The sequence below is a fragment of the Macadamia integrifolia genome, chromosome 3 (genome assembly GCF_013358625.1).
Source record: "Macadamia integrifolia cultivar HAES 741 chromosome 3, SCU_Mint_v3, whole genome shotgun sequence".
Lineage (NCBI taxonomy): Eukaryota > Viridiplantae > Streptophyta > Magnoliopsida > Proteales > Proteaceae > Macadamia > Macadamia integrifolia.
Genome location: NC_056559.1, coordinates 11,151,186 through 11,223,274, shown reverse-complemented (window position 1 = coordinate 11,223,274; position 72,089 = coordinate 11,151,186). Strand labels below are relative to the sequence as shown.

Genomic DNA, 72,089 nt, shown 5'->3' with positions numbered 1-72,089 from the left:
CCATTAAGAAGACCAGCTAGGGTCAACCCGACCCAACCCGGCCTAATCCAAAGAGAAAGGGTCCCTTCTACTATAGATATAATTATATCTATAGTTGATTGGGCCTGAGCATGAACCCGACAGAATTAGATCAGGGTTGGGTTGAGTTTTAGGAACTTAGGGTTGAATTAGGATTTTAAGAAACCCAACCCTGTTTCAACTATAGATATAATTATATATATACAAAAATATTGACCATAGGAAATACAAAAGGAACATCCTTATACATGTTAATTGAGCTTATTTATCAAATATAAAACATGGATAATTGACTAATAGAAAGGAGGGAATACCTATCACATGGTTGGAAGCTACCTAATTATTTGCACATGGCTTAAATCCGGTGGAACATTTTAGCAAGCGCCTTAAGATGCATGTTCTATTACACTAATTCTTTTTTATTTTTTATTAAATTATTATACTCCTAAAATTTTACTTTTTGCATCTTTCTTTTTAATGTCAAATTTTTATTTTAAATTAAATTTATGTAAATTTTTTTTTTTTTTTTAAATTCTCTCTCACATTCATTTATCCTTCTTTAAAAAAAAAATTATTTATCCTTCTTAAAAATAAAAATAGACTTTCACTTTTTTTTTTGGGTGAACTACTACTCTTTGTGCTTGGTTCCGGATTATGTTACTAGTATTGACATTATTATTCTCAACCCAATCTAACCATTCCCATGGAAAAGCAATAATTCGATTGATTTATTTTTAAATATATGGTGAGAGGTTTTGTGCACGGCCATGTACCATACACAATCATGCACATAGTCTTCAAATTGAATGTTAGGGTGGTGCACCATTGACCCTTATACCCCATCCGATGGATTTTTGCACAAAAGTACATGATGACCTTGCACAAAACGTTTTGCCTAAATTTATTTATTGAATATGTTATTGATCATGTATCCTTCTTCACCTATTATACATAATCTAGTCTTGTCCAATCAATTAATTAGTTTATCTTGTACTGACAATTTATCATGCATCCTCACCATTCTTAATCATTAGAAATTCAAGGAGAAAATTGAGTCAAGGATTTTTTTTTTTTTTTTTTTTAAATTGAACATTGAGAGTTCTCCTTGGATTAATGGTTGATTATTCTTCATTTATGTGACACTCATATTTGAGTGATCCATACAAAATGTCAATGTCATTTATAAGCAAAAAAAAAAAAATTGCAATCTATTGTTTTTATACACCCCTTGCATCCTCCTCAACCAAGTGGGAAAGGAATTTGGATGATTCTTAGTTTGAGAGATTAATGAGATCCATAGAATGATTGAAGAGTGATGCAGTAAAATCAGACTGGCAGAATTTTCAGGCAAGGGTTGAAGTTTCTCAGTGCACCTGCACAGAAAGACAAATAGGAGAAAGTGCGTTGGGTTGATCCGACGGAGACACTCCGATGTCTAAGTCAGAAAACTTGTATCAGATAAATTCCAAGTAAAAAAGAATCTGTCTCTTTTTCAGAGGCTTACATTCATAATAACAGGGGTTGGCTGATGATAGTTTATGGAGAGCTCCGTTCTTGGTAAGTGTTTAATAAGGAAGCTAATTGCTTGCTCTAGTAGATCCTGAGGATATTTCGTTTGTCAGGAACATGGAGGTGGAGCTCCATTAGGGGACTATTCCTGATTTAGGCGACTATTCTAGGTATGGATTCATTGTTTCAAGAGTCCTTGATTGCGCAAATCTCTCAGCAAATTAGTTTCCTCGCGCAACATGGAGGTGAAATCTGCTAAAGTTTTGGTGAGCTAGTAATATCTACTGAGCTGGCAACGCTGGGTCTTTGGGGTCACGCCTTAATTGTCAAGGGCGGCATATAGCCCCGTGATCCAAGCTAGAGGCTCGGCCTTGAGATGTCCGGGCTGGTGGCTCGACCTTCAGCTTTTGAGTCGATTAGCATCATGGTGCAGCAGCCTAAACTGCGCTGCGTACACTTTTAGGCTAATCAAAGAGTAAGCTCTTACATTGGCCTGAGAAGTCAAAATTCCAATGAAAGATCTTCAATGTCAATACTCATCCTGATGAGACAAAATATGTCACTTTCCTCAGCACGGTTGAATCATGTACGCAAACCTGAACAGGACTGAGCTGCTACTTCGGCCTCCTTCAGGCCGTGTCCACCTCGGCCTCAATCAGGCCGAGCTACAACCTCGGCCTCCATCAGGCCGAGCTACAACCTCGGCCTCCATCAGGCCATGTTGCCACCTCGGCCTCCATCAGGCCGTGCTCCTCCTCGGCCTCCATCAGGCCGCGCTATCACCTCAGCCTCCATTTGGCCGTGCTGCCACCTCGGCCTCCATCAGGCCGTGCTCCACCTCGGCCTTCATCTAGCCGTGCTCCACCTCGGCCTCCGTCAGGCCGTGCTCCACCTCGGCCTCCATCAAGCCGCGCTATCACCTCGGCCTCCATCAAGCCATGCTCCACCTCGGCCTCCATCCGGCCATGCTACAACCTCGGCCTCCGTCAGGCCGTGCTGCCACCTCGGCCCGACGTCAACAACAAGGTTTTCAGAAATGTGTTTTTGTCCACCCCTACATTCAAGGAACGTAATCCCTATTCCGGAGGACAGGACTCTATCCACTACACGTCATCATAGACGCCACACGGTTGGCCTTTCCGAGTTAAGAGGGGAATATTCCTAGAATATTCCCAAAATCACAGTGCCACTCCCCTTGAGGACTCCACGCCTAAACAGGACTCTTCATAATCGTCTCCCACTTGCCCTCTATCAGCAGCTTATAAATACCAAGGTAAGCCTCCATCATAGAGGGGGGATGACTCACTTCTCTTACTGGAAAAGCTCACTTGAGCATCTGTTGTGGAAAGATCTAACTTAGGCATCGGAGAGTCTCCCGTCAAGTCAGCCTGACTCTCCCCTATCATCTCTTCTGTGCAGATCGACCAAAGTACCAGAAACTGCAAGAAAGATCGTCCGATCAAATTTTTTCACATCACATCCCAACACTGAGTACAAATTAGGACGGACATCAATTCCTTCAACCTCATCTTATATCTTCGATGTCTACTACCATATGACCACATATCTCTACTTGACCCCTGTAAAGACCTCTAAGAGAAATCTCAAATCTAATATATCTATCAGTTGCTATCATGTATCTTACTGACACAGCGACACTGAACACTACAAGAATGGTAGACCATAGCCCATTTGGATGACACAATAATAGCAGACAGCAACCTCTAATCAATCAATCATGAGTGAGTGAGTGAGTGAATCAAGAGTTTTGCCAACAAACAAAATAAACTAAATAGAAAAGCAATGGGAAGAAACGATCATCTATCATTTTGGGAGATATGTCTACACTTTTCAGTGTTGAATAGAGATCACAGTGGCCCTTTGGCCAAAAGCTAATTTGCCAATGTTTCATAAAGGAACAACATTATTGTGATATATATATTTATATGGTTTTTGTGGAAAATGTAGGTGATATGTCAGACACTTTGGAAGGGAAATGATCAGCCCACTTTCAAGAAATGAAAAAGACGCTTCTGTTGGTGCTTTCTAATAAGTTTCTATTAGTCCTCGCACACGAGCTGCACTTCTTCATCTATAGGGAAGTAGTTTTAGCGCTCCTGACTCTATCTCTCTCTTATTCGTGATTTTATTTTCATTCTTTTGTTTAGAAAAAAATTTTTAATTTTCTTTGAACAAAATTCTTTAAGATAGATAAATAAATAAAGGAGGATTTTCCACACTGCCAACATGGGAAAGGATCTGCATGCCATATCAACTTGTGTTCACATAGAGGTATCGTCCATCTGGGGGCCATGTTTTCAAAAAAATAAATAAAATAAATTTTGTGTGAGGTCGTCACTTTTTTTATGAGAGGATGCACCCTTAAATAAATATAAAGCAATTTCCATGCTGCAATATTATACATCATCTCGCACTTTCTCCTCTCAACATGTGGGTCCTTCTATGTACGAATCACGTGGCGATGTCACTTTCCATGCACTGATTGGTTTGGTGTGATTGAGAGATTCCATTTCATACCAGTAGGTAGCGTGTCAATCCTTGTCTACAAACAAACACTCCATTCTTAATATGGAAATTAGAAATGCTTTGGATGCAACATGGACCAAGACTAGACCGACATGAAGATAAAGAGTTCTGCAACTTCACTTGCTCATCGTCATACTCTTGTAAGGCGGGATGTTTCCATGTGATTCACTTGCGTTAAGAATCTTGACGTGCCCATCATTTTGTTGTTAAGAACACATTTCATTATCACTTTTGCTCCGAAAGTGACATGTCTCAAGTGTGGGGATGAACTTCTTGCTTGAAGTGACATGTCTAAGGATTCTAGCATAAGTTCAGAGAAGATTGTTGGTTCGACCCCTATACCACCACCTTCTTGAAATATTGTAGTAGTAAGTTAGGAGTTAATAATGTGTGGCCCGGTGGCCCTCTTATTGGCCCCTCATGGCCCTAGTGGGTCCCTATCTAATCCTAATGTGGGTCTAGCACAAAAAAAGTCTTAACAATATAAATATATATATATATATATATTTTTTGGAATAGGACCTCAATATTTAAACCTATGGACAATTTTTTTTTAGACGTAAATAGCATCCAAAGTGAAAAACATGGATCATACCATGCAGTGTGAGGCATCTTCTGAGTTTGTATATGAACTGAACTTCCATTGTATATTATTTCTGTCTATATTTTCACATCTCTCTCACAAAGCATTGGTTTAAGTTCTTGGAACTATTATACTGACTAGTGGTGCAAGTTTAGTGTCTGGCAAACCCAAAGCCAGACCGAAACTTATAAGTCCTAGGCTGGGGTCAGCTGCTGTCTGGGCTAGGGTTGGGATTTCCAGGCCCAGGATTCGGGACTTAAGCATTTGGTAAGGACTTGGTAAGGCCTTGGATTTAAGTCTTGCCTTACCAAATACATGTAAAAATTATGTATTATATATGGGAAAAGGAAAGTTTCTGGTTGCATGGCCTCTGCGGCCAGACATAGAGACGTAAAAAATTACTGCCTCACCCCTGTAAAATTAAAACTCATTCATGTTGATGCCTCTATGCACGCATTGTCATTGGCCCCACATTGGTAGAGGGCCCATGAGACCAGGCAACGATCTCTTGACTAATACAAATAGATGGTTTTTTCTTATTGACACCTCAAGAGATGCTAAATGCATCTTAAATCCTGACCTCGTTTATTTGCCGCTAGATTATAGTGAATGCCTAGTCTTAAAAAAGGGGTAAATCTCTCTTACACAATGAGGCATCTTATATGAAACTGAAAATGTCCTCAACATTAAACCTATCAGTAAAACTTTGGATGCAAATAGCCCCTAGTGGGAAAACATGGATCATACCATACAGCATGAGGCATCTAATATGACACTGAAATTCTATGTTACATTATTTCTTTCTATATTTTTGCATCCGTTTTAAGTCCTTGGAACTATCATATTGAGTAGGGGTGCAAGTTTGCACTGGTAAACCCAAGTCCACCCAAAGCCAGCCCAAAACTTCCGAGGCCTAGGCTGGGGTCATCCATGGCCTGGGCTAGGTTTTGGATTTCTAAATCCAGGATTCAGAACATGGTGAACTTGGGCTAAGGCCTCGTATAACACAAATATATGTAAAAAGGGCAAAGAACTATCCTTGGTCCCGTGGCCTTTGCGCTAGTGCAGGGACCAATGAAAGGGTGTACATGGGAAAAAACAGGGAGTAGGTTTTTTGGGTTTCATGGAAGATGAAATTACTTCTTTTTTGTTAAGTTCTTTAAGTATTCCAACTGAATTTGCTTAGTTAAGCTCAAGATCCACAGCTTTACTTGAACTTCAATCAGTCACCTACTCTAGGAAAGCAATCTTTAAAAGCAGAACATAAAGATTCCTTGTGATTGTGTGTGCTTCATTCATCATAACTTAAAGCCGGAAACTGGACACAATAATACAATCCAATTGATAAGCTAAACGAGCAACCTCAAAAAGTGACAGAGAGCATGAAGATCAAAGGTCAACTACAAAACAAAGATAGTGTCATAGTGGATACCCACTCAACGGTTTAAAAGACCATAAAGCTGAGAAACATCTTTACTACCAGTTAATCATGTTCTCATACTACCCCAAAAGGGAAACATAAAATAAGAATTTGGAAAATATAAATATCAATCCTATATTCAGTACATCAAGAGAGGAAAGGAAAATGAACTACAAGAATGACAAGCTATGTTAAGGTGAACTTAATGTATAATGCAACAGGAGAACATATTCACCTCAAAATGGTCAACATTTTCACTTGGTCCATGCTAAAAACCATCCCTATTAGCAAAATTTTCAGCAATTTAATGTGTGTACTTCATTAAGTATCTTGTTTCTGAGAAATCCTTGTACATCGAAGGATTCCGTTAGCTTTGATTTCCTTCCATGCCTTCTCAATGTCATTTAATGAATATGAAAAAGATGCTATAAAGGCCAGATCTCGAAATGTCCATTAAAAACTCAGAATTTCTACATCTGTTACTGTTTTGAAAGGTTACTTATCAAAGCAAATGTTTGGATTAAAAAGTTAGCAACTTTTTTTATCCAATGTACTTTTTTCTTGGTTATGCTCTTTCTTTTGTGATCATATGGCTAGTATTTTCATTTCATAGTGCTAAATGCTCTGTAAATTTATTTATTTTTCCAATACAACATACGACTATGTCTGAGTCTTATATTTCAGTACAAATAAAAAATATTTCACATGCTCTTAAATATTTATCTTTTTCTACCAAAATATATATATATATATATATATGATTTATTTTCATTCTAATTATGCGTACTAACTGTCCTTCTTTAGCTCTGAATGATTCCAACAAAAACCTTAGGTATAGACAATCTAATACAAAATACTAAAAGAAAAGTAGGGCACTATAATGATTGATAGCAATTAGTTTTATCTTGCTCAAAGTCATTTATTTATTCCCCCCCCCCCCACATACATACACCAAAAAAAATATTCTGGCCTTTCCAAGGAGCAATTATTTGAACCCTAACATGCTCCTGTGTAAACCTCATCACTAAGCAATCCTCAAGATCAAAGGCCTCAACACCTTTTGAAATACTAGTATAATAAAGCAATAAAACAAGGAAATCAACATCATCATCATCCAAATCTAGTAACAACTTTCAAGGGTCTAACCACATGAATTATCAAAGAATTAACTGGAGAAGATAACACTGTTTCAACAGTAGAGTAACATCAGAAGTTCCCATAAGAATAAGACCACCATCTGATAGGTCCCTCACTTCAGCTCCTACACCAAAACCTGACAGAGTAATGTAGTACAGATTTAAGGGTTAAAGCAAAATCGAAACAGAATCGAAACAGAGAGAAAAGTCCCGCAATAGGAGAAAATATATAGAATCAAATCACAAGATTAGATCGGGTGGAAAACCTGGTCGAGTTCTCCTTTATTGAGGGGGTGACATTTGCTGAAAATTTCAGCTGGATCCAATGGTTGGATCTGAATTTATAGGAGATTCCTAGTGACACTAGGATAAAGGTAAAACTGTCAAACTATATGTCTGATTAAAAACATATAAAAGATTATTAAACCCAATACAAAACCAGCATATGGTATCAATTTCAGGCCCAACAAAATAGGAAACACCCCAACTCGAATTCAGGTTTCAAGTCTATATGATGCAATCCTACTTGCGGTAGGGCTGTCAAATAGTCAACAGATTCAGAGATTAAAACAGGATCTGAAAGTGTAGAAGTTTTATGAAATCATAATTGAAATTGGCACATCAGAACACCTTTACATTGACAACCCTAGTGAGGATAGGATTGCTATATCACAGGAAGCTAGGACTGAACAGAAACTGGAGAGATTCTATGGATACAACAGTACCTTAATGTAGACAAAAGCAGGAACAATGGCACCCGGGCTTCCCACCGCAAGGTGTTGACTGGTTTACACTAATAACACTTAAATTCACACAAGGGAAGACCCTCCATGCAAGGAGCAGCAGAACAGAAACTTTCAAAAGCAAAAATGTCCTTAGTCTTATTTTATAAAAGCTATAGTTTGAATCTGGCTAGGAAACCCCCTAGGGATTCCTATTACAACTCACATTCCTTTTTAAAGTCTAATTAGTCAAAGTAGTCTTTAAAAAGGATGTGGACCCAATTTAGAATACTTGAAGGGAATAAAATAAGGGAAAAATAACCCTGCCAGTCTGGCGCAGAAAACACCCAGACTGTGCAAGGTGCAAAAAGACCACACTGCCCCCTTTGACTTGCGCTGAATATGCTCCCGTGCACCCTCCCATTGGCCCACTGGTACTGGCAGGGTTCTCTCGCCCATAAAATAAAGGAAAATTTACATATATCTCCCCTGAGGTTTGACCCAATTACATCCACCCCCTCGTGTTTTGAAAATTACAAATCAACCCAGCAGAGCTAACACCGTGAGAGAGGTGTTAGTTTTAGAATAAAAAGACATAATTACCCTTTTACATATTCCCCTCGCCTTTGCACTCTCTTCTGGATCAATTTTCTTTGACATTGAGAAATCCTTCCATGTGCGGTGCCTCCGGTGGTGATGATTACCGGTGCATACCTAAACCTCTGTCAAATGGTTTAGTTGATTGACTGATTGATTGAAACAGTTTTGATCATTTAGACCTTTCATGCGATGTGATAAACCTTTAACTATAAAATCTTGTTCTTTATCTTCGTCAACATTTATGAGACTGCTCCTTATTGTTCCTTCCTTTCTTCCTCAGTGAGGTTCCCAGAACTTTAATCAGTTATGTATTTTAGGCTTGTTCATTTAACTGAAATACTATTAGTTTCCATGAGAATGATCATATTATAGAATTTGGTTGCTTAGAGAAGTTGTTGATTAGTTGATTTGATTCATTTGGATTTTTGAATTTCAGTGGTGGCACAGTTGGGGGCAAAGATAGCAGGGACCTTCTTGTTAAAGGTTCTCGCAAGGATGTCCCACAAGAGCTTATTGAAGAACTGAAGACAATTTGTGGAGTAATTTAACTTTAATTCATCCTTCTCCATTTTGTAAATCATATTTTAGCAGTAAGCCTACTTACCATGTAATGGGCTGTGAGCTCCTGTTCCAAAAGTTGCTTTTAATTTCATTGGCAAACTTGTCCTTGACTTGCCCGGTTTGAAGTAGGAATTTGAAGGATAGGATTTTGTGGCAGAGTTTTGACATTTTCTTCATATATCTAGGTCATATTTGGTCTGGAGATTGACGGTTTCCAGTATATAGGTAGCATCACTGATGCAAGGGAGATATTAGCTCTTCACCATCTCCTGGGAAGACAGGTTATGGAAAACCAGGGAGATATTAGGGCATCACCGTCACTTGAGAAGACAATTTGGGGAAAACGAAAAGAAAAATTAGAGAAAGAAAGGGCATCATTGCAAATAGATTAGGGCATAAACCGACGGCGCACCAACCCTTTCAACGCCGGAGAAGATAGAGATTTCAGGTATGTTTCAACACGCAGAATACTGGTAGGTGGGGAAACTTTCCTCGCCAGAGAAGAGATAGAATTTGTAAATTTCCAAAGTGAGAAGAGGTCTTTTGTTCATTGGAAGGTTGAAGACAATGGCAAGGGCATTGTGGGCATTAAAATAATTATGGCTCCACTTAACAGCTCAAACCTCAAAAGCCTCTCACAGTGTTAGCTGTGCTGGGTTGATTTGTAACTTTCGAAACGCGAGGGGGTGGGATGTAATTAGGCCAAACCTCAGATAAGGTATACGTATATTTCCCTAAAATAAATATGAAACTTAAACTGACCAAATAAACCAACGGTTCAACTTGAACAGACTCAAAACAACTTTAAAAAGAATAAAAAATGACTAGACTTAAAACAAAGCGGACCCAAGCTCTCAGAGAGATAGAGTGAGGAATGATTGGGTTAGAGCTGACTTGGGAGTTGCCCTGATTCAGGACAAGCTCTGAGAATATTGCTTAAGATAGTTTGGACATGTCCAAAGGAGGCCTTTGGATGCTCCAATATGAAGAGTGATCAAATCTAGATGGAGGGAGATAAAAAGGCTAGGGGCAAGCCAAAAATGACTATTGATGAGTTGGTAAGGAAATATATGCAGAAGCTACGTATTGACCCTAATATGACATCAAACAGAGTTGTTTGGAAGGCAAATATAAGGATTCCCGATCATTAGTAAGTGGGATGTCCTAGAGGTGTTGCCTTGCTTTGTTTCTTTTCTCTCCTTTTCTCCCTTTTTCCTCTTTTTTCTCTTCTTCCTCTTCTTTATTTTTCTTTTTCCACACTCGGGTTGATGTAGCCTACCCCATTTAGTTGGGATAAGGCTAATATGTGTTGTGTTGTTGTGACCCAAGCCTTAAGTAGCTTGGGCCACACTAAGCCTGGGTTCCTTGGACCTCCCACGATAGCATGCCTTCAGTTCTGCATCATAGAGATTCTTTCAGGATTATTATAATCCTTTATGGAAATATTTCTTAAATCGTGTGCAAATGACAGATGCTTTTTCCAAGGTACAATACCAAAATCTAGAGCCACAAGGTATGCTTTTTCAAGTTGTTGGTTGCTTATCTAGTTTTCAATGCGGAGTTGTGTGATGCATATCTAGTTTTCAATGAGAAGTTGTGTGTTCGAGTTGTTACTTTTGTGCTTAGCGGGGCTGTCAAGAATTCGTTATCTCATACCTCCTTTAATAAAAGTTGGTGATGGATTGTCATGGTGGTGGACGTAATACATGTAGAATGCTTTAGCTTGACCGATCTATATGGTATGTCAAGTAGATAGCCAGTACCATATCATAGTCTGTCATTATAAGCTTGTGGCTGATTTGTAGTGGTGCGTCAGGTTAACAGCCGGCACTTATTATAATTAGCCATAACCTGTCAATCTTTTTGCATGGATCCTCACGCTCGTCTTTGCTTGGAATCTCCATGTAGCCAACCCCATTAAGTTGGGATAAGGTTTTGGATGTTGATGTATTTTCTCATATAGAATCGGCGTAACACAATATACAAATGAAAAAGACCAAGAAACGCATCGAAATGCTAAGGACACAAGCAAAATACAGTTTTGAAACACCAAACACTATAAATAAGCAATATATAATATATAAAAAACAACTCCAACAGTATTCGTTGCCGGTCCCAAGCCCAGATAAAGGAGGGCTGGTGTGCCAAGTCAGCGGCCGACACCAGAAAAACCCCAGCCAAACCTTTTTACATGGATTCACAACCTCATATTATAAACGTTATGCTAGGGCATTCCCTGCCAGAATGAGCAACACGCTATAGCAAGGGTTAGCTAGAGCATCCCTTGAAAGCATATTGTCGATGCCTTGATGCAATGACAAGTAGGCAAGGGTTCTCGCACCGTGGTCGGGTAAAGAAGCTAGTCCAAAAGCATATGATTAAATTAGCATCTTGGAACAATGGATATTTAACGGGTAAGAGTCCAAAATTGACAGATTTTATGAGGAGAAGAAAGATAAACATAGCTTATATTCAAGAGACTAAATAGAAAGGTAAAAAGGCTAAGGAGTTGGACGACTTTAAACTTTGGCATACAGGAAATAAAAGTAATAAAATTAAGTGGGCATAATAGTGGATAAAGATTTAAAGAATGATATGCTAGACGTTAAAAGATTCAGAGATAGGTTATACCCATCAAGCTTGTGTGGAGAAGAAGTTTATCAATATAAATCAGTGCTTACATACCTCAAGTAGGAATGGATGAAAGTAGAAAATTACAATTTTGGGAACAAATGGATGGATTAGTGTAACGTTTTAGTAAAGGAGAAATTATTATAATTAGGGATGATCTAAATGGGCATGTTGGGAAAGATCCTAGAGGCAGTGAGATAGGTTAGCTTTACCCTATTGATGGCAATGTCACGATAGTAATTCAACCTAGTACGAGAGGAATCATTGATTCACACAAGTGGTCATCGCACTTGGTTGAAAAGTCAAGCGCGATCGGTCCGCCTCACGGTGTGTACTGGTTGTTTTGTCCTTCTATTGACGATGCGCTCCTGGCCTTAATTGGCCGAATCGTGCCTCCGGCACTGTTACTTTGAAGAAATTATAGTGCTTCAAGGATCTTGGTCTTATTACATTGGCCTTCGGGATCGGAGCAATGATTAATAGGGACAGTCGGGGGCATTCGTATTTCATAGTCAGTGTTGAAATTCTTAGATTATGAAAGACGAACCATTACGAAAGCATTTACCAAGGATGTTTTCATTAATCAAGAAAGAGTTATTGATTGCTTATCTAGTTTTCAATGTGGAGTTGTGTTGCATATCTAGTTTTCAATGAGGAGTTGTGTGTTCGAGTTGTTATTTTCATGCATAGCAGGGCTATCAAGAATTCGTTACCTCATACCTCCTTTAATAAAAGTAGGTTGGGTGATGGATTGTCTTGGTGGTGGACGTAATGCATGTAGGACGTTTTGGCTTGACCAATCTATATGGTATGTGAGGTAGATAGCCAGTACCTTATCATAGTCTGTTATTATAAGCCTATGGCTGATTTGTAGTGGCGCATCAAGCTTATGATCCATCTATTGTAAATACTTGAAAAAAAGAGAGGAACATATAGTTACCTTCAAACATGGGTATCATACGAGCCAAATAAATTGCTTCCGAACTAAAAGGTCCAATAGATTGTCATGTAAGGACTGTGCAAGGTAATACCAAGGGATAGCTTGACCACACAACATAGATTAGTAGTGATAGATATGTGACTCAGTATGCAAAATCGTAAGAAAGTTGAGCATATTTTCCTTAGGATATGGTGGTGGAATTTAAAAAGAGATACTTAGAAATCATTTACTGATAAAGTGGTCAAACAAGGAAAATAGGACTTTGAGGTTGACACCAATACGATGTTAAAAAAGGTTGCTAAATATGTCCTAGACAAATCGAAGGAAAAACGTCATTCCTTTAGGGAGACTCGATGGTGGGATGATGTGAGGTTCAAGCAAACATTAAGACTAAGAAGATTGTGGGAAAAGCAAGGGCAAAGAAATATGATGATCTTTATAACAAAATGAGCACCAAGGAAGGCAAAAAAAAATATCTATAAGATAGCTAAAATAGGAAAAGGAATAGTAGAGATCTTGACAACGTTAAACATATTAAAAGTGAATATGGAAAGTACTAATAAGTGATGAAGACATCAAGAAGAGATGGAAAGTTTATTTCTGCGACTTACTAAATGGAGACACTTTTGAGTAATACTATCCCGGAAGATTGCATTACCCATCAAGACTACTTGCCATAGATATATACGAAAAATCAAGGTGTTTAAAGTAAAAGAAGTTTCAATGGGGATGAAATTAGGCAAGGCACAATGCCCAAATGAGGTCCCAATAGAGTATGGAACAGTGGAAGAGCTTAGGAATCTAAGGTTTCTCTTGGCTAACCAAGCTATTTACTAAGATAATGAGCATAAGGAAAATGCCAGATGAATGGAGGAGAAGCATTGTGGTTCTGATTTACAAAAAGAAATGTGATATTCTGAGCTGCAATAACCATATAAGTATAAAATTAATAAGTCATACTATGAAATTATGGGAGAGGGTTACTGAAACCAACCTGAGAAAATAAACTACTGTTATGGAGAACCAATTTTGTTTTATGCTAGGAAGATCCACAACAAAAGCCATTTACTTACTAAGAAGACTCATGGAAAGATTTAGAGATTGCAAGAAGTATCTTCATATAGTCTTTATTGACCTAAACAAAACTTGTGAAAGAGTCATAGAGAGTTAACATATGAACATATTTAAGGATATGTATGATGGTGTGATGACTAGTGTAAGAACTGTGGGGGGTCAAGATAGTGAATTTCCAATTACAACTGTGTTACATCAAGGATCAAATTTAAACCCTTATTGGTTTGCTCTTATCATGGATGAATTAACCAGAGACATTCAAGATAAGGTTCTGTGGTGTATGCTTTTTGTTGATGATATTGTCTTGGTGGATGAGACGAAAGCAAATATTAATGTTAAGTTGGAGTCATGGAGATCAACCCTGGTAACAAAAGGTTTTAAGATAAGTAGAACAAAAATCGAGTATATGGTGTGTAACTTAAGTTACACGAGGACAGATAATGAGGCGGTGAAAATTGATGAGAAGGAGGTCCCAAAAAGTGATAATTTTAGGTATTTGGTCTCAATCATAAATAAAGAAAGTGATAAGAGGACGATGTTTCATGAAGAATTAAAATATGATGGATGAAGTGGCGAGGTGCATTCAGAGTGTTGTGTGATTGAAAAAATCCTTTAAAATTTAAAGGAAATTTTTATAGGATGGTCATACGATTGGCTACGATCAATGGTGCAAAATGTTGGGTAGTTAAGAAGCATCATGTTAAAAAGCTCAGTGTAGCAAAAATGAGGATGTTAAGATGGACAAGTGGTACAGCTAGGAATGATCATATTAAAGTTGTTTTGGGAGTAGCTCCAATACATGATAAGATACGAGAAAGTCATTGGAAGTGGCATGGTCATGTTCAACGGAGGCCTTGGATGCTCCAGTACGAAAAGTAATTTGATTCGATTGAAGGATCTAAATGAATTAGGGACAGACCTAAAATGACCTTTAGGAGAAGTTGCAAGGAAAGACATGCATAGCTTAGGCCTTGTATCAAGTATGACGTCGAATAGAGTAGATTAAAAGGAAAGGATCCATGTAGCCAACCCCATTTAGTTGTGATAAGACTGAGTTGTTGTATATAATGTATAAAAAAGAACAAAGTACAACGAGATAATTGCATTCAATTGCTTATGTATAAAGGATAAGGTCTTTTACATGTACATACCATAGAAAGCTACGAGCTAGTTCAAACTTAAAATTGGAATGACAAACCTCCCCCCAATTTGATGAATGGTTCCTCCCCATGTTTGATCGTGCATGAACCCCTTCCCCATAAAAAAGACCCAAAAAAATGCATCAATTGAGTCGATAATGTACATTACACGTAATTTTCAAATAGCACTGGACTCATCTACTTCAATGTATCCATAATTTTTTTTATTTTTTTTCATAATTTGTTTTTTTTTATTTCCCACAATTAGATTTTTGTAGAGGTTTTACGATAAGTATCAATTGAATCAATTAGTATCGATAAGTATCGAGTTGCATCAATAGGAATCGACCAATACGATATGATACAATTTTATTTAATAATAAGTATTGTACAGATATGATACATATCTAATGGAGATAAAACATAGAATAGGGCTTATTTTAGTGCAAATAAACCAAGGGTTGGGTTATATATACATAATGTGTGTGTGCGCATGTGTGTGTGTGTTGGGCCATTAGTCTAATGGGTTTTCTTTGTAATAGGCCACTTTAATGGGCCTAAATTATGGGTACAAAGTACGTATACGGGTTTTACTTTATTAGGTTAGTTCGAATTATTTTATTTTATCAAGTAATTGTTATATCCTTGGTTGTTAAGGATAGCATAGTCTTTCTGGAATAGAACTCATATTTTTATTTTGGATAGAGTTTTAATTATGTGAGACACTTTGATGCAGATTTATCACCAAAATGGACTTGTTTTCTTAGGAATAAGCCTATGGTTGGGTTGTATGCATGTTGGGCCTTTAGTCCAAGGGTTTTTTAATGTAATAGGCCACTTTAATAGTTTAATGAGCCTAAACCATGGGTAATAGGTATGCATACGGGATTAGTTACTCTAGTTTACATGTTTTGGTCTAATAGTGGTTTGGTTCATTAGTTGAACCAATCATGGGGTCAATAAGTGTTTAGAAGGTACTTTTACTTTTACTTTTACTTTTTACTTTTCTAGAAAGGGGAGGGGAATCAACTCACTTTTGTAAGTAAATGGTGGGTGAAGACTTTCCCATACCAACTTTAAGAAGTGATGATTTTTCCACCTTTGGTAGTTGGTAGGTGAAGACTTTTCCACCTTTGGTAGTTGGGGGGGTGAAGACTTTCCCATTCCCACTTTAAGAGGTGAGGATTTTTTCACTTTTGGTAGTTGGTAGGTGAAGGCTTTTTCAACTTTAGTAGTTGGAAGGTGAAGACTTTCCTACCTCAACTTTAATAAGTGAAGACTTTCTACTATTATTAGTTGGAAGTTGGGTATGTAATGTTTTGTTGAATTGGTCCTATAAATAGGGATCAATTGTAAGCATTCAAGGACAACTCAGAATTTAAAACAAAGTTTGCTTATGCAACTCTCTTCTTGTGTTTGATCAAGAAATCCCTTGTGTTTGATCAAGGTAGGTTGGTGTTTGATCTAGTCGATCCACCTTGCGGTGTGAAGCCCGGGTATTATTTTATTGTTTATTGTTCCATCCTTTTCATCTTTCAACAAATTTTAGCAATATCCTATTCTCCATATTTAGAATTCCCTATTCTCTGAGAAAAGATTCTACCCTGGCACTGTTTTGAGCTTCCTCAATTTCAGTATTACATCACACTTATTCTAACAAGTTAAGATAGAGTTTTAGTTGTAAGGGGCATCTATTCCTACATGGATAGTGTTTCTTATTTCTTTCTTTCCTATTTCAATTACGTTTTACTTTCCTATTTTAACTTGTAGGTAAACTTTTAGTTTCTACATATTATGCAAGACTCATAGAGCTCCGTATGGTTTTTAATATTGAATAAAGCTTGGCTCTGCTCCAATGTTCTGAGTGATTCAGAATAGCTTCTGTGAGATGCATTAGCAACCCTTGATGAGATGCTAAGGTAGAGCTGATGGGATTTCAGTCTAGTTCCAGATGAGATGCTTGGTCCATATTCTTCTTCTTCTTCTTCCATTATTCCTTTTCCTTCATTTGCAATCCATAATTCAAGTTAATACACAGAATTCTTTTCCTTTTCATGCGCATACTATACTTCTATTTCTGATTTTTTTTATCTTAATATACTGCTGGATGTGTTCTTTAATTCTGAAACTTCAGATTTAAATACTATCATTCAGTGATAGATCAGCATTCAAACCCTATTTTGCCTTGATTTCAAAGAAAATTTTTTATAGCACGAATTTTCTGAAATCTTTAGATTTTGAACTTGGTTTTCAATTCTGGTTTCAGATCTGTCAACCGAATTAAGTTCTTAATCTGTTCATGGTTGTTCAAATTTTGATTTTAGCATTGATTCCTTAGACTCCTAGTGCTCATTGAATTTCTGAAATCTTCTTATTCTGGTCTCTAATCTGAATTTCAATTTCAGGTTGTCATTTTTTTATTGTTACTGAGATTTATTAATATTCTGATAATCCGTTTAATATCAGTTTGGTTCTTTAAAATATGATTCTGTTCTGTTTTGAAAACCCTAAATCTAAATTCCTCTCTGCAGTAGGATTCTCCCATACATCCAGATCAGATCATGACATTGGTCCCAAGTTTTAATATCATATTCTCCTTCCCAACAGAGGCTTTGACCACTCTTTTGACCAGATCAGAATCCTTGATCTTCTGATATCTTAAATCTTCCAAATCTGGCCCTTTCTCATTTCTCCCACTGCAATTCTGGTTTTCAACTGAGTTTCTACACCTAATCCCTTAGTCATCTAGAAACCCATCAGTATCGGTATCTGCCGATACTTAAATCCTTTACCTTACCCACAAAGCAAGCATAATTGCAGTGAATAATCTAAAGCTATGAAACTTTAGCATCAAATCAGAACATAAAGCTTGAGGGTTTCTATTGGCTAATAGTATTTAAAAACCTTAATACTGGAATCAACCTGTTGTGCTCAAAAATCAACATGTCAAGTAAACAGCACACACACAAAGTGAGCATTTATATCAAATCATAAAGGAAGTTATTGTCAATTCAAAAAAGGGGGGAAAATGTCACTGCACAAGTAAGGAAACAGAACTGGAGTATGGCTGTCAAAATCTAGAACATGCAAGATGGATCATATTCAACCATACCTATGGAAATTAAAAAGTTAAACTTCACACATGTAAATTAAGGAAGCAGGATAGCAAACAAAAATTGAGATCCAATAAATTCATTGACCACAAGAAGCTTTCTCAATGTAACAAGTACATCCATCTCTATAAAGTATACAAGATTAACCAACTTTTATTTCTCTGATGATTATGTTGACATTAGAAGTATACAAAGCATCAAACAGACTTTGACAGTAGAACCATCCACTTAACACAAGTAGTTCTAGGAAAAAACAAACGACAAAATTTAATTATTACAAGTAGTTTCCATCAAAGAGAATGCTAATCCCAGCTAAACCTCAGCATTCCCCAATGCATTTGGAGAGTTTTTAATATCTGTGTATGAAATAGAGATCAGCTTAGACCTATAATTTTCAGCTGCGTCACTTTCTTTCAGATCAAATGCATTTGTACTGTTTGATTCAGTTGTGAGTTGTGAAGCAAGAACTGTGTCTGGTATGCACTGTGAGATAGCAATAAGCGACTCACGGGCCAGCTCCTGAGAATACTTGTTGCCAGGTACTTTGGTATCCATAAAATTTTGATGTTTTCCTCCTGCAAATTTCAAGGCCATTATTCCATTTGAAAATTGGTTAGTGCAGAGGCATGATGCCAAGCATTATCTTTAACAAAAAAAATTAATAAATAAAGGACATATACTGCAGCAGAACCTTAGTGATGAAAATAATCAGAACAACATGATGTGCTATGTAGAAAGTAGATTTTCTGTAATCAGGACTAAGTTAATATGATAATGATCAAATTCATAATTTCCAGTCATCAAGTCTGGAGGAGGTGGAATTATCATTTAAATCACTCAACTCATCTGAAGAACCACAGTAGACATTCAATTAAGAACCAACAAGCCTCACACCCTTTTTCTGTCTAGAGCATCCCATTGTATAAATTTATAATTTGTAACTCATAAGAAAAGGAAATTGAATCTCGAAAAATTTTCGTACGCTCAGTACGACCAACTCTTTTAAGTCAACTTCCAAATCTTGTGTTTCAAAAAAGAGCCTCACTTAGACTAGTTAAGTTTCACAAATGACTGCATGCCGGTTGATCAGACAAGGAACATAAACATTCAAGGCATGTCCTAACTAATTTTGTACCTAGACCTATTAAACATGCTCTTGAAATGACCACTCAAGCTGTTTCTCTTGAGAGGGGAAGTCAAACATGCTATTACCATCAACATCATAAATGATATTGACAAAAATTCAGCACAAATGGAGGAGTTTCAGTATCCCAGAGAGAGAGAGAGAGAGAGAGAGAGAGAGAGAGAGAATGATAGAAAGAGTCCTTTGGCATAACTTGAGTAAGAAGTAAATGCTGATAGTTCATGAATAACTAATATTTGAAATTCTAAAACTTATTATTCATAATTTCCATTGTTTTAGTCGTCCAAGAAATTCCCACTAACCATCATCACCCTTCTTTCACATCATTTGTATACTAAAAACTAATACATGATAGAGAACACTTTTGTTGGGGCCAAAGGAGGGGGTGTGGGACGAGGTTTATTTAAAACGCAGATGTACAATATGTTCAAGGATTATAACCAGGAAATAAAGCACCGGTGTGGTTTTCCAAGCAGCTAGGCAAAAATTTATAAGGTGAAAACTTTTGCAGTAACCCAGACCACAATATCCAAGAGCGTTAAATCCATGTAAAAAGCCTAAAATCTTTCACCAAGAGAAAAAATATATATATATATTGTAATTTTCAGAGAAAGGAAAACCAAAACATGTGAATCTCGTAATACCTATCCAATTTTTTTCCACCTTTGTCAGATCAAAACGTCTTCACTTTAACTCCAGTTCTACAATTTTTCACTTGTCACCATCACATCACCAATATACATACACATTTTTGCATACATAGATAGACATAACCGCAAGAGAGGGAGAGAAAAGAGAGTTATGATCGAAATCCAGCAGAAAAACATCCAATCTTAACAACAGAAACCCTAACCAAAAGAAGGTTTGATCAAAAACTTCTCTACCAAAAAAAAAAAGAACAGATCGAATAAAAGTTCTAATTCGCAGAGAAATCAAAGCAGATAAACAAGAGCAGCCTCCAAAGAAAGGAGAAGAGAAAAGAGAGAGAGGAGGAAATGATCATACCTTCTGCGACTTGCGAGAATTAGCTTTAACTCTGAGAGGCTCTGAAGTCCAAATTGGGATCTTCCCCCCGTTTTTAAAGGCGCGCAGTACAAATATGATACGCTGGAGCACACCCTGATCCTATCCATTAACGTCTAAATTAAGGATGATCGTTCATTACCCAAAATAAAAGATTAAGTAAGATCGTTTGACTGTAGACTGATCTGGTGTGATCGACTACATCAAACTTTTAGTATTACCGCGGTTTCCAAACCGTCTTCCATCATTAGATGGTCATGCTTGGTTTGGTGTTGTTTCGAAGAAGGCTCGCCTCTACCTTATCCTTTTATGGTTTGGAGATTCTGACTTTTCTTTGATTTTTTTATTTTTTTTTGGGGGGTGGGTAAGACGAATTTTCTTCCCGTTGAAAACACGCGGGTAAGTGTGTAATTGACTATGTATTTACGGACACTAGCTTAGCTTAGTGATAGCAGCTTATGCTTGAAGACTTGGTATTTACGGAGTAAACCTTATCGTATAAATGTGTGTAGATAGTTGTGTGTTGAAATAGGTAGTCATTGATCCTATTAGCACTCAATTGGATAAAGGAGCAAAAAAATAAATAAATAAATAAATAAGATGAAATAAATTAACCATGCAGCCTTATTAGGGGGAAATTTAGGGGACCAAAGTATAATTAGAATAGAAAAACTAAAAATGTCGGTTTCAACTAGGATGTAAGCTTGGCCAAGTTAGCCTGAGTCCCACAAGGCCCAAGATTTAGCCGGTGTGTACTGGGTCATGCTGAGATATTCTAACCTACTATCAGTTGAGCCATGCCTATGGTGAGGTCTTGACCTACCTACCTAACCCTAGCCTAGCCCACCACTATATATAGAAATATATATATATAAAGGGAAAAAGAAACATGAAAGGTAATTTGGCCACCCTTGTGCCCAGGCACAATGGGGCAAAATGACAATCTCACCCCTTGTGTAAGCCAGAGATCCCACCTTTATTGATGTTTCTGTGTACTCCCATTGGCCTTTAGCTAGCACACAAGGCCAGTTGTCTTTCAAGAAACCATTTCCCTATATAAACATATGGGAGAATAGAATGTATTATGTTCGAAACTGTGGCCTACACTAGTGTTTTCATGTATCTATCTCTCTCATCCCCCACTATGAAATGACATTCTTGTACCATATTAAGGGAGAAGAGAGAGAGATAACAGGATTATCGGCTATGCCAACACTCCTCAAAGTTGTAGAGGGTAGCTATAGTGATGGAGGTGCCTCTCTCTCAACAATGAAGTGTGATTTGATTGACATTCTTGTATGAGCAAATGGTCTCAATGGCTCTCTGTCTCTCTGTCTCTCGCCCGACCTAGAGTCCTCTCATAAAAGTTGGAAGGCAAAAGGCTAAGGCTGTGTTTGATAGTCATCGGAACATTTTTTCGTTTTATGGGAGTAAGAAAACGGAATCTTCCGTTTGGTATCCACGGTTCATTTTTTTCATTTTTTTACAAACCGGGTAAAAAAAGCCAAAAAAGAGAAAATGTTCCAACATTTGAGTTTCGTTCCAAAACAAAATTTTGACATAGAAACGAAAAATTCTAGTTTTGACACGAAACATCGTTTCTGGAACAAAATGACTATCACATGAAGCCTAAGTTGGAAGCCCATCAAGGCCAAAAATCGTAAAAAGGAGTCTTAAATTTGTTTCAAAATAGAATTCAGCTTCCCAATTTACTGCGAATTTTAAAATTATTTGAAATGGTCACAACTTTTTTCAGCTTTAATTTTCAATTCTAATTTGGATGAAATTATCCAGATTATTTGGAATTATTCGATTCGGCCAAATACTTCACAAATTATTCGTGGAATTAAATAACTATGGTCCCACATTCTAGTTTTCAAATTTTGTTGTGTGTGTGTGTAAGCTTGCATGTATGATTCCACTAATCAAGTAGTCTTTCTTAACATGTTTCCTCACCTAGTGCCCCCTCACAAGGGATATTTTTTCACTAAAGAAAGATTCCGTTTTGATTTTAGTTTTTTATTGGCTTGATGTTGGGTTTAGTTCTATTTACCATGTAAATATATAGAAAATTATGAAAAAAAAAAAAAATCAGTTTTTTATGATTGCGAGTTGGTATTGATTTTTATTGGTTTGGTTTTGATTTCGGTCAACTTTTTGTTTTTGCTTTGGTTTCAATCATTTCGATGTGGTATGTTGTGTTTGGTTTCATGATATCCCAATCCGAAGTTAATACTATAAGGTTCAGTTTGGACTGCTTTGGGTTGATTCTCACTAGCTTGAGAGGAAGTTGAAACGGGTTTGCAAGGGAGATCGAGAAAAGAAAACTCTATTAGTCTTCCTTTGTTTTTTTTTCCCAAAAGTTGGAAAAGAAATTTTTTCTATATATTAATGAACACTCATGAGAAGGAGATCAAAAGAGAAAAGAGATTTATCCCTTTCCTTCTGTTATCATGATTACTTATTTTGATTTCGCTTAAATATAAAAAAAAATGATTGGACAAGACTTTTCTTTTGTGTTCGTTCCGATTTTTCAAGTTATCAAATGAAATCTTTTGGAAAAGAAAAGACGACTTTGCTTTTGGGTATGTAAAGAGGAAGGTGAAACAGGGTCGCATGAGAGACCGAGAGAGAAAACCCCTATATGTCTTCCTTTTTTTCTTTTTCTTTTTTATATAATTCCAAAAAGGGAAAAAGGAGAATTTTCTACATATTTATGAACGCTCAAAAGAGAAAATCAAAAGAGAAAAGAGATCTAGCCCTTTCCCTATGTTATTACGATTACTTATTTTGATTTTGTTCACATATAAAGAAAAGGATGGCACAAGACTTTGCTTTTGTGTTTGTGCCTTTCGAATTTCCTGATTATAGAATTAAATTTTCTGGAAAAGAAAAGAGAAGACTTTACTTTTGGATTTGCATGGTGGAAGGTGAAACAAGGTTGCAGGAGAGAGAGAGAGAGAGGTGGGAGCCTAGTTAATAAATTTGGATTCGGGAATTATTCAGATTGAACATTATTCGGAATAATTCGATTGATTAATTTACGGGTTCGGTCCAAAAATCGGTCAAAAAAGCAAACAAAATAAAAATCAGATTTGGATTCGGATTCGAGAATTATTCATTTACAAAAATAAAAATCAGATAAAAAATTTGGATATTATTTTTATAATTTATTGTATTTTGGAGATCAAAACATGCAAATTCACCTATATAGCCGCTGCTTCTAATCCTTTTTCCTTGGACTAATCCATTGAGGATGGATAAGTAGAGAGTACAGAGCTTAATCCAATCATAATCTTCTTTTGGGATATATTATTTCTCCTAGGCAAGCTCCATCCTTGAACAGTTTCAGATTCACTAAAATGTGCATGACTTTCTAGGTTGGGAAATTTAAGATTATTTTCAGGATGGGAAAATCACCATGGAAGCAATATCCAAATAAATCAAACGGTGCTAGAAGGATTCAGAATCAAATAGCATTAATAGTTAAAGACCATAGGCTGGTGTTAGAAGGAATGAGGATTCAGATTCAAAGCTTGAACACAACAAAAAAAAAAAGGGTTATAAAGAACACATACTTGTGTTCGTGTGCCTACAACCAACAGAGAAGAGATTCAAGAGGCTTAAGACTTCAAGAATATTCGTGTACTTAGGTAGCAGCTAGATGCAAAACAGAGGGTTTGGGCGGTTAATTCTTGAAGAGAAAAATTGGGGAGAAAGAAGATGGGAAAAGTGGAAAATCCTACTTCGGTCTACTGGTTTTTTTTTTTTAGTGGGTTTAAGTGAACCGAATAATTTGGTTCGGCCCAATTTATTCGCGTTTTCTAATCAAATTAGAAAAAAATCATGAATTTTACTTTTTTTTTTTTATTCGGATTCGGTCAGAATTTTTCATATAATTCGGAAAAAATTGATTCCACCTAACTACTAATTAGGGGTGGGAGTGATTACGGAACACTTTCTTCATTGAAGGTTGATGAAGAAGAAGAAGAGAGAAAGATGTTGGGACATTTTAGGTAGTTTATTTGGTTTCTTTTACATGAATGGAGATTTACAAATCTTTTTAACTTGGTAACTTGTCATTGTAAATTAGAATTTCGACCTACTATTTTTGTAAAACTTTTTATTATCCGGTAGTTATGTAGTTCCCACTAAAATCAAACTAATTATATATTTATTAGACTTTCGAATCAAATTATTGCCAAATGCCTTGTTAACAAGCTCTAGCCTTTACTCCATGCCCTTGTTAGTCCAAAACAGAGTGCTTTTATCCCCTCAAGCACAATATCTAATAATATTTACATTTCCCATGAGGTTCTCCACCGAATGCATTATGTTAAAGGGACATTATGGGTTAATGGCATGGAATTTTGACCTGTGAAGGCTCTTGACAAAATTACAATGATAAAAACAACTCAGCTTTTTCCCAATTGATGGATCCTTGAGTGAGTAAGAAAAAAAAGAAAAAAAACGAAGAAAATAAATGAAGCAACACCACAGAGACATCCCACCTAAAAGTAGCCATCTACATGTATTTTGGTCTTCCAAATAACCAAGAGACCTTATCTAGCCATGACAAATTGAATGATCTTTCATAGAACAAGTTCTATGTAGATACGTCAGGGCTAAACCGCAGACGCTACCTGTTCAACCTTTCCTAGCCATATTTACATGCTGAACAATCTCGTTTGAATTTATTTATTTATTTTTTTTTTTGGCAACAAATCTCGTTTAATTAGGGGCATTACAATTAGTAGGGCTAACCAGATTGTTTCATACCTCCTCGTTGTGGACGATTGTATATTGTTTTCTAAAGTTGGGCAGCATGAATTTCATACCCGGGCCTTCTCATTGATTATTGTCATATGTCTGATCAAGAGATTAATTAAAAAAAAAATAATAATAATAATAATAATATAAAATAAAATAAAATATTTTATTCAACCCCAAAACTCCTTTGGATTTTAAGAATGCCATATACGTTTTATCTGGATTTTGTGTTGTTGATAACAATGGCAAATACCTTGGTCTTCTGATTGAGTTTGGGAGATCCAAAAGGCATCTCTTTGCGACATTGTAGAAAAGGATCAATCCAAGCTTGCTGGTTGGAAGGACTCCACTATTTTTTCGGCTGGCTTGGAGATCCTTATAGAGTTGTAGGCACTAATATCCCATCCTATGCAATGTCAAAATTCTTAATTCCGGCTAGCATCTGTTTAGACTTTAATAAACTTATGTGTTGGTTTTGGTGGTTTTGGTGGAAGGATGACATGAACAAAGAGGTGTGCTGTAAAAAAATGGCACATCCTACATAATGGATCAGTCCTCTGGGTTCAGGTCCTGAAGGGGAAATATTTCCTCATGGAGGCCAAATGTAATTCTAAGCGCTCTTGGCCATGGCAGAGCCTTCTCAAAATTGTATCCATTGTGGAGAGGATGGTCTTGATAACACAAGTCAAGAATATAAATGGATAGTCAAAAATTCAAATTCGATTCATATCCATAATTTATTTATAGGTATCGATATCATATCTGGTCAGGAAATATTCAGATTCAATTAATATTTGATTTGTATTCCATCTGTCTACATCCCTACCTTTGATGGTTGGACCATTTTTTTCTCGCAATTTGATGGGTTGAACTTGGAGGTGGGAAGAATCAAGACCAAAATCAGTGTTCAGTATGCAATCCGTCTTAACATGCTAGGTCAGCAGGTGTAATAAGGAATTTTGGCTCAAGAAGCCCAGTACTAGCCCAACTTGGCCAACAACTGACCATTTTTGCAGGCGAAGAATAGACACTTTTGGTACTTGTTGTGCAGGGCCTAAATGGCCATCTTGTATAATCAACATGACATTGTGGAGCACTATTTTTTTTTTTTTTTTTTTTTTACATTAACTTGCTTAATGGTACTTCCCATTATGTTTGGTTTCCAGGGAAATTAAAGGGAAAGAAAAAAAAAAAATCTATTCTTGTAAGAAAGCCTTTTGTAATTATTATCCTATATAATTGTATAAATTACTTAAATTCTTATCATATTTAGTAATGATACATTTTACACGTAATTTTTATTTTATATTTTATAGCAAAGGGTTTTGGATGAAAACTAAAGTAAATTTTAATAAACAAATATGGAATGATTTGAATTTAATGATATAGTCACATGTGGTAACGAGTACAAAAATGTTTCTTTTTCAACTTAGAAAATTTCCCTTCCCTTCCCTTCCCTTCCTTTCCCTTTAATTCCCCTTGCAACCAAACGGAATCTTGGGTTTGAAAAGTAAAATAAAAATTATGGGGAAAAGAATGCTACCCGGTTGTGCCCTCTATGCCCAGACACAAATGTCATGAAAAGAAGCCTTTGCCCCTCTAGCTGGATGTCTGTGCATGCACTTCACTAGCCCAGGTGATGGCGCAGTGGCCACACGGCCATGTAGCATTCTTTCTCCCAAATTAAATCTAAAAAAGTAGTATTATTAAATATGATAAAAAAAAAAGATTGGGAAAATGGTTTCTATGGGAGAGTGTGGTCACTGCATCTAGACACATGGGGGGTGATTGCCCCACCCAACATGAAATGAAAATGACATCTCTATGAATGCTTCCTCGTGCACTCCCATTGGCCTTCATGCATGCGCAAAAACCCCACGAGAAACACTTACTCTAAAAAATTTAAGTAATTTATACAATTATGCTTGGAACAAATCCGTTACTGTCCTCGCTTGTTTTGATCCACTACCAGGTGATTGGCAATGAATGATCAAACTGTCAAAGAGCGTAATCATAGATCTGATAGATCATCTTTTAGAGCTTATAAGGCTTTGAAAGGTGGCCTTGGATTCAAGGATTCTAGATTGCAAAATCAAGTGCTGCTTGTAAAGGTTGCCTGGTGGTTGTGGGCCTTATCGGATTCCCATTGGGAAATTTTTTTGAAATATATTTACTTCCCACACACTAATTTCTTTAAGGCTAGATTGGAGAGTAAACCATCTTGGGGATGGTGTAGCTTATTGGAGGGAAGGAAGACATTAATGGGGGGTTTGCTATGGTAGGTTGGAATAGGTGAGCATATTAGCATTTGGTAAGACAGGTGGATACCATCCCTCCCAGGATATTGGATGCAACAACAGCGACCCCCTCATTGCATGCTTAATACAGTTTCGGATCTCATTGGTCTTGTCATGCAGTGTTGGAGAATGGCTTTACTACAACAATATTTTCAAACGACAGTGAGGGAGGCAATCCTGAAGATTTCTCTAAGCCTTTACCCAACACCGGATAGCAAGTGTGGGGTCCATCAAAGAATGGTTGTTCACGGTGCGAATGGCGTGTCACTTGCTCTCCAATGAAGTACAAAAGCTGGCTGCTTCAAATGCTTATACATCCAGAACTCATTAATGGAATCTTGTTCCAGAAACTATTTGGAAGAGGATTAGGTCAATTGACACACCACCAAAGATACGAGCTTTTCTATGGCGAGCCTACGCATAAGGTTTAGCAACTAGCAAAGGGCATCACATTCGAGGGGTTGAGCTTGACCGCTCTTGTGGCCATTGTGGGGCTGTTAAGGAGACCGTTGATCATATTATTTTGGGTTGTGATTTTGCAAGGCTAGTGCATTTTGAAGCACTTTAGCTTAATGATATGTGAACAGAATTTTTAAGAACACAGAACCAAGAATTGTTGGAATTTCTATGGGAATTACAGAAAGAGAAAAGAGAAAAGCTTCTTCGAGGGAGCTACCTCCTGAGAACATAACTTAATTATTCAATCCCTTTTCCCCTCTCCCTCTTTTGCTCATATCTGCAAGACTCGTAACAAACTAACTGTTTTACAATAACACTAATTATTTTTTTAACTCTCCTAACAGAATCAGTTACAAATTTGTTACATAATCTTCTAAGGCTTCTGGTCTCTTCTTGAGTCTTCTACTCCTACGCACGGTTACTTCTTCTGAGGAATTCTTTGTTACATCAGCTGAATCATTGACACTAGTCTCATTTACATTTTGAGTCATAACATTTCCATTCTCTTCTGAAAGAACCTTGTCCTAAAGGTGTAGCTGGGGAAATGACCATCGCAGTGATGAAACATCCTCCCATGAAGCGTCTTTGTAATGGCAAGCCATCCCATTGTATTAAAGCCTGAGCCACCCACTAGTTCTGCCTTTTGACATGCCTATGGTCAATAATAGCAATAGGAATGAAAATAGCAGTGCCATCATCGGTCATCAAATGCAAAGGAATTGCTTGTGTTAAAGGAGTGCCTACACACTTCTTTAAGATTAAGATGTGAAAGACTGATGAATGCGAGCCGTAGGTGAAAAATCCAATTTTTATGTCACAAGGCCAATTCATTCTAGTACTTGAAAGGGACCAAAGAACCATTGTCCCAACTTTGGATGAGTCCGTAATGACACAGACAATTGACGATATGGTTGTAATTTGACAAACACCTATTCTCCAATGTCAAAGACCTTGTCCACCCAGTGTTTGTCCGCCTGTGTCTTCATACGTGATCTTGCTTGAATAAGGTTATCCTTTAATTACGATAGAATGTCATCCCCAAACTATAATTCATGGTCTACAGCAACATTGGAAGAAGACCCACAAATGTAGCGCAAAATAGTTGGAGGTCTACTATATAAAGCTTGAAACGGAGACATGCCTGCAGCGGTATGAAATTAAGTGTTGTAGCAGTATTCTTCCCATGATAGATACCTGACCCATCTCTTGGGTTCATCAAGTACAAAACTTCGCAAATACATTTCTAAACAACGATTAAGGACCTCAGACTGCCCATCCGTTTGTGGTTGATAGGCGCTGCTCATTACAAGTGTAGTGCCTTGGAGGCAAAACATTTCCTTCCAAAATTTACTGAGAAAGAGGGGGTCCCTATCACTCACTATAGTGCGTGGAAGACCATAAAGTTTGGTGATTGTGGAAGTAAATAAAGCAGCTACCATATGACTGGTAAAATCACTTGGCATGGCACAAAAATGAGCGTACTTGGTTAACCGATCGATGACAACCAGAATCGTCGTTTTTCCCTCAAAATGTGGCAACCCGTGATAAAATCCATAGAAATATCTTCTCACACCTATTTAGGAATGGGGAAAGGTTATAGCAGCACAGCTGAAGAGGTATTTAATGACTTGATTTGGTGATAAATTTGACACTGGGCATTAAAGCGCTTGATGTCTGCGCGAATCGCTTGCCAAAAGAAATTAGCAGCCAATCTTGTATAGGTTTTAAGGAAACCAGCATGCTCCCCTGTCAGAGATGAATGAAACTCATAAAGGAAAATGTATTTGAGTGTAGAATTGGCTGCAACCAACAAATGTTGCTGAGAATACAAAAGGCCCTCTTTAAAAACATACTCTGTATATAAAGGGTTAGTAGCCAACCCATTGCATAATGCTTGTAATGCTGGACTAGAAATAACCTCCGAAAGTAGCTGAGCTAAAAAATCAAACGATGGGGCTGATAAGGACAGAATGCTAAAGAACTCCAATGGTGTATGCGATAGCACATCTGCTGCAACATTATCCTTCCCAGGTTTGTATGAGATTTCAAAAACAAAACCCAATAATTTGGAGAGCCACTGCTATTGTTCTGTTGTTTGAATGGTTTGATTAGTCAATCCCTTTAAGCTTTTGGTCTGTTCGAATGAAAAACTTACTGCCAAGCAAATATTGTCGCCTTTTTGACATCGCCTCTATGATAGCATACATTTCTCGAACATAAGTCGAAGCCGATTGCATCTTAAGAGAGAGCTTCTTGCTAAAATAAGTTATTGGGTGGCCTCCCTGAGACAACATAGCACCCACGCCATACCCGGAAGCATCTATTTCCAAAATAAATGGAAGAGAAAAATTCGGTGGTGCCAATACTGGGGCTATTGTCATAGCATGCTTCAAATCCTCGAGAGCTTTCTGTGTGGCAGCAGTCCATTGGAAGATACCTCACTTAAGTAAATCTATTAAAGGGACAACAATGTTGGCATAACCATGGATAAAGCGCTTGTAATAACCTGTAAGCCCTAAAAAACCTCGTAAATCCTTGATCGAACCAAGTACAAAGCATTGCAACATAGCTGTTACTTTGGATTCATCGATTGTGACACCTTGAGCAGAGACAATGTGGCCTAAATACTCAATCGTCTGTTGTTCAAAAGAGCATTCGGAAAGTTTCGCATAAAGAATATGGGACTGCAAAGTCCGTAGAACCTCTTTCAAATAAAACAGATGAGTACTCCAAGAGCTACTGTAAACAAGTATATCATAAAAAAAAACCAGCACGAATTTTCTCAAAAATTGATGAAAAATGGCATTCATTGTGGCCTGAAAAGTAGAAGGGGCATTTGTAAGGCCAAATGGCATGACGAGGAACTCAAAGTAGCCATCATGGGTGCAGAAGGCAAATTTGTGTACATCCTCCAGTTGAAGAAGAATTTGGTGATAACCAGAACGGAGATCAAGTTTGGAGAAAAACTGAGCACCATGTAAATCATCCAAGAGTTCATCCACTCTGTTGGAATAGGAAAACGATCTCGTATGGTAATGGCATTCAATGCACGATAATCAACACAAAATCTCCATGTCCCATCATTTTTTTTTACAAGGAGGACCGGAGAGGAGAAAGGACTTGTACTTAGCCTAATAATGCCGGTTTGTAACATTTCTGCAACCAATTTCTCAATTTCAGTTTTTTGGAAATGTGGGTAACGATACGGTTTTACATTCACGGGTTGGGTATTGGGTTGGAGATGGATGGCGTGGTCTAGGCTTCAAGGAGGTGGTAGGTTGTGAGGTGTAGAAAAAACAGAATCAAATGAACAAAGAAGGTTCTGCAGCTCAACATTTTCACAAACAGGGTGATGTTGCTACTGACTGAATTTCTAAATGAAATAAAGCAACAACAGTTGTCAGTCATTCGACGCAAGCTATTGTAGCACAACTGAGATGATAAATGTGGGGAATCACCTGCCAAAAGCATTTTTGTATCCCCGACCATGAATTCTAAGGTCATCTTATTATAATCAAATACCACCAGACCCAACTGAGCTAGCCATTGAACCCCTAACACCAAATCAGCACCAAAAAGGGGAAGAACGAACAAATCAATACTGAAGGTATGGTTGAGGATTGTAACCGGTAAATTTGTGACAGCACCTTCACTTGAGAGGCGATCTCCATTGCCGACTAGGCCTGTAAGCTTGGGTGAAGCTTCGACAACCAAATTGAGATGTTTTGCGACACATCTTTTTAAGAAATTGTGGGTACTACCCCCAGCAATTAAAATTTGAATGGAAAATCCTGCAACATACCCTGTTAGCCAGAGAGTTAACGGCGATGATTGCTTAGTCCTAGCATGAAAAGAAATCTCAGATTTAGGTCAAGAAGACGGGTATAGCACTTTCTGATGAAGTGTCACCACCCAAATTTTCAGCCAGAGCTGCATCTTCGTCCAGTTCTAACAAGAAGAATTGTCGAGACTTGCACCGATGATCGGGCGCAAACTTCTCATCACAATTGTAACCAAGACCTTTTATTCAACGGACTTGCATTTCTGTGGGCGACAAGCGTTTAATTGGAATTCGTGATGAAGGGGGATTGGCCACAAGATTTGAGGGATTCATAGGTGTGAGCAATAGAGCGCCTCTGTTTGGTACAGGTTTGAGGAATGACCGTCTGGACTCAAGAATTTTTTCCTCTTGTAAACGTGCCAACCCAACTACTTGAGACATAGATGTTGGACGGAACGCCTGCACTTCACTTCGAATATCAGAACGTAGCCCTTAAATGAAGCAACTAACAAGAAAGGAAAGTGAAAGATCCACTATTCGGTTAGCCAAAGTTTCAAATTGAGTCTAATACTCAAAGATCGATGACCCCTAAACCAATTTAACGAGAGAGCCTTGATGATCTTCAAACTCAGAATGACCAAAATAGACTTCCAATGCCTTGGTGAATACCGGCCATGTGCTGAATTGACCATTACGATGCATCCATTGAAAACACTATAATGCCTTGCCGTCCATGTGAAAAAAGGAAATCAAAAGTCGTTGGTCGTCGCTGGTGTTGTGGTATCAAAGAAACATTCAGCTTTGAAGATCCATCCCAGTGGATCAACTCCATCAAATCGAGGTAAGTCTAAATGTATGGGTCGCAACTGCATTGGAAAGGAAGGTTGAGAAGGTGACCCAGAAGGTTGATGATCTGCAGAGTGGCCGACAGAGAAATCCTTTGGTTGGGACGAAGAAGATAGACAAAGGGCCTGTTCCAACCTCCTGTCCATTGCCCTGAGACGAAGAACCAATTCTGATAGGGATCGTTGTTGGTCGGCCAAGGCAGATTGAAAAGAATCCAACCGATCTCCTTGTGTGCACTAAAGAATCGCTGAGAAACTTAATGGTTTCATCAATTTGTTTGAAACGTGTTCCCTCTGCCATGGTGGAAGGATAATGAAAGCACAAATGATGTGTGAACAAAATTTTTAAGAACACAGAACCAAGAATTGTTGGAATTTCTACAGGAATTACAAAAAGAGAAAAGAGAAACGCTTCTTTAAGGGAGCTACCTCCTGAGAACAGAATTGAATTATTTGATCCCTTTTCCCCCTTTCCCCTCTCCCTCTTTTTCTTATATCTACAAGACTTGTAACAAACTAACTGTTTCACAACAACACTAATTATTTGTCTAATTCTCCTAATAGAATCAATTACAAATTTGTTACATAATCTTCCAAGACTTCTGGTCTCTTCTTGAGTCTTCTACTCCTACACACGGCTACTTCTTTTGAAGAATTCTTTGCCACATCAGCTGAATCATTGACACTAGTCTCATTTACATTTTGAGTCATAACACTTACACACCTCCTAATAGGCAGGAACCACAAATTTCAGCATGGATCAATAGTTGGGAGAGTTTCTTTCGGGCTGATAAGAAGATGGCAAGGCAACGCTTATATATCCAAGGCTTCTTTTCTCTACTAATATCTGTGGTGAGCGAGGAATGATCGAGCAATTTCAAGATGACCTTGGACACCATAGGAGGTCATGACAGTAGCTGAAAAGGCATACTGTGAATTTTCATCCAATCGCTCTTCATCTTATGTACCAAGAGATGTTACTAATACTCCCACAGCCAGTAACAAGCTGGAAAGTTCTGCCTAGAGGGTACATCAAGGTGAACTGCGATGCTGCATTGCCAAAGGAATCAACTAGTGGAGACATGGGAATCATTTTCAAAGATTCAAATGGGAGAACATTGGAGGCTTTCTCGATTCCACAACATTTCAACACTGTTGTACAAGGGGAGCATTAGCAATCCATTGGGCTTTATCTCATGCAACACACAAGGGATATGGCCGTTTGCAGGTTGAGACAAATAATAAAGAAGTGGTGGATCTATTGCATGATAGCACTCACCCACTACCGAGGGAGGTGTCGCTCATTTTGAATGATATTTTATGGCTTAATCTTTCATTTGAATCTATTTTCTACAGTTATATTCCAAGGGCTATAAACACTATTACTGATGCCCTTATAAGGAAGGCACTGTCCGTTGTGTGTAGGACAGACTGGCCACACTCCATTCCCTGGTTATCTTGGCTTTGCGAGTTAAGGCACTAGGCTGTACACACTTTTCATCTCAGTATAGCTCTGTTCTACCCAAAAAAATAATGAAAGGAATTCAGTAAAATAGTGCTTATTAAACATGTTCTAAGCAGCATGCCAATCACTAGGCCCTCCAGTTTTTATATCGCTTTTCGCAAGTACAGCTAACTATAGATTAATACAAAAATTTCCTTTTTCTAGGGTCTGAAAGTTTTCACTTCCTTTCTCTTTAATTTCCTTCACAACCAAACGCCTATGGGTTTAGCACGCTTTTAACAAAAACATTCCATTCAAAAAAAAAAACTCAAAATCATTCAATTTCGTTGAATCACCTGTTTCCATCTCCCTCTGTTATCAGCACCGGTTTCCTTTTCTAAAGATGAAGCCCAAGAAACCATTCCAGATGCGTGCCAGTAGACCAACATTTTGGTTAATAGAGCTTGTGGTAGGAAGGAGTCACCCCAACCTCCAAAGGCATGACAAAGTCATCACATCATCATCCATTCTTCGGTAACTTGTTTCTGTTCCGAACAGAATTACAAGTCGATGGATAAAACCCATTGTCCAAAAATCGAACTCTCTGAGCTTAGGATAATAAGATATATAAAACTTAAGGTCTACAGAAATATACTCATAACACCAGACATCTCAAAGAAATTTGTTTCCACACCCAGAAGGGGTTTAAGCTGTATAACAACTTGTTTCAATACTTAAAAACAGTTCTCAGTTTAATTTGGATATACATAACCTCCCCAAAATGTACTTTGTCCCAAGTCCAGAATCATTTCGTAAAGACAAAATATGTTGGAAGAATGAGAAGTGAAGCACAAGGATGCAATTAACTGATATGTTAAAAGTAATTATTTTTTACTTTCAGCAAAACTGCATAATGCCCTCTCTCAAACTCATTGGCTAACAGTGGTAGGTACATTAATTCTAGACAGCAATTAAACCTCATCACTAATCGTCTATTCCAACTTCAGTGCACGCCGCTGCCACCACCACCGACATACCAGCATCACAATTGCAGAGGAAAAAGACCATCCAGGGACACTAAAACTTTGCACCAGGAGGTCCGAAACTTAGCCACGCCAGGTGTTTTGCTTCTTTGCTTCAAATGTAGCTCCATCATTTAGCATGTCCTGAGCATCCGTTTCCATTCCAAGCTTAGACAAAGCAAGAGCCTGCAAGTAGAAGGCAGTGGGCCACTCAGGCATGCATACCTGAGCCTGCATTGCATCTCGCAAGGCAAGCTCTGGTTGACCATTCATCAAGTAGGAGAGGGCCCGCCTCGCAAAGACGGTAGCTGAGGGAACAGACATCATAACCACCAACTGTATTTCGTAACATAGCACCAAGTTAGCTTCAATAAGTTATGGTAATCTAGGGGCAAACCATGACTGCTAAAAAGATACCAAATTCTCCTAGTAATAAAATATGTAAAATACTAAAAGATCTGCAGCATAGTTGTCAAGGCGTCGCCTAGGCGTCCAGGCAGTTTGCCTGGGGCCTAGGCGACAACCGCCTTGTTGCACTGCATGTCGCCTTGCGTTTCGGCACTTATTCATGCCAAATATCATTTTTTATATTTGTTATTTCATTTACTTAAGATATTATTCATAAATAAGTAAATACCCCCTATTTGAATCCAATAAAAATAGTTTAAAAATCAAATTCTAAAAGGATAAAAAGTCAACCCCCCAATCCAAGAACAAAAACTGGATTTTGGTTATAGGGACGATTTTCAACTTTTAAATGCTAGGGTTTTTCTCAATTATGAAAATTTTATAAATTCTATCATGTTAAAACATTGCTAAAAACCAAAAGTCCGGTAAAATAATATTTTGTTTTGATATTCATAAAATTATTTTCATTTAAGCGATTTCAACAGTATTCGCGTACTTAAAAATAAGTTTGACTGAAGCATAACTTTGTCATTGCAACTCAGATTTAAATAATCTTAGACTTGTTAGAAAGCTGGTTTTATGTTATAACTAATACAAAAAGTCTCATGCAAAAATAAAATCATTGACCAATCAAACTTATTATAGAATAAGAACATTTCTCTAAATGTTGATTTTTTTATAACTTTATATGACTTAATGTTAATTTTTTATGATTTGATATGGCTAAATGTTGATTTTTAATTACTTGATGTGGCTTAATCTTGATTTTTTATGATACAAGGTATATATAACTTACTAAATAATGTTAAAAAATAGGAAAAATAAAAAATAACACTTGTTCGCCTTAAGGCGGACGCCTTCTCGCCTAAGCACTTAGACAACCCTCCACCGCCTTGGTTCGCCTTAGCGCCGTGACAACTATGATCTACAGACAACCCTCCCAAAGAAATGTGGGAAAGGAAAAAGGTAATTCAGCAAGGAGAAGAAAAAGCTGTTGCATATGCCGATTTCAGACTGGCAACATAACGTCATGTGGTAGTCATACCATTAAATATGGTAAGGGAAGCTTTCCAATAATGCCATGTGGTAGTCATGCCATTAAATATGTTAAGTTCTGATTACTTACTGATTATTTACCTCATAAAAAAAAAATGATTGTTTACCTAGCTCCACAGCTTCAATTTCAAATCTGGAGCCCTTGTTTCAGCCTTCTGGGTTAACCACAATTTTTCCTTTTGTTTTCAGTACTAAATCACAAGGATCGCTAAATACATATGTTTATCTATTGACATCGTCAACAACCCCCATTCTTTAAGATATAAAAGTGCTACAATGGTAAAATATGATAGATGCCATCAGAGTACTAGACAAAATTATGGGCAAGAGAACTGTAACCGGTCGTGTGGCTACTGTGCCAGCGCCTGGGCCAATGGGGGAGCACACATGGGTATCCACCAGAGAGCACATGGGCAGGGGTCATTTCACAGAAACCTGTGAGAGGGCATAGGGAACAGGGCCAGTTACGGTTCTTTTTCCCAAAATATATATATATATATAGCAATGAGTCCACAAGTAGAAGTTCTCAAATAAAAGGATACCTTTGAGTAATAATCAATAGAACTCTTGAAATCCTTGTCCCTAAATGCAATATCCCCAAATTTCTTTGTATTCAGCATTTCTTGCACTTGTTGAGTCCATTCTTGAAATGATAGCTTCATATTAATAGCACATTGTAACAAAAGACACAGATATGAGATTATTAACAGCTTGAGTGTTTAAAAGGAAAAATGAATACTATGCTGAGCCGACTTCAATAGGTACAGTAACTACCAAATGAAGCAACACCACAAGAGTTTATTGACACCAAGGAATGCATGACAACTCCACACGAAATACACTAATATTTGGCATAAAAAAAATGCTGAGTAGAAATCCGCTTTTTATCCTGATAGTTCACCAGGAACTCAAAAAGAGAGAAATAAGAGAAGCTATCAGGATAACACCCCCCCCCCACCTTCCCAAAAAAAAAAAAAAAAAAAAAAAAAAAAAAAAAAAAAAAAACAAACAAACGAAAAGGAGTTTTTTTGTCTTCCTTGTGAGGGATCTCTATTTATTAGTGCCAAGAAGGCCAATTCATTTTAAGGAAATTAATCTACATATCACAAACCTAAAAAGACATTAATTTTACCTCGTTTTCTGCACCTTCTTCATCTTTATAACCTGTTTTAAGTAAGATCTCATGCACAGCAGTAAGATCCATTCTTGCACAGGCCTTTCCAAGCGGAGAAAGCATGGTTGGAAGCACCACTGTAGTTTTCTGCAGACCCATCAGAACATGTGATGCCACCTACATACCAATGTCAAAATATTATGAGGACATGTACACATGCAAAACGATATTACAAACAGCAAAAGAGATACAAATTGTACCTCTTCCTGCTTTTGAAGAGGTTCTACCGCTGTAAGGAGAAACTTAGTATTTGGTCGGTCTCTAGCCTCAGACTGAAGACATTTTGAAGCAAGTTCAACCAGCATGGTTGCATCTTCATTAGCATATTGCCCTTCCAAAGATGAATCCATCAGCGACAATAAATTCTTCCCCCTTATCAAGTCTAAAGCCTGCAAGGCAATAATACAAAGTTAAAACCAACCAAAACATCATGTATAATGATTGAAAAGAACAAAATTCCCCAAATATATCCGAAAGAAAGTATGATACTACCGGTAAGAAGTACCATGTCCCGACCTAGATTTTAATGTTTTGAGGGCTTAAGCAATAACAGAAAAACTAATTCCCTAAAAGATAGAAGGAATACACCTGCTTAAGGGGAGGAATGAGCCATAAATAAGGTAATTTGAAGCACCAATTTATTTGGTTTGACAAGCAGGCAAGTCCATATGACAACCAGAGTAAAAATGGCAATTATGAACCTGAATTCCCAAACCAATAAGGGCATTCTGGTAAGAGTTGGCTAATCATGACCTGATTATTCTAATTGTTACCACAAAGCCAGAATGCACAAAGAAGATGTTGGCAGTTACCTTGCTTCCCCACACGTGTTGAGAATGACCTAATTTTTCCACCTCATATGGAGCATGTTACAGCTGTTCAATTTCTTGTGACAAACAACCACCAAATGCTTACACTGTCAAGGAGGAGCAGAGCTTTTTCTATGCCACTTGATGGTGACAGAAATCAGGGGCTGAACAGGGCTAGGGGCTCATAAAATTCATAAATCCCTTCACCCCCCGGGGCAAAATCTCTTGGTAGTTCTGTGGTGGGAAAGAGGGGTCCATGGCAGAAGAATGACACCCTGATGTAGCAGCTCTCCGATGGATCGACCCAAAACCACTCTAGAACCCGGATCAAGACCCAAATCCAATTTGGGTTCCAAGTTACTGATTTGGGTTCGAGATTATTAGAATATTCTAGCATTTTATTTCACTTGAGACTATTTATCTTTTATTTTAGTTATTTTGGGGTAGCTATTAGGTAAGTAGAACTTTCCAATTTTAATTTTATTGTGTTTCTATTTTACTAGACTTTAATTTAGGAAGCAATTAGGATTTTCTATTTTCAGTCTTAAGAGTTTTTATTTTGATTTAATATAAGGCATGTAACCAAGGAATTAATCAGTTGATTAATGAAGAATGAATTGACTGGGAAACCCCCCCCTGCGTGGCTGTCTTCTCCCCCCTTCTTCTTCTTCTTCTTCTTTGAGGTTTCTCCATCTCGCCCCCTGTGCGATCTTCTATCTCTTCTTCTCCCCCCCCCCCCTCCTTCTTGGTGCAATCACTCTCCCTGCCCCCTTTCTTCCTCTTCCCTGCAATCTCTCTATCTCCCCTCCCTTCTCCTGTCCTTATTTTCTCCTTGCTCCTTCTTTTCTGCTTCTGTTCCTGCAACCCTAGCAGTCCAAAAGAGAGGTATCGATCTCCCTTGACTCTTCATCTTTCCATCTTAGATTCTAGGAACTGAGCCAATACCCTAAGGCGACCCAGGTTGCCAAATCTGGGACCCATTAGTGGCCTGAACTGGGATTTTTAAACTGAGTTGCAGAACTGATCTCTGTTCTACCGCCAAAAACTTTCAGAAGCAGTCTCTTCAGGTGAGATGATTACCTATACTACCAGTGGGTTAAAGAGGCTTATGAGTGAAGTTTCGAATGTCAGAATTTCAAACCCCCTTTAAGCTTCAATCGATTGAATCCCCTTCACCGTAAGGAGTTCTCCTCTGTTGCTCACAACGCAGGTAAGAGGTTGAAGACAACCATCGTGGGTTATCAATAACCCTTTAATTTCTCTTATCCCATATTAAGGACCCCTCCTTCAATCCCTTATTTACAATTTGGCATTGAGTTTTGCCCCTGCCAAGTTTACCCATAGCCAATAAATAGTAATCCCTTCTCAAATCCTATTGTTTCTTTATTTGCTAATAGCTCCTTGAGGATTCTGGAATATTTACAATATTGCTATCAATTGTGATATTTGTGCTAAGTTTTAAGTGGGCCCACATCCATCTTAGTTGGGTCCCTTGGGGCCCACCGGCCCCGCATTACACCCCCTCACATACATATCATATACATAGATGATTAAAATGGTTATAGCTCGCTTGTTATCTAGAAACCCATTTATGTAGTCACGACTCATGTATCACGAATGCATAATATTATGAAACCGAACTGTAACATATATTGGAATGGTTGGCCTGATTTGAACCACAAATAATGATCAATTATGATCCATTCAAATGGACTGGCCCACCAACTGCTGGACTATTCCCAATTACAGTTGATCTACATCAGGGATCCGTTTTAAGCCCTTATTTGTTTGCGCTTATCCTTGATAAGGTAACCAGAAACATCCAAAGCAAGCTCGCTGTTATTGGTGGATGAGACAAAAGCAAGGATTAACGCTAAGTTGGAGTTACTGAGAACAACTTTGGAATCAAGAGGTTTTAAGATAAGTAGATTGAAGACGGAATATATGATGTTTAACTTTAGTCCCACTATGACGGATAATAGTAGGGTGAAAATGAGGAGAGGGAAAGAGAGAGAGAGATCGCAAAGTGACTATTTTAGATATTTAAGGTCAATCATAAATAAAGAAGGCGATATAAGAGGATGATGTTTCACATAGAGTTAAAGTGGCATGGATGAATGGGAGAGGAGCATCCGGAGTCCTTTAAATTTAAGAAAACAAAATTCTATCGGACTATTGTTGACCGACTATGATATATGGGGCAAAAAGTTGGGCAACAAAGAAACGCCATAAACGCCATACAAATAAGTCAAGTGTAGTAAAGATGACGATTTTAAGATGGATATGCGGCAAAATAATTAGGATAAAATAAAGAAAGACCATATCAGAGCTGAGTTGATAGTTGCCCCGATCCATGATAAGCTTTGAGAATGTCATTAAAGGTGGCATGGCCATGTCCAATGGAGGCCTTTTGGATGCACCTGTAAGGAGGAGTGATCTGATTCAGATTGAAAGATCTAAAATAGCTAAGGGCAGGCCTAAAATTATCATAGGAGTAGTACTGAGGAAAGGCATGCATAGTTTTAGGTCTTGTCCCAAGTATGGTATCAAATAGAGTTGATTGGAGGGTAAGGATCCATGTAGTGGTACCCCATTTAGGTGAGAATTTTCTGAGTTGTTTTCCCCTTTTCTTTTATTTTTTGTGTTCTTTTTGTCTTTGCACGGATCCATGTAGCAGGCCCGATTTAGTTGGGATAAGGCTGAGTTACTGTTGTTGTAGTAATTACAAAATATTGATTGTTCAACATGCTCCCCCACACCCCTAATAAAAAATAAAAACAAAAAAAACAAAAACAAAAAAAAAACAAAAACAAAAACAAAAACGAAAACAAAAAAGAAAAGAAAAAATGACCATCCAATATTCTTCAATGATTTACTTTGCGGCATGTAAAAGTCTATCTTGTTGAAACGAAACTTCTGCATAAAAAAAGGTTGGACCTACTGGTGCACTGAATTTGAATGCTAGGGATGATGCCATGTATGATATAGCTTTCCATCCTCCTACACTAGAAAAAACTGGCAGTTTTTCCAACCCTTGTCCCTTACAAATTGCTGAAACAGAATTTTTTAAATAATTAAATGTCTTGGACCTCTTTCAAACTATATAAAGTGTATTGTATATTGAATGAATAAGAAATGACCAGGTTAGAACTGATTTAGGAATCACCTCAATTCAAGATAAGCTCAGAGAATGTCGATTACGATGGTTTGGGCATGTTCAAAGGAGGCCTTTGGATGCCCCAGTACGGAGGTGTGACCAGATGCAGATGGATGGGGCTAAAAGGGCTAAGGCCATTCCAAAAATGACCATTGATGAATTGGTAAGAAGAGATATGCAAAAGTTAAGTCTTCACCCAAGTATGGTATCAAACAGAGTTACTTGGAGGGCTATGACCCAGGTTGCCGATGCGTGAGTGGGATGTCCAAAAGTTTTTTTTTTTCTTGGATCCATGTAGCCAACCCCATTCAATTGGAATAAGGCTGAGTTGTGTTTTGTTGTTGTTGTTGTATATTGAATGAATTATAGAAAAGATATACGTATGGAATCATCTATTTCACTCTACTTTTCTTTAGTTAATATGCTAAATGACATCAAATCAGCAGTAAATCTAATGCATTTGGCATGAGTCATGGTGAGTTCCTATCTGTAGAGGAACCTAGTAGCTACCTTACATCATTTTGTTGCACTAACACTACCCATACATCTCGGGACCCCACTAAAACCAAAATATTTTGAATAAGAATTTTCAAGTTGCCATTGACACTTCTATTTTAGTTAAGAAAATGCATCTTTCTTCTTATTTTAGTTACCAAACTGAAAAGCAAAATCCACCCCAACAAAATTAAACAACGGTTTCACGGTTTCCAAATAGCGACCCTTAACAACAAACCAGTCTGATGGTTGCTGCACATCTTAACAGAGACTGCCTGGACAAGATGATACACGCAAAAACTGCAGTTTATCTCTGTGCAAGCACCTAAGGGCATATTTGTACATTCACATTTGGTTAGTCACATTTCTTAGTTCTACCAAGATTTATATTAGCAACTGAAAACATTTCCAGAGCTCCATAAACAAAGTAGGGAAAACCAAATTCATATGGAATTGAAAAGTTTTGGATGGGGTAAAGACTTGTGTCTAGTAACATGAAACCATCCCTCTTTATTTATAATAACGAAGAGAAAGTTTTAGGATATTACAACGACCATTGAACCTCTAAACGACCTAAGGACCTATTTGAAATCTAACAACTTTCCTAAAACCATTATTACAACACTCTCGCTCAAGCTGGTGCATAGTTATCACATATGCCCAACTTGTAGATAATATGATGAATCATCTTACTACTAATATCTTTAGTGAAACATCAACCAGTTTTTCACTACAGGGAACAAAAGGCACAGTGATAAGACCCATATCCAGCTTCTCTTTGATGAAGTGTCAATCAATGTCCACATGCTTGGTTTGATCATGCTAGACAGGCTTGTGAGCAATGCTGATGGCAGATTTGTTGTCATAAAAAAACTTCATAGGAAGCGTAATAGAGACAGCCAAATCTGTGAGAAGACCATAAAGCCATAGGATCTCTCACAAATGCCATGAGCCATAGCATGGAACTCAACTTTAGCACTTGACCAGACAACCACGACTTGCATCTTGCTGCATCTCGCTGCACCATATAACAAGGCTACCACTAACAAAGGTGCAATATCCAATGTAGACCTACGGTCGTCAGGGGAATCTGCCCAATTAGCATACATGAAAGCACCACTCTAAAATGATCATGAGGAGAAAAAAAAATGCCATGTTTTGGCAAATTTCAAATACGGAGAATGTGTAGCACAACTTCTATATGTGTCAAGCAGGGATCATGCATGCACTAACCAGGTTGATGACAAATGTTATGTCAGGGCGTGTATGAGAAAGATCAAACGCCCCACGAATTTCTCATATCTCCTCTTGTCCACATAATCACCTTCCTTGCTACTCAGGTGACCATTACCTTCAATAGGAGTATATGTCGACTTGCACCCCAACATCCATGTCTCAAGAATAAGGTCAAGCACATACTTCCGCTGAGACAAATAGATTCCACGAGAAGACCTGGCAACTTCAATGCCAAGAAAATAACGAAGTTGTCCTAGATCTTTGATCTGAATTCCTCACCCAAGTATCTCTTGAGACCAGAAATCTCTGCAAGATCATAACCAGTAACATCAATATCATCTATATAGATAATCAAAATAGCAACTTTCCCACCAGATCTCTTGATGAACAAAGTGTGCTCAGCATTGCTATGAGAGTAGCCTGTAGCAATTATAGCCTTATGAAAACGTCCGAACCAAGCACAAGGGGATTGCTTCAGCCCATATAATGCACGTTTCAGCTTGCACACCTTCCGTTAGGTTTTAGAACGAGTAAACCCAGGAGGAATGTTCATATACACTTCCTCCTCAAGTTCCACATGAAGAAAAGCATTCTTCACATCCAGCTATTGAAGATCCCAATCTAAGTTGACAGCACAAGATAACATAACACGGATTGTGATCATCTTAGCAAATGGAGCAGATGTCCCCTGGCCACAAGTCTGGGTGAAGTCCTTGGTGACAAGTTTGCCCTTATAACGATCCACTGTACCATGAACCTTTTGTTTCACTGTGAAGAAACTCTTACAATCGTCTTCTTCCATGAGGGAAGACACACTAGATCCCATGTGTCATTTCTTCTTTAGAGCCTGCATCTCCTCAACCATAGTTGTCTACCATTGTGAGTCTACACTCGCTTCCTGCTAAGTATGGGGAATAGACAAAGGATAAAGAATACCCAAAACTATAGTAGGATGGAGAAAGTGAGTCATAAGAAACAGTTTTAGCAATGGGGTGCAAAGTGCAAGACCTAATGCTTTTACGAACAGCAATAGGCAACTCAAGAGACGAATCAACACTACCGACTAGAACATCAACAGAAGAGGAAAAAGAAAATTACATGGGTTCAAGGGGACAAGATCAGGCTTGAGACTTGAGATGAGACAACTGGCGTGGTAGGGTAGGTGCTGGATGTGTAGTGGTTTGAGTCTGTTGTCTACAACTATAAACATGCATCTTTGGTTGAGGCCGAGCCAAAGTAGGAGAGTCAATTCCCCTTGAAGCCTGACACCGACAGGGATAGCAAGTTTAAGAGGCGGCACATCTTCCACAATGGAAGAAGACTCTCTCTGAAGAGGTGTGGCAGTGTATTAAGACCCACATTCTTGAAAGACATCGACAGTCACAAACCAACGTCAAATGGGAGGATGAAAACATCGATAGCCTTTCTCAGTAGGAGCATACCCCAGAAAAATGCACCAAAGACCACGAAGATCAAACTTCTCGTGAGGATGATGATCTCCAGCATAGCAGACACAATCAAATACCTTGGGAGGAACAGGAAAAACAGCAAAGCCCTAGAGAAAATCCAGAGGGGAGCAAAAAGTGAGAACCAGAGAAGGCATTCAATTGATTAGAGAAGCAGCAACCCTTGAGATAGAGGGGAGCAAAAGGTGCGAACCCAAGAAGGCATTTAGTTGATTAGAAAAGCAGCAGTGAGAATCGTGTCACTCCAATACTAGGGAGGACCATGCATCTCAAATATAAGAGAATGTACTACCTCACAAAGGTGGATTCTTCGGTTCTGTAACACCATTCTGAGCCAAAGTATCACACAACTGGTCTGATGAATCATCTCATGAGTGGAAAGATAAGCCTGAAAGGACCCTTCAAAGTATTCATAGCAATTGTCACTTCGAAGGATCTTAATGGAAGCATCGAACTAACGCACCATTTGACAACGTTCATACCGTTTCTGTGTCCAGAAACAATAGAAACATAAATTCACGTTTCTAAGAACAAAAACAGATTTTTGGACGTTTGATAAACTTGTTTCTTGAATAAAAATTATATCCATCTCCGAAGAGAAAAACCATGAATCCAGTAAATCTAACTATGAATCCTCCTAAGAACCATACAGAACTGAAAATCTAGACAAAAAAGAAGCTAATTGAACAAAATTGGACTAACGTGGAAATTAATAAATTATAGAAACCCTGATCACGAACCTCCCTTCTATCTCCCCCTATTTGATCTCTTCATCTCTTTTCATTCTCCGACGACATCCTAGGATGTACAGGGTCCGATTCCGATCAATTCAAATGGTGATTTGAGGTAAATCATGAGTTGGGTATGTGAATTTGGTGATGGGTTTCAATGGGATGGGGAAACAGAGGAAGAGCGACAACGGCTTCTCTGGTTACCAAAACAGGAAAAGTCGCGCTTTAAAATGCTGATGAGAATTTGACCCCTTTTGGGTATCAAACAAGGAGTTGTTCTTCCGGGACCGACGGTGACGGAGGGTTGGCGGTGGTGGTGCCTCCTCTGCTATGTAGCTACGTTGGCTCTAGTGGGTGCTTCCTCAGTGCAACGGTTTTGGAGTTGCAGCAAACCCGTTCCTGCACTTTTCCTTCTTTTGTGCAGCGACAGCTTTCTGGCCACGGTTTTGGAGTTACAGACATCGATCCCTTTTCTTTCACTAGTTTCAATCGTTCCTGTTGTTTCGGTGGTGGAGATTATAGAAGAGAGGATGAGGATCAGAGTGAAATGGGAAGAAGGAAGGCGGCCTTTAGTGGTGGGATTCGATCGTCTTTCCGTTGCTTTCTTTCACTGCTTTTGGGATTGAGGAATTTTATCGGGCTTTTTACAGTGGTTGTCATCCAAATTCGTTTCTAAAAACGACGAAACATGTATGACTTGTTTCGTCAGTTGCATTTCTAAGAATATAAATTGATATAAATTTTGATTTATATTTCTTTATATTTCTAAAAACAAGAGAAACGGAACGACTTTATCAACCGTTATTTAGGCCGTTTCTCTGTTTCTGGGAACAAGAAAATGCAAAAATAACAGAAACAGAACATTGTCAAACGGTGCCCAAGTCTAAACCGTTCGATAAAACTGTTGAAAGCAATGAAAGGTCTCGCCCTTGATTCGCATAATATAAACCCAAGTGGTCCAAGAATGATAGTCAATAAAAAAGACAAACCACTGATAACCATCAATAGACACAAAGCGGGATGGATCCCAAATATCAAAATGCATTAATGAAAAAGGAGTGGTACTTTCATTTCTAGAAACAGAGTAGGTGATTTGTTTGGCCAAAACACATGCCTCACAAAAAAACTTACTCGAATTACAATGCTTAAAGGAAGGAAAACTCCTAGCAAAAGTTCTCAAAAGAGGATATCCCAACCGACGATGCCATTATAATAACTCAGAGATGGGAGGTGACATAGAGGTTGTCTAAAGAGCCTGACCAAAGACCAACGCTGAGTCATCATCAAGCAGATACAGACCACCACACACCCTACCAGAGCCAATCGTTGCCCTTGTCATCAGATCCTGAAAACTCAATGAGACAGAAAAAAAAGGTGACTTTGCAATTATGACGGAAAGTTAAACTACTAACGGACAATAGGTTAGCAGGGAAAGATGGATCATGCAAGACAATAGAAAGGGATAGGGGAATATAGCTAACAGAGCCCTTCCAAAAATAGTGGAAAAAGTCTCATTAGCCAATTTAACCTTACCATTATCAAGACAAGTAGTATACTAAGATAAAAAGAGACAAAAAATATGTCATATGATTTGATGCCCTGGATTCTATAATCCACGAGGTAGATTGACATAGTATGGCCACGAAAAGAAGTAATTGACCCAAACAAGGTGGAATGAGCAGCGCTCGTAGTGGCAAATGCAGAGGAGTCCAGACGTGTCAAAAGGCGACAGATGGTAGTAAGCTCATAAGATGATCGCAAGGCTGCTGAGATGCTAGGAGCAAAGCCAGAGTCTTGGACCTTAGTATAGTTGGCCTGACAAGGAGTACCGCCATGACTCTTCCCTCTCCCTTTGCTAGATGTATCAGCAGGAAGCTTATGAAGCTTCCAGTAGTACTTAGTATGACGCTCCTTTCCATAATAATTGCACTTCACTGGAACTCAAATAGAGAAGCCACCAGACTGTGGGGCTACATTGATGGACTGAGTGCTAGACGCAAGAGTAGATCTCTTTGTGGGAGCGGCAATAGGCTGTGGGAGCATAGTAGTAAGATGGTAGTCCTCAAGGTAGATCACAACATAAGCATGATCCAAGGTAGGAAAGGGAGTATGACTCAAAATTTGGGACCGTAGCTAATCAAACTCCATATTTAGCCATGCCAAGAAGTCATAAACCTGGATCATGTCCTCTCGATTCTGAAATCCGATGACATCAGTAGGAGTGGAGGGAGTATACTCCTCATAGAAGTTCAACTCATTCCACAGTGTGCGCTGCTCATAGCAATACTGTGATAGTGTGAGCCATCTCTGCCCCAAGTCACGAACCTTCTGGCGTAGTTCAAAGACCTGAGCATCATTCCCCTCCTGAGAATAAATCTCTAATACAAACTTCCAGATCTTCGCAACAGAGTTAAGGAGATAACCACGTGAAAGTTGTGGTTGAATAGAGTTGGCATACTACCACTTGTAAATCCCTCAGGACCTATGGTCGGACGCTTTGTAATTCCACTAAGGTACCCATAATAGCCGTGGGACTTCACGGATGTAGACCGAGCGTGACCACATAAGAGAGTTGGTTCCATCAAGCTTGATAGCACAAGGAAAAGTGGGAAGAGTCAAGGTGTCTCCATCAGTGGAAGCAAAGGAGATGGTAAACATGGTTGCAACTAAAGGGGGTTGTGCTAAGATAGAAACACCAGCCGGAGTCGAAGAAGCACCAAAATGTAGGGAAAAGCCTAAAAAGCCCAAAAAACCGATAAAGGGGGAAAACTTTGACAAATCAACTTTGGGGGTAGCTCTGGAATGGAGTCTTCAAACAAAAGTGGCTAGTACATACCACTACAAGGATCAGTAGCACCAATCACAACCATCATCAAGCCGATTGGTGCATCAAACAGGGAAAAGTACCTTGGCATCAAAAAATCGATTAGGGTGGGAAAAACCATGAAAATCGATGAAGGGAGAAGAATTGGGTCTCTCAGATAATTGGAGAAGGGAATTGAGAGCCCAGAGAAGGAAGAGGGAGAAGCTAGTAGTTATCTTCATAGTTGTCACGGCGTCGCCTAGGCATCAATTTGGCGTCCCGACGAAAATCCGAGGGCATGGCGGTACACCGATTTATGGGAGTCACGATTGGCGGCCGCCAGGGTTGTATAGGTGTCGCCAAGGCAGCGCCATGGATGCCATCGCACGCCTATTATACTAATTGATCGATTTTTGTATTTATTTATTTTTACTTATTATTAGGTGAAATAGAAAAGAGACCAATTTCTTAAATTGAAAGTCAAAAACCCTCGAAGCTTCCGTCTGTAACTGCTGACCTTCTCTGGCACCGGCACCGGCAATGAACCTGAACCCTCAAAGCTTCCACCTACGACTGCGAGTGACCTTCTTCAGCAGACTGGCAATGAACCTGAACCCTCAAATCTTCCGCCTGCAACTAAGAGTGACGTCCTCCTCCGACAGTGAACTTGAACCTTCAAAGCTTCTGCCTGGGACTGCGACTGACGTCCTCCTTCGACAGTGAACCTGATTACCTGAACTTTCCAAGCTTCTGCCTGTGACTGGGACTGACGTCCTCCTCCTTCTCCTTCTCCGGCAGTGAACCTGAACCTTCAAAGTTTCCGCCTGTGACTGCGACAGCGACTGACGTCCTACTTCTCCGGCTCCTTCGACAGTGAACCTGAACCTTCGAAGCTTCCTCCTACAACTGCGACTGATGTCCTCCTTCTCCAACAGCAAAACCAAGGTAAGGGGCCTAAGGGCCTGCGACGTCTTTCTCCTTCTCCTTCGTCTTCATCTTATTCTTCTCTGCTTCTCTTTCTTCTTCTTCTTCTTCAGTCCTTCTCTCCTCCTTCGTCTTCTGCTACTTATTATTCTTCTTCTTCTTCTTCTTCTTCTTCTCTTTCTCCTTCTTCTTCAGTTCTTCTCCTTCTCTGTTCCTCCTCTTCTTCTCTCCTTCTTAGTTCTCTCCTCCTTCCTCTTCTGCTGCTGAATTCTTCTTCTTCTTCTTTGCTTCTCTTTCTCCTCCTTCTCTGCTTCTCTTTCTCCTTCTTCTTCAGTTCTTCTCCTTCTCTGTTCGTCCTTCTATGGTTAATGTTTCACAACAACATAAATAGAATTATAGAAATATAGAATTAGTTCTGAATCGAAGTATTGGATTGCTTGTTTTACTGCCTTATGTTAATCCTTTCTTGGATCACTTGTTAAGTTGCTTCTGACTATTGATTTGAATTTTTTTGGATTTTGATGTTGTTCTAATGGTTTTTGGTTAACATTTATGTTAATGTTACTGTTTAACAAGTGTTTATATCTTTACAACTTGTATAGTTGTATACTTAAATACTTAATGTTAATGTTACTGTTTAACATACTTTGTTACTCTGTTTTATAAATTATAACTTGAATACTTGATATTATCATGTTAATGTTATTGGTTAACAGTTAACACTTAACATACTTTGTTACTCTATTTTGTAACTTGTAAGACAATAGGACTATAGGAGTTCATAATTGATGGTACTGTTGGTGGTAGTAGTGAGGGTGATAATATAAGCACGGCTGCATATGATCCGTCCAAAGACCCAACCAGGAAGGCCAAATCAAATGACCCTGGGTGGAAGTATGGATATTAACCTGACCTTTCAAACAAAAACCTTGTTAAATGCACTCTTTGGAGAAAAAATCTCAAGAGTGGAATTAAAAGGCTAAAGCAACATTTGGTGGGTGGATATGGAGATGTTGCTAAGTGCACCAAGACAACTGTAGCGATTGCTACAGAGATGAATGCAGCTCTTATGCGCAATAAGAAAAGGATGCAAGACATTTTGGATGATGATGATGTTGATGTTGATGTTGATGTTGATATTGATGTTGATGTTGATGCTGGTGCTGGTGTTGGTGTTGGTGCTGATGTGGATGTTGATATAGAAGTTGAAGGTCAAAGACAGTCTAATATGACTCCTTCTACAACCTCTAGACTTATTCCTAACTCTATAACAGCTGCTAAGAGAAAGAAAGAAGTCATTCAGCCACAAGGGGCCCCATGGATGCTCATGTTAGACGGACTCCTGAGCAAGTGGTTGCTGAGAGGCATCTTACTCAGACTACTATAGAGAACCGGTTTAGATCAGCAGAAGAAAAAAAGAGAGTTGATAATCACATTGTTGACTGGGTTTATCAGTGTGGAATTCCATTCAATGCTCTTAAGTCAAGGAGGTTTGAGATGATGGTGGAATCTATTGCACAGTATTGGTCAGGATATAAGCCCCCAAGTTATCATGAAGTGAGAGTGCCATTGTTAAAGGTAGCAAAGGACATAACTGCAAAGATGAAGAATAAATATGAAAAGTATTGGAAGCAGTATGGGTGCACTCTTATGACTGATGGGTGGACGGATAAAAGAGGAAGGTATTTAATTAATTTCCTCGTTAACTGTCTAGAGGGGACTTATTTTATAGAATCTATTGATGCATCTAGTATATCTCAAACTGCAAAGAAAGTTGTTTGAATTGATTGATAACAAAGTTTAAGAAATTGGTGAGGACTATGTTGTACAAGTTGTGTCAGATAATGCATTGGCTTATAAATTAGCCAGTACAATGTTGATGTAGAAGAGGACAAAGTTATATTGGACTCCTCGTGTAGCACAATGTATTGACCTGATGTTGAAGGAAATAGGATTCTTGAAATCTAATAGGAATGTGATAAATAAGGCAAAAAAAGTAGCAACTTCATCTATAAGCACACACGCATTCTTGATGCAACGAGGGCTAAAACAAATGAGAGGGATCTTGTGAGGACAACAGCTACTAGATTTGCAACTGCATTTCTGACACTTCAAAGCTTGTTAAAACATAAAAATGACTTAAGACATTTGTTTATTTCTGAATAATGGACTAGTTTTAATTTGGCAAAGACCGAGGCTGGGAAGAAAGTGGTTGATACAGTGTTTGCTGTAGCATTTTGGAATGGTGTGAAAAATTGTCTTAGAGCTTCAAAGCCACTTCTTATTGTCTTAAGGATTGTGGATGGTGATGAGAGGCCTTCTATGCCTGAGGTTCAATTTGCCACAGATGAGGCAAAAAAGAAAATAAAAGAAAATTTTAGGGATAGAGAAAGGCTATACAAGAAAGTGTTAGATATTGTTAACAGGCATTGAGAGATTCAAATAGGGCGTCCTTTGTATGGAGCAGCACTATTTCTTAATCCTGGCAAATTCTTTTCTTACATGAAGGTGATGATTGTGGCTACCAAATTATATCTTCTCTTTAGCTTGCATTTAATGAAGTCATTGAAAAAATGATACATGAACCAGCTTTACAAGACAAGATAAATACTTAAGCCACTTTGTATATATATATATATATATTCTCGAGGTGGTTTTGCCTAGGATATGGCAATTCGATCACGGGCAACCATAAGTCCTAATAAGTACATTGTTTAGTTGTTTTGTTTGTGTGATATACTAAATATTAATCTAGATTTTTTTTTATATATATTTATTTTTTATAGTTACTTGGTGGGGTTCATTTGAAGATCATTCTTTTGAGCTTTCAAAAGTTACAAGACGTATTCTAGGGCTTTGTTGCTCCTCTTCTGGTTGCAAGCGCAACTAGAGCACATTTGAGTTTGTAAGTAGCTGGGTATTACCTCTATTTCATATTTTAGACTTTTTATTTTTTGAACAATAAATTTGTTTGTTGTTCTCTATTGTTTATGAATTCAGATTCATATCAAGAAGAGGAATAGGTTGGAACATCAACGTTTTAATGATCTAGTCTATGTTCAATACAATCACCGCCTAGAAGAAAGGTTTCAACAAAGGCGTCTCGATAACAGAAATTATGATCCACTTGTGCTTGACGAACTGAATTGGAGTAGTGAGTGGATCATTGAAGAGCAAGTGGATGATGTAATCCATCCCGATGCTGATCTCACATGGGACGTTGCTGGTAGAGCAATGGGGGCAACAATGGAGGGGCCCAAGAGGAAATATGTGCTACACACGCCGTGGTAGAAGGAGGGTTGTTGGGGAGTCATCAGAATCAGATGGGGAAGAAGATTTGGAAGAAGATGATGTGAATGATGACTTGGATGTCATAGATAACTTTGGTGAAAATGCAAATGCTTCTAGTGGACAACAAGGGAATCTACCATCTGCTGATTTGTTGGATGATTATGATGATTAAGTTATTTGTGTTTGACTGTTTGAGTGTTTGGATTTTATGTATTGTTAAAACTTTAAACTTTAAACTTGAACTTGTATGATTAGTTAAGTTTTCTTTTTTATTTTATGTTGAGTTCATTTGCTATCAAGCTTCATTGCTTCAGTAGTCATTAATAGCTTAACAGGTTAGCCACTCATCTTATCATTTGATTTATTCTTAGGTTTCCAAATATATATCTCTGATTCATATATGATATATTGGTATATATACCTTTTACTTTGTTCAGGTTGTTCACTCACTTCCAATCATTGCTTTCAAGCTTCAAATACAGGTTAGCCTTTTACGTTTTAGTTTTATGTATGTACATGTCGATTTTTTATGACTTGATGAGTGATGACTTGATGTATAACTATAATATGTACAAGTCAATAATTCATGTTGATTTTTGATGGCATGATATGGCTATGTTGATTTTTTGATGATTTGATGTTGCTTAATATTGAGTTTATAAGTTATAGGGTATATATTCTAGGCTTGTAGCACGTTAAATAACTTTAAAAAATAGGAAAAATAAAAAAGTAGCATACTAAATAATTTTAGAAAATAGGGAAAATAAAAAATGACACATGGGCGATTTGACCGCCATGGCAACGCCAAAACGGGCGATTCATTGCCAAATCGATTAGCCATCCCTCCACCGCCTTGGATCGATTTGACGCCATGACAACTATGGTTATCTTGGTGGTCTAAGGAACTACCATTGAGAGAAAAAGGAAGTAGGGAGGCACTGGGAGAGAGTAAAGAAAGAGACGGAGGGGAAAGGGAGTCCTTAGGGTTTTGGATCCAAAGGCTCTAATACCATGTTGGATGGGGTAATAACTTGTGTCTAACTTGACATTCAACCTCTTTATTTATAAGAAGCGAGAGAAAGTTCTAGAATATTACAAGGACCATAAACCCATAAGAGGACCTAAGGACCTGTTTGGAATCGAACAACTTCCTTAATACCCATTATTACAACAAATAGAATAGAACATAATTATATGTAGTATGCAATTGATTTTTTGTTTACATGCACAGTTTTCGCCAAGTTTCTTTATAAGTGAAAGGCAAGTAAATGCAGAAAGATTTGTGAGCACCTAAGAAAATGGAGTAAGTAAAATATAGAGCAAAGAGTAGCATACATGGCTAGGAGGAATATGCTTGCCACTCAAAAGGTCCAACAGAACTGTCCCATAGCTGTAGATTACACTCTCTGGGATTACCCTGCCTGCAGAATTGGGCATCCAAATCAAATTAACTGCAGAAAACTTGTTAACCATAATAAGATACTGCTCAAGAAGTTACGATAGAAGAGCAAAAACCCAATGTATCCAATAAATGATGTAGAATGCAATTGCAAAACAACCCAGAAGCCCAACCATACAAATCTCAAATCTGAAGAAAACATATCCCCATAGAGCAAGATTTAAATGTACATCTTTTTCTCATCTCCATAGCTTGCTGTGATTTTTTCACAACGTTGAAAACAAATTACTTTGTCATTTGACTACTTTACCCAAATCTCCACAATGGTTAAATCTTATGAGAAATTGACATTAAATTTTGTATGCATTGGCCGAGGTTCAGACACTTTATACTCGATAAGGTGACACATTTGATTCCATACTTGTAGAATTGTGGCCTTCTAATACTTTCGCCAACTTTTAGCAACAGATGCCTGTTCAAATCAACCGTGGGTAGTGTCAAGTCAAAATTGTAGAGAATCAGATGTCATCACCATAGATGAGACTGTTGTTTTCTATCCTTTCCCCCATTCTCTTCTCCATTTCATTTTATGTGTCAATAACATACCAAATCGTAGCTTGGAATCTTAACTCAAACAACAACTCCACCTTAACACCTAAACCAATCTAGTTTAAACTGAACCTAATCTTATTCCCAGTCACTTTCTTTTAGTTGACCCAAATCAAGTGTAACTGTGCCTAAACCATTCATTTAAACAACGTAACTGTACCTAAACCCAACCTAACATTGTTAAACTTGATATATCAAAATCCAAACTCATCTAAATGAAATCTAAGATCAAATTGAAGTGAGACTACGGGCCCGTTTGATAATGTTTCAAGAAACGCGTTTCTACCGTTTCTGTTTCCAGAAACAACAGAAACGGGGCAAAAAGCGTTTGATAAAACTGTTTCGTTTCACTTATTTTTAGAAATAGAAATAGAAATTTTTACTTATTTATGGTTCAAGAAACGACCCAAGCGAAACAAGTTGCCGTTTCTGGAAACGATTTGTGGCAATTCTTTCACTGGTTACCATCGACTTCTAAAAACATGACTTATCAAACACCTTCAATTCCGTTTCTGTTTCTAGAAACTAAAATTTATGTTTTTTCTGTTTCTTGAAACAGAAACGGCAGAAACGTCATCAAACGGGCCCTACATTTGACACTTCCTATGGTACAAAAAATTAAACTAGCACACTCAAACCAGTAACTGGTCGAAGCAATAAAAAACTAATTGCATTATGATTTAAGGTGAAATTCTTGGAACATTTAACTACAATAGCAGTAAAAAGAAAATTCTGTAATTACATTGAAGTCAACATAAAGAATCCTTAGTTGACAATTAAGAACACATGAATTACCTGTTCTCAAGAACTCTGGTGGAGTATAAGCCAAGTTCGTGCTATAGCTTTTACCATCTCGGCTATTTTTCATAAGGCCAAAACTGGAAAGACGAGGATCACCATCCTAAACAAGTTGGCCAAAGTCAGTTTAGTCTTAAGATGCACACAGCAGAACCATGTAGGCAAATCATTTTCCGCACGGCCAATACACAAACATATGGAAGCAGCTAGGCTGTGTTCATCTGATAGTTAAATGAGTTCTAAATAAACCTCAGATCAAGTCCCAGCATGATGTAGTTTAAATTTCAGCCAAAATTTAAAATGGGTTGGCCAAGTTGCACCACTATTCAATCTTGTGCATGACACAAGGTGGGGGTAAGCAACAACAGCAGGAAGTGAACTTATCCAACCCATCTTTGTCATCCAACCAAAGCAATATATAGAGAAGATAACACATCAACACAAAATAAAAGATTCACTTTTACAACTATGGAAAGCCATGCTAAGATTCCTTGGAAGCAACATCAAATAACCAAAAATGACAGCAATTGTAATATCAGATCTGTCTTCCGATAATACCCCAACCCAACTCTCGCCAGATAAATGGAAAAGTTTGCCGACAGACTAAAAATATAGTGTGGTCCTCTCACCCCAATAGATTTACAAAAATACCCTTAATATATTGATGGTGCAATCAAGGTCAAAATGGGATCTAACAAGAATATGCTATGCATTAATTCCATTAGGTTTCAACAAACCTTATCGTTCCAAACAAGGATGTGTTATTGTGTCTCAATAGGCATTTCACTTCTTAAACCATTATAAACAGTGCCCTGCTTCTCCAACAGTTCCTAGGTATGTATTGGTGCTCAATCCAGCAATGCTTGAAGTTTAGTCTAAAAGCAATCATTACGTTTATTAATTTTTGGGATTCTCCATGGAATTCCATAAACATTCATAAATTACATCCACTCCCACCCGGACCAAAGTTCTTACCAGAGTTGAAGTCCAGAACCTTGGCTATTTATATGCCACATGAAAAACATCTTAATGTGTGACAAGCTATTTCACTAAAAGAATTGGATAAAGAGAAATTTTAAACATACTTGGTGAAAACTGTAACGAGCAAGAAACAATATCAAGCCAACCAGAAATGCATAGTATCCTTCAATCCAGTGCATTAAAGTAATCTATCAGATATAAGAAAATACAGAATCTTTTCATTAAATTGACTATTTTGCACCTCATCAAATAGAACTCTGTAGGCATTCAAATCATGATATATCTTTCGGTTTTCCATATTACAATGGTCAAGTGCCTGTGCAATGTAGTAAGCAACTCTCACACGCATTTCCCATGGTAATGGCTGCTTATCCCCTATAACAAAGAATCAAGACCCATTTAAACATGAGTAAATAATAGCCAGAGACAGGGTAAAGCAACACAAGAAGATTGAACTTAAACATGTCATTCAAATCAATTTGCCATTATAAATCAAAATCCAGATGGCACCAGAACAGATAAAAAAATAACAATAGCCACCAGAGCACACATGCCATCAGGGTCAAACTCTCAACAATTACTACTGCATTTCTAGTTTACTTTTTCAAAAGAGGGGGGAGGGGGTTAACACATTTTAGTTCTAAAATGCAGAAAATAACTACGATGAACGACCTGAGGAAATTTATTTGGATAAGAACACACATTTAGGAATGCAAGATGAAGAGACGAGTAAAATTACTCTGCCACAATATATAAAATTATTTTAGCAATGGAACAAAAACATAAGGAGAAAATCAACTCTTACAGCTTTGAATTAGAAAGTGTTGCACAATTATCAGCTAAAACATATGTAGCATCCAATTAGTACCAATTAGAGCCATAATGTAGCCAAATAAACTGAAAATTCCAGTTGTTTGAACATAACGTGAGGCTGTAAAATCATAATTCAAGTAGAAAATGTGAAAAGAGGGAAGGAGGGAAAGAAGCTAGACACATTCCCTTGAAACACAATCAAAAACCAAATATTCCTAAGATAAGTAGTGAAGAACTATAGAGACCTGTACTGAAGTTGGTTGTTGACCAGCAGAAAACATAGGAGACAGAAAGAAGAGAAGCCAACCTGTCCTCCCTTTCAATAATATTACTGGATTCTTCTACGTACTTCCTTAAACAAGGAACTATAGAGGAGTCCATATGAAGATCCGCCGAGATATCAGTGGTCCCTATATACAGATTCGACTACAAAAATACAACCATAGGAATACCATCCCACAATGTTTCTAGGGGTTTTGGCCTGGTGAGCCCGAGAAAGTTCAAAGCTCACCAACAAATTGCAGGGCGTCAGCTGGGCAAAGGTTGGGATGATTTCCAGGCTTGGAGTTGAGCCAGGCCGGTCATGGGCTGGGGCTGAGGCCTTGGGTTGAACCCAATGAGATCATCATTTACATTTACCATACACCAAGGACTTAATACATTAAACAGATACATATTAAGGATTAAAATTACTTCTTTTTTTCTTATTTTGGGTATTATACCATAAAAATACAAAATTTGGGCTAAGCCCAGCCTGCCATTCTGAGCCCAGTGGGCCACGCCTGCATTGAGATATCCCAGCTTGACCTCGGGCCAGGCAAGGCCAGACCTGAGCACTGGGAACCTTGGGCTGAGCATAGGTTTTCAAAAACTCAGCCCAGCCGAGCCCAGTTGCACCCCTATGCTGTACTTGACTGGTGACAAATAGAATTAGGTCAGGATATGGGGTTAGCCCCTCTTGCAAACAAATATATAACACCTCTAGGGAGATTGAGGGGGAAAAGACATTTATAAGATGAATTGAACATTAATGTTTCACAAATTTGATATTAAAGGGGTTTACTAATTGACTAAGGCTACGTTTGGAAAGGCAAGAAAAGAAAAGAAAAAGATGAGAGGGGGAGAGAGAGAGAGATAGATTCATCGCTGGTTTAATCATTACTTTTGTCTTATTATGTTTTTTTTTTTTTTTTTTTTTTTTTTAAGAATTCAAAACTTATAAATGTAGTAACATCAAGTTTAATTTCAAGGCAACGGGACCGAACAATGCCAATGCTAGTACTTAGACCCATTTTCTATTAAGAATATAAACAGGGTACTTAAGCCCATTTTCTATTAAGAATATAAATAGTCTTTTCCCCAACTGTAAAAACATAATCCAGTATGACTCGGCATTAATCCAGCCAAGCCACTCCAGTCTCCAGAAACGGAGTCGACTAAGATGAACAATCCACAGCTCAGTCAAAACACTCAGTCAACTATTACGCTAAAAACAAACCAAAGAAAAGTTCAACAAGGAAAAGAAATGTTGTAGCTTACAACGCAGCAAGCAGAGAAAGAAAAGTTTCATGCTTTTTTCCTTTTGTTACGCAAAAGAGGCGTTAAGAAATTTCACAACGAAGGAAAAGAAGAGAAAAAGAAAGGAACCCGACTTTGACCTGAAGTCTTAACTTCTACCTAATTACCTAACACCCCCCCCCCCTTCTTTTTTCTTCCCCTTTCCTCTAAAAAGGAAAAAAGGTAGGGGAAAAGAGAACGAAAACTCCAACAGGGACATGGAGCGGATACCCATAATGAATCATTTGATACACAGAAAGTTAAACCAAGTAAAAAGCTTACAATGAAACAGATGCTTAGACAAAGTATCATTGGGCATGTACTCAGCTACCAAGAGGCGTTCGTCTCCCTCAGCACAGCACCCGATCAGGTTCACCAATCTCTTATGTCGAACCTTCCCAAGTCCTGCTGCTTCCGTCTACAAAACGTTCACATTAAACTGACCAATTTAACAACGAACACACAACCAGAATGAAACAGAAAGGTAAAGAGAAAGGAAGGATATGCAACTTACCACGAACTGCTGCGCATCGGGCCAAGACACTTTAGAGAAGCGTTTGACAGCGACTAAGCTATTGTTCTCAAGCTTGCCTCTGTAAACAACATTGGGAGCTTTCTCTCCACTTTCCGACACGATGTATTCGCTGCTGAAACCATTCGTTGCCTTCCGAAGCTCAGCCAAGCCGTACTCCTTGAATGCCGGAACTTGATCTTGGTCTACCTGATCTCCATTAGCTTCAAACAAAAATCAACCCCAACACTCTAATCAGAAAAAATGAAAAACTACTCCAAATGAATCTTCACAACAAAAAAAAAAAACTGATGAAAAACCTAGATCTGGCTTCTCGGCTTGTAAGGACTCTTCATCTGGAGATTGAACATTGGTGGTCTTGGACTGAAAGCAGCCCATGTTTAGCTACATAGAAACCAAAAAACACTCTGAAACCCTAAACTTCCATTCACAGTTAACGATTCACCAGCTCTCTGTAACAAAAAAAGCTAAGATAGTAAGATCCGATTCTATTAAGCTTGAACTTCTCTACTTAGCTTCCTCTACTAACAGCAGCTCTGTTCAGCCAAGCAATGAAAGCGAAGGAGACGCTTCCGTGTGTGAAAGATAAAAAGCGACTGAGAAAGAATGCTCAAAATGACGAAAAGGTGAGATAAGTGAAAGTGAAAAGTTTAAAGAGACAAAGGGGTACAGATTACAGAAGAAGAGAGAGAGAGAGTAGCAGAGAGGTCACATGATAAGACGATAATGAGAGAGAGAGAGAGAGAGAGAGAGAGAGAGAGAGAGAGAGAGAGAGAGAGAGAGAGAGAGGACACGTGATTGACGAGAACGGAGGAGAAGAGTTTTCAGGTTATATTTAGGATGGTTTTAAATTAAAAAAAAAAAAATTCACAGTGTTCGAAAAGTGAGAAATTGGGTTTGTTGCTTCCACTCTCCGTTACTATGCAACACACCATGAGCTGCCTGCAGCTTTTACTGGTTTGGGGAAAATATAAAATAATAAATGTGGGAATTAATTGACCGGGTGACACGTGGCGTATATGTAGAGTTTGGGCCCCGCGATGCACTGGATCTCACTGTTTCATCGTCCGGACTCCTGATGATGATGGGGAGGAGTTTACCAGCGGTTGGATGTTATATTGGATTCGAATCTGATGGTTGAGAGTTCCATTCGTTGCAGTTGGTTTAGTAATTTCGATCAGTTTAGTCTAGTTTCTGTTTTTTTTCTGTTTTTTTTTTTGGGCAAGAACTAGAACTATTCATTGACATGTGAAAAACTTATGGGAGAAATATTATAAAGATCTCTTAGCCACAGATTGGAATGTGGCCACTCTGTCCTACACGGGATAGATAGGGCCTTTCAGGGCAACGAATCTGCAACAAGGTTGGATTTTCTAGGAATGAAGAAAAAGGTACAGTCCTCAAAATAAGAAGTTATGGTCTTGATATCCCCGAGGATGCCTTGGATGGAGAGAGGGGCGAATTTAGATGGGTCTATGATTTAGGTCATAGTGTCTTTATAATCAAATTCTACTGAGATAAATCCGACTCCTTCAGAAATGCCCTCCAACAGTCCCATCCCCAAAGCTAGGGCCTCACCTTCCTAGTTACTGCTGGAGATGTGAGGTTGCGATATGGCAATCGAGGGGCGCCCCAAGTGGTTGTGGATGATAGCCCCAAGCCCACCCATTTTAGTTGAGGAGATCCACGATGCATCGGTGTTGAGCTTGACATAAGGAGCACAAGGAGGAGACCATGGGATATGGGGAGGAATTACCACAGGTCAGCACACATTAGGCTAGAGAGGGATGCCCATGGCGGAAGTGAATTCCTCGCAAGCTGAAACAGTAGCAAAGATGACATCAATAGGGGACCATATTCTTCTACCAAAGATTGGGTCATTTCCAACCCTCCACAGAGACCAGGCAATGAAGGTGTTCAAGGAGATTAAGTAGCGCGCATGTTGCTTTCCCCATTTGAGATAATCACTCCATTGGCCGACCCATAGTTGTAATGAAGCATTATCAGAATCCAAGATCTTAAGAGAGAGCAGGGACCTAAACCATACTGATTGGGTGAAAGGGCAAGAGAGAATAACATGGTCAGGGGTCTCCAAGACGCCCTCGCAATGAGGACAGTATTTTTCAAAGTGTAGATGGCGTGCCACCAAATTTTCACTTGTAGCTATACCATCGGCGCATGCTCTCCAAAGAAAGGATTTGATCTTAGGAAGAGATTGGAAAATCCAGATTGAGGTCCAAACTGATTTTGGGGTGGATGCCCATTTGCTAATTTTGGAGGAGGAGGGCTTGCTAGCTAGCTCCCTCTCCTGGATGGGACATAAGAGGTGATAGGCTGATTTAACCGAAAAGGAACCATCTCTTGAAGCGCCCCAGACACGTTGGTCCTCCATTAGAAATTGAGGAATCAGAATGAGCATAACTGCTTGCTTATCCTGAGGGTGGAGCCAGGTGTCGAGTAACTGAATATTCCAAGTGCAGGAGTTCTGGTCGATCAAGTCAGCCATGCGGCTAATGGGGCAGTCCTGGGGGTAGGGGTGTTGGATCATGCCATCTGGGGATGAAGGAATCCACCTATCTTTCCAAAACATCAATACTAAAGCCATGCCAATTTCCATATCAAACTAGCTTCTAGCACTTTCTGCCCTTCGATGATACTACACCAAGCCCACGAGGGGGAACTACCAATGCGAGCATTGAGGAAGTCACACTTCAGAAAGTAGAGGGACTTCATGAATCTAGCCCAAAAGGAATTAGGATTCGAGAAGAGTTTCCAGGCTACTCTGGCCATAAGAGCCTTGTTGTGAAGCAAAGGATCTCACAAGCCAATTCCACCATTTGCTTTAGATTGGGTCCATTTGGACCATGCCCAATCAATGAGTCTTCGAAACCTCATCAGTACCCTCTAGAAAAAGTGAGAAGCATCCTTGCGCATATGGGAATGGAAAGATGCCGAAAGTTTGAAGTGGCTTGCCACAACATTTTGAGTCGGTTGAATCACAAATTTAAGCAGCACTTCCCGACCCTCATGAGTAAGATAAGTTTTGGCCCATCCACTCATCTTGGAGGTGGAACGGTCACTGATCTTATGAAAAAGGGACAATTTGGAAACTCCAATTTCAGATGGGAGACCCAAATACTTGGATGGACCATCACCATACTTGATTTTGAAGATTCTAGAGAACCATTGTTTAAGGCGGGGAGGAGTGTTAGGGCTGCGGTATAAACTAGATTTTGAAGTGTTGATGCATTGACCACTAGCCTTGCAGTTAGGGGTGTCAATTCCTAAACCGAACCGGTAAAACCGGCCGAACCGAACCACTAATAACACGAACCGAACCGAAGTCTTATTGGTTCTGTTCGGTTTTGAGTATTGCAACCCCAAAACCAAATCGAACCGCACCGGAAACCGAATGAACCCAAAACCAAACCGAAACCGGCTCAAAACCCAGACCGAAACCGAAACCAAACCGGTAAGAAACCGAAACACTTCAAAATTCATTAAAAAAAATCAAAATTCGCATGGTTTTGTATACATTTATATGGAAAGTCGAATCCAAACTAGACCAAAAACCAAAACCAACCCGGTTACAAATCGATTTAAGAAACCAAAGACAAACCGAAATCAAACCGCACTGAAACCGAAACCAAACCGAAACTGGAATTTCCTTATTGGTTCGGTTTCGGTTTCAACTTTCCCACACCGAAATCAACTCAACCCGGACCAAAACTGAGCCAGACCGACTAATTGACGCCCCTACTTGCAGTAAAGCTCCACACATTCCTTCAAGTTATGCAATTCCCTGAGGCAGAGTTCGGCAAATAATAAACAATCATCAGCGAACAGGAGGTGGGACAAGGGTTCTGATTTGTTACTTACCCGAATGCCCGGGATGGCATTTGATCCTTTTGCTGCAAGCAAAATGTTACTTAAGGCCTGGGAGCATAAGATAAACAACGTCGGAGATAGGGGGTCCCCTTGCCTTAGGCCTCTTGAGGGTTTAACTCTACACCGCACTGCACCATTGACAAGAATTAAGTAATTTACCGAAGTGATGCACCCCATGATCAAGTAAATTTTGCACAAAAGCCCATTTTGGTAAGGAAGTTTGAGATAAAGGGCCATTCACCGATCGAATGCACGCTTCATATCCAGCTTCATCACCACGAATTTCTTAGTGCCCCTCTTCTTCTTCTTGATGTAGTGAAAAGCCTCACGAGCCATAAATATATTATCAGAAATGGATCTCTCCGGAACAAAGGCTGATTAAGTTAGGGATATCAAATTGGGAAGGAGAGTGCGAAGCCGGGTGGCAATGCTTTTGGTAATCACCTTCATAGAGACACCACAGAGGCTAATTGGGCAATAATGATCAACCGACTCCGGGCTGCTGATCTTTGAAATTAAGCAGATAAGGGTGTCATTGCTGCCCGGGGTGAGCGAACCTGTAGAGAAAAAAACTAGAGACAAAACTGAAAATGTCTGAATGCGTTAGCTCCCAAAATTTTTGAAAGAAAATAGGGGGGTGGAAGCCGTCTACACCTGGAGATGTCAATTGGCCCATAGAGAGGAGAGCTTGTTTGATTTCATCAACCGAGAGTTGATTTGTCAAAAAGATGTTGTCGTCCTAGGAAATGGTCGCTTCTGTGAAAGCAAGGACATCTGACATGGCCTCCTCATCTGTGCCTTCTGAGGAGAAGATGGAATTGTAGTAGTTAGAGATCACCTGGTAGACTTCATCTTCCGAGCTGGTCCAGGATCCGTTAGTTCTTTTCTGCTTCAGAATTCGGTTCTGACTTCTACGCTGAATGGTGGAAGCATGGAAGAAGGTAGTGTTCTAATCTCCCCCATTAAGCTAAGCTTTCTGGTGCCAAAATTCCTCTTCATAGGCATGAAGTCTTTCAAGCTCCTTATGAAGGGCTAATTCAGAGTGAGTCGACCTATCATTTGGATGGAGACCTTGGAAAGGACCAACTCTGCTTGGAGATTAAGAATCTGGTTCTGAATGTTACCAAAAGTCTTAGAGTTCCATAACTTTAATTCCTTCTGACATAAAGAGAGCTTACTAGGGAGGATGGTTTCTGGGGGCCCAAGTTGAGGGGAGCACCAGGCTCTAGAGATCACACATTGAGAGTGTTTAAGCCACATTGCTTCTAATCTGAAGGGGCGAGCTCCTTTCGATATGCAAGTGTCCTTGTTGACAATAAAGGGGTTGTGGTTAGAACCGATGGCAGTGAGAGTCGAGATAGATGATTCTGGGAATTTCATCTTCCATGCCATGTTTGAGAAGGCCCGGTCAAGACGAATACATATATTAGTAGAGCCTACCCTTTTGTTACTCCAAGTGAAAACCGGATCATCAGCACCTAAGTCAATGAGAGCGCAAGTATCAATCATGGAACGGAAACTTGCCACGTCCCTGCCAGCTTTACAGTTGCCACCTGCTTTCTCCCTCCAGGATAGGAAGGAGATAAAATCTCCAGAACAAATCCAATTATCAATTCTGTTATGGCTAGAGAGATTAATTTATCCCACACAGGTTGGCGAAGAGAGGGGGTGGGGTGACCATAAACACATGATAAGTAGAAAACAAAATCACTTTGATTAAAACAACGGCACTCAATAATATTCTTATCACAGAAATTGATCTGAAGGGTGTAAGGGGCTTTCCATAAGAGTGCAAGGCCCCTAGCTTGACCTACTGGGTCAACAACAAAGGAGTCCGTCATACGCAGCTGCCTCTGGATTTTGGATATTTTTTCATGACAGCATTTCATCTCCATCAGAAAGATGAGGTCTGGCCCTTCAGTCTTGAAGAGATTCTTCAAGGCTTGAACTGTAAGGGGTCTCCCCAAGCCCCTACAGTTCCAACTTAGGAGTTTCATTGCTACCCGTGGAGCTGTGAGCCAACAACATCCATGGCTTCGTGGAATAAAAAATGCATCTCAGTGTTTTCCGATTCCAGCATGGTTGGGTGGGAGAGGTTGGTGGAGTTCCTTCTTCTCTTAGTCTTGACTTTCATAGGGACCAGACTGATCATCAGAGCATTTGCTTTAGTTTGAGAGGTCTTGCGGGTGGCCTTGGGTTGCGTCCTTTGAGGATGATCAACAGAGGAAAAGGAGTTGTGATTAGCTCACCATTGTTGATCGTCCCAAGAGGATGAGATCAGAAGGGTTTGAGTGGTACTGGATATAGTTTCCATAGTCAAGTTTAGAGCATTAGGGAGTGAAGGGGTCCGGTTATAGGCCTAGTTCGGGTTTAAAGAGGAGGTGATTCGTGGTTGAAGGTTAGTGGGGGTATGAACAGAGGCAGTTAAGGCGTTGGATTGGTTGATGTGGAGGGGATGGGTAGGAGGGGTGATGGGTTGGATTGTATGAGAGGGGGTGGTTTGGGTCTGTTAAGAACCAGAGTGGTCTTGATTGGAGATGTGGGCCAAGTGGGGTAGGATGTTTTGGAGCATATGGGCAAGGTCAGGGAGCTGGTCAAGGTGGGGGAGAAACCAGGACAATTGTAGTTGGATGTCCAATAGGCTTTGGGATTCAAGATTCCGATGGCAAAAAATGGAAGGAGATGAAACCACGGGATCAGAATTGTCTGTTAAGGGAGAGGAAAGGACAAAGGCATTCTCAGAGCTTGCGTTAGCAGGAGGGGCAGGCGCTGGGATAAAAATCGTCTGTTTTTCCTTTCCCTGTTTTTCTTGTGTTTTGCTACCTTTAGAAGATGACACGTGTCATCAACGGTCAAGATTAATTCAGTTAGGTGAGGGTTATTACATCCAGTTTGGTTTTTAATTTAATCTTGGCCGTTCACTTAAAGTAATGCCACATGTCGCCTTCTAAAAGTAGCAAAACAAGAAAAACATGGATGAAGAAAAACAGACGATTTTTTTCCCAGGCGCTGGGGAGGGGACATTAGTACTTTGGGAGCTCTAGAGGTGAACAAATTGCAGGGCCACGTGTTGTGTAGGAGTAACTTCAGAGTGAGGGACCACGTTCGGAGCTCTGATGGTAGTTGTCTCAACCCCATAACTAGGACTAGCCGTCGGTGGTAGTAGGAGATAGTTCGCTAGCGTTGAGTTCTCCGATGGGTCGCTGTGCATAGCAGCTCTCTCGGTTGTAGCGGGATGATTCCACGAGAGGGAGGGAGGGAGCTCTGTCGATTATTCAAGCATCGGGGGGCTGCCCTCGAATTTCGGGTCCAAACTTCCATTGTTTTTTAGCCCTATCATTTGTCTGATTTGAGCCGAAGTCATCCTATAGTTTCCCACAGTGGGAGGCCTCATACCCAATGATGCCGCAGTAGTAATAATAGAGAGGGAGTCTCTCATAATGGACCACGACCTCAAGTTTGGTTCCATTACTCCTGGTAATGATGAGAGTTTTCAAGGGCTTGGTGATGTCGATCGATACTCGGCATTAGAGATATTGTACTCTACTGTCAAACTGAGAACCTTGAATCTGAAGAGCAAGGAAAGGGGTTCCCACTTTAGTTTCTAGTTGGTGAGCGAATTCAAGGGTGAATAACTCTTCTGGAACGAGGTGGAACTGGACCCAGATGTCCGTGTGGGTGAAGGAATATAAGCCGTCTTTTCTCCATTTTTCCAAGACAATGAGGTTGCCGATGACAGTCTAGGGACCCTCGTTGAGGGCATTGTAACGATCCAGCTTGTGTTCGAAATGGAACCTGTGCTTGTTCTGCTAGAGTGGGACCGGGAATCTGGGGTTCCAGGCAGAGATTAAACCTTTGGATGCAGCTTGCCGGTGGTGGGCTTTGCTGGGGAGAACATAGCCGATGAGGGTATTTTCCAAGTTAATTTCAGCCTCATCCTCGATATCATCATCGACTATAAGATCATCTTCTTCGTTAGGATGAGGGGGTATGTCCGGCAGAGGGTGGTTTGAGGAACTCGATTGTGCCATACTGTAGCACAAGAGAGGGACAAGGGAAGCACTAGGGAGGGAGAAGAACAGGCTTACGAAGAGAAAACTCGCTCACGCAAGAGGAAATGGGGTCACACTCACAAACAGAGGAGGAAATGGGCACTCACGGAGGAGGGAAAAAAAGGAGATCATACAGTCTATTATGGAGTTATGTGGCAATTCTGTAGCTTCTATTGGATAGTGCTTTGTTGGAAGGGAATTGTGGAGTGCTTCGTGGGTAAACAGAAGTGGTAGTATAGGATGTTCCGGTTGGATTAAGTGCCGATGGGTGAAGACTGAGGCCTGCTAAACTACATACTTAAAGCTCCCACGTTTCAATATCTCTCATCTGCTTATGATGAATAAAAAATATTAAGGCTGTGTTTGGTAGTCATTCAGTTTCAAAAATAACGTTTAATGTCAAAAATATAATTTTTTCAGTTTCTATGTCAAAATGTCTTTTTAAAACAGAAAAATGGTATTTAGTGAACCTGTTTAAGGAACAATTACCCTATTTATTTACATTTTTGTATTTAGAACAAAACTGAAATGACAGAACAAGGTTCGTTGTTCCATCATTTTGCATTTCTAGCTTCTTCTTTTCTTTCGTTCAGAAAAAAAAATCGAAAAACACTAAGATAACGTTTCTACTGTTTATGTGTCTAGAAACAGCCGAAACGACTTTTTCACATTTTTTGGAAACAAAAATGGAGCTTTTGGTGTTTGATAAACCTGTTTCTGGAAACGTTTTTTGCTGACATAATGTCACTAAAAAACCCAATAGTATCATCGGATGCCCAAAAGTGAGAGAGGGTCCGGTTTCCTCTTTTTAGGTTTAAATAGTTGAGAGATTTATTAGGCACAACAACCTTTTTTCTCTCAAATTTGTTTCTAGAAACGACGAAATAATTCGACTTGTTTTGTCAAATTCGTTTCTAGAATTGTAAATAGGCATAAACTTGGGGCCCATTTGATAATGTAACCAGAAACGTGTTTCTGTGTTTTCCTGTTCTTAGAAACACAAAAACGGCATAAATACCGTTTGGTAAAAGTGTTGTGTTCTACTTGTTTCTTGAAGCATAAATTGAAATTTATAACAATTTATGCTTCAAGAAACATGAATGACGAAATAAGTTTTACTTGTTTCGTTTGTTTCTCGAAACAAAAAAGCGGAACAATTCATTCGACAAACCGACCCTTTTAAAAATCTTATGTACATATTGGGGAGCTTCATTCAAAGATCGACAGAGAATATCCCTGTACAACTGTTGAAGACGACCTGCAATAGTGGATCGAGATCTCTGCTCCTCCTGCGTAACCGACGACGACTGCAACGTTCTCCTCCTGCATAACCGACGATGGGGAGCTCCGCGCATTCGACGATCGAGATAAGCCTCCCTGTACAACGATTGAAGACGAGCTGCAGCTGCTAACCGATCAGGCTCTGCTCCTCCTGCGTAACCGACGACGGAGAGCTCTGCCCCTCCTGCGGTCACCCTCTTCACAGTGAAAGGAGAAGAACTCAAGATTCCCCTACGAAGAACGCAAGCTTCGACAGAGATTGAACCTTCTCTGCCTCTAGAACCGTACGATTCCATCCCCATCTTCATCTCGTGAACCCTAGTTTTCCATCAACTGCTCATCTCGTGAACCCATACGGCAGATTCGTACAATTCGTGCAGAGATTCGTTTCTGGTTTCTGAAGAAAGTCTCACCTCCAAAGATAAAAGCCACCTCTTTTCCCCTCAAATCTGAAGCGTATACCATTCCTCTGATTCTGTTTGAAGTTCGGCTAAGAATCCAAACCGTAAGCAGCCAGCAGGAGAGCTCGGTAAGTGATTTTTTCCATATTGGATTTATATTATCTGCCACTGCTTTTGTTCGATTTAGGGTTTTTTTTCCCTTTTTTTCTAATTCTCGATTTAGATTGGTATTGAATTTCATCTATGGGTTCCTATATGGATTTCACAGTCGAACAGTTGTTCTCGATTTAGGGGTTCATCAAGTGTTTGATAATACCTTTGATCAATTGGGGCATAGGGAATTTGAGGAGCCCTTCATCATCTGAGCGAACAGGTTCCTTTAGTAGCTCCAAGGGGATTGTGTCCTCTTTGTTTACTGTAGGGTTATTAGGGAGTTGGATCCCTCCCTCATAGAGTTCAAATACATCTTGAAATGTGTCAAACTCATTAGGGGTGCTATCACATAAAGCTTTTACTTCTGGAAGCAGAAACTGAACTAAGGATTTCAATGCATATATAAACTGAACCGTTCATCTCTTGGAACATAAATGTTGAAACTCAATGCAAGTGGCAATCTGCTCTCAGTGTTAGGATCTGCTAATATGAAACTGGGTTAGTAGATTCAGGCTGAAATAAGACCAGTTCTTGCCTAGAATTAATTAGAGGATTATATATTAACCTGTGTTTGTGGGTTTTCGACCAGTTCTTGCCTAGAATTCTATGAACATCAATGATGATTCTTTCTTCTTCTTCAGAAAAAGAGCCCCTCTTTAGTAGATTAGTCTTAGGTAGGTAATCCATCTTTGCAGCCCTGCGACCTCAAATCAAACCCAGTTAGAGATACAAGAAAAATATGAATATAAAGAGGGGAGGAGAAACTCTGGAGTCCTGACCTGCTTGTTTTGGAACAGAACTCCAACATCCATGGCCATGTGTGGTGATGTATTTGACGAGTTTCTCATCTTCTTTTGGAGACCATAGCTCTCTCTTTATTTTCTGTTTGCTACAGCAGTGATGACCCATTTCGAATCACCACTTCAGTAGTAGTACTTAGGCTCAACATTTACTGTAAGCCTTTTCTTTTCTTTATATATATATATATATACTTCTTGAATATCCCCTCTCTCTCTCTGCCCCTCTACCAAGCCTCAAATCTTGACCCAATATATGGTTGCACATAATAATTTTCTAGTATTTAAGGCCATAAGGAGGCTAGTCTGGATTTGTAAACTTGTCTTGAATAGTTTCTAAAAGGGAAAATCTTCTCTGTGTTCTTTTGGGAAGTTTGACCAACGGTTGCAGGAGAAGTCTATGAAAGACAGAGACCATAGACTCCTCTTCCACTTTGAAAATCTAATGTTCTTAGATTAACTTGTGTGAAGTAACAACCAGTAAATGTTAATGGATCATAGAATCCAAGCACAATCCATTGAGTGTAACCTACCTTTTTTTTTCTAAATCTTTTGCTAAATATTTTTATTCCTATTTCTTTGAATTTTTTTTTTCATGTTCTTGTCTGTGTTTGAATGTGTTACCTTCCCTCTAATGATTGTTCAGAGATATAAGATCCCCAAGATCCCCAACCCCCAAAAGTACTACTATAATCTGGAATGAAGCAGAGCTAAGATCATTCATCAATCTCATGGTTGATAATGTTCGAAATGGATTGAAGACAAACTCAACATTCACAAAGGTTGGTTGGGACAACATTACAAAAGGGCTTGAAGCCGAATTCAAAAGGCCCTTTACGAAAGTACAACTGCGTAACAAGATGAATAAGTTACGCAATGAGTACAACAGCTTTAGGGCTTTGTTAGAAACAACTGGTTTTGGATGGGATGCGAATGCTCGGACTGCCACAGCTGATGATTCAGTATGGGAATCTGCTATTCAGGTATGAATATGATCTTTGGTTTATAGAGGGTAATTTTTGTCAATTTTTGAAAAAAATGTGATGATTAATTGAAAATATTTTGAATAACAGGGAAACAAGGATTGGGCAAAGTATAGAAGAAATGGTCTCCCCATGTGGCCAGAGTTGTTAGAGATCTTCTCCGACTCTAGTGCCCGTGGGGATAGAGGTCTGTCACAGGCAACAGTTGTAACTCCAACGTCAACTAACCTTGAAATTGATGATGATTTACATGACACTGATAATGATGACAGTGATGCTTGTACTGGGACACCCAATGGGTCAGCTCCTCCGAAGCGGCGACTTGATAGGACTCCTACGGATCGTAGGAGGAAGAGCCACACACAGACACTGGCGAACTCCGCTGAGGACTTTAGAACCTTCGTCCGATGGAGGATGGAAAAGGGATCAACCTCTGCCACCTCAGCAGTTACCCGACCACCTGACCTTATTGTTGATGGACCATATAGCATGATCAGCTATCAGAAGCTATTGGACAGTTTGGAGGATATCCCGACGGATTTGTATGTGTTAGCGCAGCGTAAGATACACAGTGACCCTGGGTGGCGCATGTCTTTTGTTGAAGTGAGACCTGACAGGAGGTTATGGATGCTACATGGCCTGAAGGAGTGAAAGTAACAGTTTCTGAAATGAATGGTTTGAAGGGAGCATGAATGAACAGAAATGTTTTGTTTGGATTTTATATGCCTCATATTGACTGACACACTTATGTCTTTTATCTTACTATGGATGATGTTGATGTTTGACTCATGTTGCTTTGTTTTATTTTGATTGCGTGTGCTTCAGATTTGCAGTAGTTGAGATGACTGTTTATGATTGTGAAATATTATGCTTTTTATTTTATTGTGTGTTTCTTGATCAGCTTTGGGATATAAGATCCCGTTAATTTCACTATATTAACAGGAAAGTAAGTAGTTGCCAATCATGACAATTTCATGATGGATTGTTACTTGTTAGTAGATTAGAATGCTATTAGATGGTTCATTTATGGACTCTATTCCTTTATATATTGAATGTGTCTATTCATACAGGGATGTGAAATCAATTTCCAACCGACATCACCGGGTCATCGTCAGACGATGATGACATGGTTATAGTTCACTAATTCCAAAACATTCTCAGTATGTATAGGATGAGAGAACCTCTGAATGATAGTAGTTACACAGGACCTGTTAGGGTAGCTGAGGTTCTTGCAGGTCATGTTGACGTGTGTTACCAAGAGTTTAGACTCGAGAGACATGTATTTCTCAACCTGCGAGACCGAATGGTACATAGAGGTTGGCTAGCGGACAACCGTTTCATTCGAGTAGATGAGCAGCTAGCGATGTTCCTCATGATAGTAGGTCAAGGTTTGAGTAATAGACAAATGCAATGTCGATTCAATCGTTCAGGACAGATGATTAGTGCTGTCTTCCACACGGTGTTGCAAGTAATGCTAAATTTGTCGCTAGAGATGATCATGCCACCAAATTTTGATA

At 38.9% G+C, this 72,089-nt stretch overlaps 2 protein-coding genes and 1 long non-coding RNA gene across 4 annotated transcripts; 1 reads left to right on the top strand and 2 right to left on the bottom strand.

The window, feature by feature from the left end:
• Window positions 1–18,124: 18,124 nt before the first annotated feature.
• LOC122074836 lies at window positions 18,125–20,433 on the bottom strand. The gene is made up of 2 exons (XR_006139064.1): window positions 20,143–20,433; window positions 18,125–18,568 (listed from the first exon to the last, which is right to left on the bottom strand). It is a non-coding gene; the product is annotated as an uncharacterized LOC122074836 (long non-coding RNA).
• A 13,993-nt stretch (window positions 20,434–34,426) lies between these two features.
• Window positions 34,427–59,783, bottom strand: LOC122074835 (serine/threonine-protein kinase BSK2). 2 transcript variants are annotated; one of them, XM_042639804.1, is made up of 10 exons: window positions 59,317–59,776; window positions 59,000–59,220; window positions 58,768–58,903; window positions 56,357–56,490; window positions 55,132–55,237; window positions 53,664–53,749; window positions 37,617–37,805; window positions 37,375–37,533; window positions 36,785–36,898; window positions 34,427–35,114 (listed from the first exon to the last, which is right to left on the bottom strand). In XM_042639804.1, exons 1-10 carry the CDS (start codon window positions 59,393–59,395, stop codon window positions 34,863–34,865), a joined length of 1,476 nt encoding a protein of 491 aa, XP_042495738.1. In that variant the 5' UTR covers window positions 59,396–59,776; the 3' UTR covers window positions 34,427–34,862. The 2 variants fall into 2 exon arrangements, with proteins under 2 accessions (XP_042495738.1, XP_042495739.1); XM_042639805.1 differs by lacking the exon at window positions 34,427–35,114 and adding an exon at window positions 36,328–36,677 and having other exon boundaries at window positions 59,317–59,783.
• Window positions 59,784–70,305: 10,522 nt separating this feature from the next.
• LOC122073008 (uncharacterized protein At2g29880-like) lies at window positions 70,306–71,256 on the top strand. The gene is made up of 2 exons (XM_042637483.1): window positions 70,306–70,572; window positions 70,663–71,256. Exons 1-2 carry the CDS (start codon window positions 70,321–70,323, stop codon window positions 71,221–71,223), a joined length of 813 nt encoding a protein of 270 aa, XP_042493417.1. The 5' UTR covers window positions 70,306–70,320; the 3' UTR covers window positions 71,224–71,256.
• Window positions 71,257–72,089: the final 833 nt, after the last annotated feature.

What these genes read in the sequence shown, in the direction of transcription:
- LOC122073008 (XM_042637483.1), top strand. Translation starts at nt 70,321, where the DNA reads ATGGTTGATAATGTTCGAAATGGATTGAAGACAAACTCAACATTCACA. An exon ending in TATGGGAATCTGCTATTCAG is followed by an intron (nt 70,573 to 70,662) that starts GTATGAATATGA and finishes TTTGAATAACAG; the next exon opens with GGAAACAAGGATTGGGCAAA.
- LOC122074835 (XM_042639804.1), bottom strand. Translation starts at nt 59,395, where the DNA reads ATGGGCTGCTTTCAGTCCAAGACCACCAATGTTCAATCTCCAGATGAA. An exon ending in CCGATGCGCAGCAGTTCGTG is followed by an intron (nt 58,904 to 58,999) that starts GTAAGTTGCATA and finishes AACGTTTTGTAG; the next exon opens with ACGGAAGCAGCAGGACTTGG. An exon ending in AAGAAGGTGCAGAAAACGAG is followed by an intron (nt 36,899 to 37,374) that starts GTAAAATTAATG and finishes ATTAATATGAAG; the next exon opens with CTATCATTTCAAGAATGGAC.